This window comes from Ovis aries, chromosome X (genome assembly GCF_016772045.2).
Source record: "Ovis aries strain OAR_USU_Benz2616 breed Rambouillet chromosome X, ARS-UI_Ramb_v3.0, whole genome shotgun sequence".
NCBI lineage: Eukaryota > Metazoa > Chordata > Mammalia > Artiodactyla > Bovidae > Ovis > Ovis aries.
Window position 1 is genome coordinate 10,881,013 of NC_056080.1, and position 72,089 is coordinate 10,953,101.

The 72,089-nt window shown below is 42.6% G+C and overlaps 2 protein-coding genes across 3 annotated transcripts; both read left to right on the plus strand.

Moving 5' to 3' along the window:
• The first annotated feature begins 11,810 nt into the window (after nt 1–11,810).
• Nucleotides 11,811–42,019, plus strand: PRPS2 (phosphoribosyl pyrophosphate synthetase 2). 2 transcript variants are annotated; one of them, XM_027962974.3, is made up of 8 exons: nt 11,811–12,017; nt 17,195–17,378; nt 23,027–23,125; nt 24,139–24,263; nt 29,937–30,110; nt 31,019–31,178; nt 32,974–33,075; nt 39,097–42,019. In XM_027962974.3, exons 1-7 carry the CDS (start codon nt 11,896–11,898, stop codon nt 33,064–33,066), a joined length of 957 nt encoding a protein of 318 aa, XP_027818775.1. In that variant the 5' UTR covers nt 11,811–11,895; the 3' UTR covers nt 33,067–33,075; nt 39,097–42,019. The 2 variants fall into 2 exon arrangements, with proteins under 2 accessions (XP_027818775.1, XP_060263428.1); XM_060407445.1 differs by lacking the exon at nt 39,097–42,019 and having other exon boundaries at nt 32,974–35,522.
• Nucleotides 42,020–66,239: 24,220 nt separating this feature from the next.
• TLR7 (toll like receptor 7) lies at nt 66,240–69,418 on the plus strand (the record flags this gene model as incomplete). Its single annotated transcript, NM_001135059.1, is given in 1 exon segment — nt 66,240–69,418. A coding segment is annotated over 1 exon segment (3,141 nt). The 5' UTR covers nt 66,240–66,277.
• Between the last annotated feature and the right edge of the window lie 2,671 nt (nt 69,419–72,089).

Here is a 72,089-nt window from a genome sequence, read left to right on the forward strand (position 1 = left end):
AACAGAACCAACAACCTCAGCACATGAAAAGTGATGAGAAGATGAGAATCAAGGTCTGGGGAAGTAGGGGGTGGAGGAGAGAAGGAAATATTAGCCATAGGAACATACTTTCAGCTGTGAGATTAACCAGATCTGGACATCTCATGTGCAGCACAGTGATTATATCTAATATTGTGTTGCCAAAAAAGTTCATTCAGGTGTTTCTGTAAGATCATATGGAAAAACCCAGATGAACTTTTTGGCCAACCCAATACTACTGTATTACATATTTGAAATTTACTGGCAGAGTGGATTTTAGTTGTTCTCGCCACAAGAAGGAAATGGTAATTATGTGCTGAAGGTGTTAGCTGACACTATAGTGGTCATCATTTTGTAATATACAAGTGTAACAGACAACACATTGTATATGTCAAGCTTACACAAGGTATATACCAATTATACCTCAACAAAGCTGGGGGTGCAGGGGGTGGGAATAAGACTTCTTATCAAAGAGGCCCAGCTTTTTCTGTAAATATAGTGAATATTGAGGCCTTAAATTCACATGATTTCTGCCACAACTCTTCAAATCTCTTCTTGTGGCACAAAGCAGCCATAGACAACATGTCAATGACCATTTTCATCTGTATGTGAATGTGTAAAGCTTAATTAACAAAACAGACTATGAACAGCATTTGGCCTTGGTATGCCCACCCATTATAGAGTTGGATGTTCACACCTAGCCCTCAGGAGAGAAGTCTGAGCTGGAGATGTGAACATGTAAATCATCAGGATTTTCCAGGTCACCACGGGCTTGGATGATGGTAAAGAGAGCTTATAGAAAGATCAAAGGAGACAAGGCAGGCCAAGTCATTCCAACAACATCTCAAGAAATGTTGGGTGGGCAGGATCATCTTTATCAAAATTGTGTTACTGTGATTTCTTTAGAAGCAGGAAACAATATCATAAGGAAGAAGTACGTTTCTTGTACATCACGTTGATCTAAAATGGAAAACCTTCTTCAGTTTCTCCTACTGACATGATGCAGTGATGTAAGAGGCAGTGGGTACAGTAGTAAAAGCTTCCTGACTCCACTACATAACTGTGGGACCTTGGGCAAGTTACCTAACCTCTCTGTTTCCCAGTTTCGTTGCCCGTGAAATGGAGATGAGTTACAAGACCAACCTCATTAGGGTTGAGGTGAAGGCCTGCCATGTAGCAAGTGCTATGTCAGTTCAGTCGCTCAGTCGTGTCTGACTCTGCGATTGCATGGACTGCAGCACGCCAGGCCTCCCTGTCCATCACCAACTCCTGGAGCTTACTCAAACTCATGTCCATTGAGTCAGTGATGCCATCCAACCATCTCATCCTCTGTTGTCCCCTTCTCCTCCTGTCTTCAATCTTTCCTAGCATTAGGGTCTTTTCCAACGGGTCAGTTCTTTGCATCAGGTGGCCCAAGTACTGGCTGTATGTATGTGTGATATTATTCCTTATCTCAATGACTACCTTATTCTAGAAAGGGTTTTGCAACAACTTGCTTTTTTGGTCCTTACTTAGTTTAGACCTTTCCCTTCTCTATCTATTTGGCTCACAGTAAAATGAAACTCAAATTCAGTTTAATTGACTTTGTGTTGCTCCTCTCATCAGAAAGCTCCCCCACCTTCTCACCACCCTGAAAACCCTCTATCCGCCTGAAGAACCTCTGGCGCTGCCATTATTAAACTTCTTCACACTCCCACCTATGCCCTGGTTGGGAATTCCTGTGCTGCTTAACTTGCTGGACTCCACTACTTGAATTATGTATGCCATATCCAGCTCTCTTAGGATCAGTGAGGGCACTGAAGTCTTTATCTTTGATCTAATTTCCAGAAGTGACTGATCCAACCTACATGAAAAGGAGGTTCCCCTGGGCAGCATCAGATTATATGTAATTATCCAAGAAATCAGTTAATTCTACCTTCACCTCTCCGCTCAAGAATGCAAACTCTCTAATGACCAATTTTCATGGAAAGGAGTTAGTTTAACATTCTCCTTCCTTGGATCCTAGTGAGATTGACTTCTATTCCTGTTTTGTTCTGGTTTTCATTTTATTGCCTATTATTCTGGACTTGTTAATTTTTAGATACTTTGTGTATTTCAGCCCATTATCCTTCCATGACTTTTTGCTGTTCACACCGTTGCACCTTTGATGAGAGTAACCACTTTAATGGAGAAGACAATGGCAACCCACTCCAGTATTCTTGCCTGCAGAATCCCAGGGATAGAGGAGCTGTTGTCTATGGGGTCGCACAGAGTCAGACACAGCTGAAGTGACTTAGCAGCAGCAGCAGCAACCACTTTAAGCCAGCTCCCTGATCCTGCAGACATGGTCCTCTCTCCTTGCCTTGGAAAGAGCTGACACAGGGTTTCCTGGCTTGTGTTGTCCGTCCTTGCTTGGGACCTTAGACCTGCCAGATCTCCAAAGACCCTGGTTCCTTTCAGTGGCAGATGACATTCTTACTGAACTCCATATTCTTAAAACTGGTCATTAAAAGGAAGAAAATGAAACTCTAGTCTTGATTTTCTAGTACAAATTATATTTGAGGGTAACTATGTAGCTTCAGAAGATAAAGGATGCTCTATTTTACTGGAGAATTCCAGTGAATATTTGTAGACAGAAAGGGATGACAGAATTAGGAAATTAGCATTTGCAAGGGTAGAAAAGAGCCTTATAATGAAGGAATCGGACTATCACCGCCTTAAGCCAGGGTCATCCTCAATATCCCTCATAGAAGGGCAACCTGACATGTTAATATGTTAGATGATAGTTATATGTTAGATAATATGATAGTATTGGAGTCATAAAGAGATGGCCTTTTAAAAATATCTCTAGAGATATAATTCACACACTATTCATCATTGTAAAGTATAAAATTCAATGCCTCTTAGTATATTCATCAGAGAAGGCAATGGTACTCCACTCCAGTACTCTTGCCTGGAAAATCCCATGGGCAGAGGAGCCTGGTAGGCTGCAGTGCATGGGGTCACTAAGAGTCGGACACGACTGAGTGACTTCACTTTCACTTTTCACTTTCATGCATTGGAGAAGGAAATGGCAACCCACTCCAGTGTTCTTGCCTGGAGAATCTCAGGGACGGGGGAACCTGGTGGGCTGCCATCTATGGGATTACCCAGAGTCGGACATGACTGAAGTGACTTAGAAGTAGCAGTAGCAGTAGCAGCAGTATATTCATAGAATTATACATCCATCTCCGTAATCAATTTTAGAACATTTTCCTGACTCCCAAAGAAACCCCACAAGCCTTAGCCATCACCCTCTAGTCCCTCCATCCTCCCATCCCCCAGCCCTGTGTAACCTTTAATGTACTTGTCTATAGATTTGCCTGTTTTAGGCATGGAATCATGCAATATGTGGTACTTTGTGACTGGCTTCTTTCACTTAGCATACTATTTTCGAGGTTCATCCATGTCACCACATGGATCAGAACTTCACTCCTTTTTATGGCTGAATCAATATCCCATTGTATGGAAAGATCATGTTTTGTTTATCCCACTCATCAGTTGATGGACATCTGGATTGTTTTCACGTTTTAGCTCTTGTGAATAGTGCTTTTATAACATAAGAGTCCCTTGGACTGCAAGGAGATCCAACCAGTCCATTCTAAAGGAGATCAGTCCTGGATGTTCATTGGAGGACTGATGCTAAAGCTGAAACTCTAGTACTTTGGCCACCTCATGTGAAGAGTTGACTCATTGGAAAAGACTCTGATGCTGGGAGGGATTGGGGGCAGGAGGAGAAGGGGACAACAGAGGATGAGATGGCTGGATGGCATCACTGACTCGATGGACATGAGTTTAAGTGAACTCTGGGAGTTGGTGATGGACAGGGAGGCCTGGCGTGCTGTGATTCATGGGGTCGCAGAGTCAGACACGACTGAGCAACTGAACTGAACTGAAACATTCACGTAAATTGTTTCTCTGAGTACCTGTTTTCGATTCTTTAAGCTATATACTTAGGAGTGGAATTGTTGGGTCATGTGGCAATTTTGTGTTTAACTGAGGAACTGCCAAACTGTTTCCTAAAGCAGCTGTACCATTTTACCTGCCTTCAAGCAGTATACGAGGGTTCCAATTTCTCCACATTCTCACCAACATTTGTCACTGTCTTCTTGACTATAGCCAAACTAATGGGTATGAAGTGGTATCACTGTGGTTTTCCTTTGCCTTTCCCTGATGTCTAATGCTGTTGATCATCTTTTCATGTGTTTATTAGCCTTTTGTTCATTTTCTTTGGAAAAATATCTGTTCAAACCCTTGGCCTATTTTTCTCATTCTTTTAATGGACTTTTTTTTTAAGAGCAGTTTTGGGTTCACAGTAGAATGGAGTGGAAAGTACAGAGAGTTCTCAACATACCCCCTGCCTCTTCAACTATCAACATTCTGTACCCAAGTACTACATTTATTACAACTGATGAACCAAGGTTGACATGTCATCCTCAGCCTAAGTCAGTAGTTCACATAAGGGTGTACCAACACACTCTTGGTGTTGTGTAGTCTATAGGTTTGGACAAATCTATAGACATGTATCTACCATTATAGTCTCATACAGAATAGTTTGCCTAAAAATGTCCTAAAAATCATCTGTGCTCTACCTATTAATTCCTCCCTCCACCCAGCCTCTGGCAACCACGGCTCATTTTACTGTTTCTGTAGTTTTGCCTTTTCCAGAATATCACCCAGTTGTAATCATACACTATGTAGTCTTTTCTGTTTGTTTCTTTTACTTAGCCATAGGCCTTTGAGGTTCCTTTGTATCTTTCCATGACTCCATAGCTCATTTCTTTGTATCACTAGATACATACTGGTATATAGTTTGGACGAACCACAGTTTATGTATCTATTGACTTACTGAAGGACATCTTGGTTTCTTCCAAATTTTGGCACTTAGGAATAAAGTTGCAGGTTCCTTTGGCCATTTTTGAATTATTTGTCTTTTTATTGTGTTGTGGTCATATTTATATGTTCTAGATACAAGTCTTTCATCAGATACATGGATTGAAAACATTTTCTCCCATGCTTTGGATTGTCTTCTCAGTTTCTTGATGGTGTCTTTCAAAGCACAAAAATGTTTAATTTTGATGTCCAACTTCTCTGTTTTTGTTGTTGTTGTTGCTTGTGTTTTGGTGTCATAATAAAGAAATCATTGCCTAATCCAAGGGCCTGATGTTTCCTTCTGAGAATTTTATAGTTTTGGCTCTTATATTCAGGTCTTTGATCCATTTTGAGTTAATCTTTGTTTATTGTGTAATATCTATATCTTTTTATAGATGCAGACTAAATAATTTTGTGGTCAGTATGCAATGACTGTAATGTAGAACACTTCAAAAAAAAAAAAAGATGACGCAAATATAGCAAAAGTGTGCCAGCTGCTCAATCTAGGCGATCAGTTTGTGGGTTTTCAGTATTTAGAAAATATTCTTTAAGTAATAGAAAGTAAAAGGAAAATATATCAAAATAAAAATTGGAAAAAATACTTGATTATGAGTAAAAAATACCACTACTCAAAAAATAAACTTACATTCATTTAAACTTATACTTTGTTATTTCTAAACATTGGCATTTTATGATTAGCTGTAAATTATTTGTCAGACTCCTAATAAAGACACAATAGAATGGATGAATCAGTGTGTCTTGGCACTGCTCTTAGGAATCAGTGTTCTAGAGATTCTCTCTCTAATATGGCAACTACTAGTCATGTGTGGATATTGAGTACTTGAACTATAGTGAGTCTAAATTGAGATGTGCTATAGGTGAAGTGTATGATTATACAGTGGAAGTGAGAAATAGATTTAAGGGCCTAGATCTGATAGATAGAATGCCTGATGAACGATGGAATGAGGTACGTGACATTGTACAGGAGACAGGGATCAAGACCATCCCCATGGAAAAGAAATGCAAACAAGCAAAATGGCTTTCTAGGGAGGCCTTACAAATAGCTGTGAAAAGAAGAGAGGCGAAAAGCAAAGGAGAAAAGGAAAGATATAAGCATCTGAATGCAGAGTTCCAAAGAATAGCAAGAAGAGATAAGAAAGCCTTCTTCAGCTATCAATGCAAAGAAATAGAGGGAAAGAACAGAATGGGGAAGACTAGAGATCTCTTCAAGAAAATTAGAGATACCAAGGGAATATTTCATGCAAAGATGGGCTCGATAAAGGACAGAAATTGTATGGACCTAACAGAAGCAGAAGATATTAAGAAGAGGTGGCATGAATACACAGAAGAACTGTACAAAAAAGATCTTCATGACCAAGATAATCACAATGGTACGATCACTCACCTAGAGCCAGACATCCTGGTATGTGAAGTCAAGTGGGCCTTAGAAAGCATCACTATGAACAAAGCTAGTGGAGGTGATGGAATTCCAGTAGAGCTATTTCAAATGCTGAAAGATGATGCTGTCAAAGTGCTGCCCTCAATATGCCAGCAAATTTGGAAAACTCAGCAGTGGCCACAGGACTGGAAAAGGTCAGTTTTCATTCCAATCCCAAAGAAAGGCAATGCCAAAGAATGCTCAAACTACTGCACAATTGCAGTCATCTCACATGCTAGTAAAGTCATGCTCAAAATTCTCCAAGCCAGGCTTCAGCAATACGTGAACCATGAATTTCCATATGTTCAAGCTGGTTTTAGAAAAGGCAGATGAACCAGAGATCAAATTGCCAACATCTGCTGGACCATTGAAAAAGTAAGAGAGTTCCAGAAAAATATCTATTTCTGCTTTATTGACTATGCCAAAGCCTTTGACTGTGTGGATCACAATAAACTGTGGAAAATTCTAAAAGAGATGGGAATACCAGACCACCTGACTTGCCTCTTGAGAAACCTATATGCAGGTCAGGAAGCAACAGTTAGAACTGGACATGGAACAACAGACTGGTTCCAAATAGGAAAAGGAGTATGTCAAGGCTGTATATTGTCACCCTGCTTATTTCACTTATATGCAGAGAACATCATGAGAAATGCTGGACTGGAAGAAGCACAAGCTGGAATCAAGATTGCTGGGAGAAATATCAATAACCTCAGATATGCAGATGACACCACCGTTATGGCAGAAAGTGAAGAGGAACTAAAAAGCCTCTTGATGAAAGTGAAAGAGGAGAGTGAAAAGTTGGCTTAAAGCTCAACATTCAGAAAATGAAGATCATGGCATCTGGTCCCATCACTTCATGGGAAATAGATGGGGAAACAGTGGAAACAGTGTCAGACTTTATTTTTTTGGGCTCCAAGATCACTGCAGATGGTGACTGCAGCCATGAAATTAAAAGACGCTTACTCCTTGGAAGAAAAGTTATGACCAACCTAGATAGTATATTCAAAAGCAGAGACATTACTTTGTCAACAAAGGTCCATCTAGTCAAGGCTATGGTTTTTCCAGTAGTTATGTATGGATGTGAGAGTTGGACTGTGAAGAAAGCTGAGCACCCAAGAATTGATGCTTCTGAACTGTGGTGTTGGAGAAGACTCTTGAGAGTCCCTTGGACTGCAAGGAGATCCAACCAGTCCATTCTAAAGGAGATCAGCCCTGGGTGTTCATTGGAAGGACTGATGCTAAAGCTGAAACTCCAGTACTTTGGCCACCTCATGCGAAGAGTTGACTCATTGGAAAAGACTCTGATGCTGGGAGGGATTGGGGGCAGGAGGAGAAGGGGACAACAGAGGATGAGATGGCTGGATGCCATCACCAACTCAATGGACATGAGTCTGAGTGAGCTCCAGGAGTTGGTGATGGACAGGGAGGCCTGGCGTGCTGCCATTCATGGGGTCGCAAAGAGTCGGACACAACTGAGCAACTGAACTGAACTGATAGGTGAAGTGTACATCATGTTTCAAAGACTTGGTATAGATATGGAAAATATATCAATAATTTAAATATTGATTATAAGTAGTAGTAATAATACTTGGGGAATATATTTGATTAAATAGTGTATTAAGACAACTTCAGTCATTTCTTTTTACTTTTTTTACACATGGCTACTAAACATGTTAATTACATACATGGTTTGCATTACATTTCTTTTGGACAGCACTGTTCCAGAGCACAAAGGACTGAGCTAGAAGGCCTGCATTCTAATCCCCTTGCTGCCTTTTACTAGCCATGTGACTTGAGCCATTTCTTCCATTTCTCAGCCTTAAGATAGTTGAAAATAAATTCATTCAGCAAATACTTAGAACTCTCACTATATAGACAGAAAATGGCTAAAAGATTGGCAGGAAATATAAGGTAAGATACAGTTCACAAAGTCAAATCAGTGTTTTTCCATTTCAGCCCTATCCATGGGTCAGTGAAAATAGAAGTCAGCAATGGAAATACCTTATCATTTTAATTCCCTCCATTAATATTTTATCCTAAAATAATATTTTACAATATGTTTGTTGTCTGAGATCATATGTAAACAGAGTTGATGTTCTTTTCATCCTCTGAATCTTGAATCTTTGAACATGCATCCCATTTTCCTGGAGGCTTCCTCAACCCCACATTCTGTCCAAGAAGTCAGTGTACTGGAGTAGACATCTGGTGGACCTAGTATTCATGCCTTTATGTTGTCCCATACCACATGGATGCTGGTCTTGGCCATGTGACTTGCTTTGGCCAGTGGGACCTCAGCAAACAGGATAAAAGCAGAGGCTTGATAAGCTCTCACTCATTGAGAACTCTTTTGTGACCCATCTTGGAACCCTGCAGCCATGCTGTGAGGAAGCCCAAGCAGTTCCAAGGAGAGGTTCATGTGGAGGAAGAAAGGGACGGTGGTTCATTCAGACAAGTGGTTCTCAACCTGGGGTGATTTTACTCTTCCCAGGGACATTTAACAATGTCTGGAGACACTTTTGGTTGTCACAACTGGTGGGAAGTTGCTACTGGTAGAGGCCAGGGTTGCTGCTAAACATCCTACAAGGAACAGGAAAGAGCCCACAACAAAGAATTACCCAGTCTAGATGTCAGTAGTGGCAAGGCTGAGAGAGCTGCTCTAGACCAAGATTTCCGCACAACCTGGGTGTTATGCATCAAGGATGAAGTGGCTTGGGAGAGAAAGTATTCACATTTAAATAAAAATCAGCTTTCTGGACAGTCTGCTACTCCTAGTGATTTTAGGTGGCTCAGATCCATCCCAGTGGTACATTTCCCCTTGTTTACGCTCAGCATTTAAGCAGAGTAACTCATCCAAGTGTTGTGCCCACAACCATTTTTATCAGTTGCCCCAAGTCAGATATTGCTTCTCCCTGGTAGTATTGAAATTGTGGCTTGTGACACTTCAATCATAGCTTCCAAATGCCCAACCATGAACAGACTTTGAGGACTGGGGCTTTAATTTCTCCTGTTTTATAAAGTCCATATGTTTTGTTATCAAAGAACTGCAGCCCCACCACGCTAACAAGAGGCCACTCTCTGAGAAGAATGTGTATATATTTTTGTCTGTGAGAGAAATTTTAAGGACATAAAAATTATAGTAATACTGTTGGTAGTAAATTTTATTAGGAGAGCTTAAAATAATTACATTGGCAAAGTCATTCAATGAAAACTTTAAACACATGGTTGAGTATGAGTATGAATCTCATTGCTACGGTGATTATCCATAAAATAATAGATAAAAAGTCATTGCATTGTAGGGTTTTTCCTCCTAAAACAATAGAGCACATGCACATCTCCAGGCGGAATGAAAAAGGGGCAGAGGTGCTGCCAAAATTAGTGCTTTGGCCAATTTTTTGGTGAGCAGGCAGATGCAGGAGTTTAAAAGAAACACTTGATGCGCTAGGTAGTCTAATTTGCAGAGTATATGGACCCAGATGAAAATTTCTGATGGTATGAATAATCCCAACAATCACCCATAGCCCAAGAATATGAAGTTGAATTAGAGCAGGCTACCCCCTGCCTGCAAGTGGCCTTCTCTTACTGATGGAGAGTCAATTCTTGGCAACATAAGGTAAAACCTAGCCATTTATCCACCCTGTTTAATTTGTTTACATTGAGAACGTTAAACTGACTAGCATCATGAACACATAGGCCCTCTACCCCTCTGTAACACACTCCTTTCCCCTGCATTTGGTTTGTGCCCAGAGGTTGGCTTTAGGACTGTATTTGCTTCTTTGCTTGTTGTTGTTTTGTTTTTAGAAATTTTGCTTATCTTTTTAAAATTGCAGTGTAGTTGATTTACAATGTTGTAGTAGTCTCTGATGTATAGAAAAGTGATTCAGTTATATATATATATTCTTGTTCACATTCATTTCCATTATGGTTTATTACAGAATATTGAATATGGTTCCCACAAACATTCTTAAATAGTGAACTACTGCCATGTCCTTTAAAAAAAATCTTGTTATTTTTTAAAATTAATTTTTTGTTAGAGTATAGTTGCTTTACAATGTTGTGTTAGTTTTGTGTTTGCTTCTTGAGAAAACCTTTCTTCTCTGTCTGCAGGGAGGGAAGGGAAGGCAGGGCCTCCAGGAATGTGGAGGGCTGTGGCTGGGAGTCACCTGGGCCATCTTGCTCCTGGGGTCAGGCCCTTGAGAAAGCAACAGATAGGAGGCTGTGAAGCTGATACGAGGGGCACTGGGTCGACCTAAAGATGGGGAATCTGGCGGGGCCTTGGCTCCATCCAACATCGAAAGCAACTTTGCCCCTTAGCTGCTGTGAGGGCTCAGATGATCATTGATATTGTGGCTTTTTCAAGGACCCCGGGCAATTCTGCTCTTTAAAGAAGGACTGAATGGTAAATAATTTACTCTTTGTGGGCCAAGAGGCAAAATGAAAAGGCTATTATGGAGGTACTTAAATATCAAGTGAGGAAAAAACTTCACAATGTTTTTATTGATGAAATCCAAACTCTAATAATACAATTTTTTTTTTTTTTTTTGCAGCAGACACCCATTAATGAGAGAAAGGAAAATACTTCTCTTAATTGGGGTTCAATGGCATGGTAGCTGTTATCAGGTACATCCAGAAATGGTCAAGTGTAAAGCGATGCTTAGCTCTCTGGTACAAACAGGCAGGATGTGGATCTCGTCGGCAGGCCAGTGTGCAGACCCTAGTAAACTGCCCTAGCGATCTGCAACGGGTTTGGGGGTATTTCAGGTTGGGAGGCGCTCCTGCTGGGAGGCATCTCCCTCCCCCCTTCCCGCACCCTCCGTCTGTGCACAGTTCAGCAGGTTCACCGACTCTCCCCCGCGAAGCTGGACGGAAAGATCAAGATTAGAGCCTGGATCTCTCCCACGGAGCCAGGCCACCCAGGGTTTCTCATCCTACCGCCCTCGGTGTGCAGCAGCCTCCGCCTCGCAACACCCTCGGGGCTCTTCTTCCTGCTCTCCGCCCCCGCCCCGCCCTCCCTCGCTCCTCCAGCTACCCGTCCGGCTTCCATCCTCTCAGCGCCTCGCGCTCCTCCTTCCCCGCCCCTCTCCTCCAGTTCCTCCGCCTCCAGCTCCTCCTCCGGGTCCTGCCGCCGCACTTTCCCACTCCGCCTCCTCTTGCAGCTCCTCCTCCCTCAGGCCCGCCCCTCCAGCTCCGCCTCCGGAACTCACGGCGGCGCTTAACCCACGCTTCCCACCGCGCGACTCCTCCTCCTTCAGATCCGCCTGCGGGACCGCGGCTGCGCCTTGCCGCTCCTCCGCCCCCCCTCCTCCAGCTCCTCCCCCGAAGACAGCGGCTGCGCTTTCCCACTCCTCCCACCCCGCAGCTCCACCCCTTGAGCGCTACCGCCTCCAGCTCCTCCTCCCCCAGGCTCCGCCCCTCTGCCCCGCCCCCTCCAGCTCCTCTTTAACTCGGCTCCTGCCGGGTGTCCGCCAGTCGCGCTTTCCCGCTCTCGCCACTGGTTGCCGAGTGACCGCCGCCTCAGCCGCCCAGCGTCGCTCGGAACTCCGCGCCCGACCATGCCCAACATCGTGCTCTTCAGCGGCAGCTCGCACCAGGACCTGTCCCAGCGCGTGGCCGACCGGCTGGGCCTGGAGCTGGGCAAGGTGATCACCAAGAAGTTCAGCAACCAGGAGACCAGGTGGGGGCCGGGCCGGGGAGGGCGCTGGGCGCGCGGTTTGCGCGGCCGGGCCGGGGCCGGCGTCTGCCTGAGACCCCCTCTACAGCCGCCCGCTCCCCCTTCCGGGGCGGGCCGGCCACGACGCGGCGTCCGTGAGAAGCCAAGGAGAGCGGCCCCAGCCCGGAAGAGCGACCCCCCGGGCGGCCCGCGGGGCTAGGTGGGTGCAGCCGGCTGGAGCCGAATCGAGTGCGGGGCACGCGGGCAGGGACATGGCCCGGGGCGTGCTCGCCCCGGGGTCCGCGTTCCTGCCTGCAGCGCTGCTCGCAAACCCAGGGTGCGCTAGGGAACGTCCCGCCCACGTCCCCAGTCCCGGCGGCGCGCTGGGTTCGCCCGGGGCTGTGGAAAACGCAGCTTCGCTGCGCTCCCGGAGAATTCTTCCGAGGGCTGTGAAGGTCCGCATGTTGAAAGCTCCCCAGGTGACAGTCCTGAGTTGCTCGGGTGCCAGCTCTTGAGTTATCCAGCAGGTGTGGTCCTGCAAAGGGTTTAAAGAGCCTGAGAACTTCAGGGCTCACGTGCTGGGATCCCTTGTGCTAACTTTTCTGCCTCAGAGATGATGGACTTTTTTTTTTCCTTCTCCAGCTTCTTCATCGTCCTGGGACACTGCATTGTCCAGCAGCAAGGCCATGGCTTGAGTGTAACTGCTGCCCCCCATGTCTCAGGTCCGCAAGAAGCGGTGACCTCCATTCAGTGAGGTCAGGCTGGTGGCCCCCTCAGAAGCCGGGCCAGGGCCTCCTTTCTTTCCACTTGCCGGCTTTCACGCAGCTCTTAATTCATTTCAACTTGGTCCCATTCCTTCCCCCTCCCCCCTTAAAATATCTACCACTATACTCTGGTACTGATCTTTTTTTTTTTTTCTTTAATTTACTGATCATTTTGATATCTTTGGCAAAGACCCAGTTCAGCCAACATTTCCAACAAGCAGGGCTGGAACAAGTGTTGGTGAGCTGCAAAAAAAACAAACAAACAAACAAAAAAAAACCTCAAACAACTCCATCCATACTTCCTACCATTTCAGAAATGAACTTGAAATCCTAAACCTAAATGTAAAACCTAGAACTGGAAATTTCTAAGAGAAAACACGGGAGAAAAATCTTGATGACCTTGGCATAGGCAAAGATTGCTTAGCTACAGAGGAGTGGTTGTTATGACATAGAGAGAAGGTGGTGTTTGCTATTGAGTCAGCTTTTTAGGCTCTGTGCATTCCTTCTTCCATTACATGACCCTGGTGATAATATAAGAGAAGACACATTTGTGAATGAGTAGCAGGTAGTGTTAATGCAGGAGTCTTTCATCTAAAGAATTCCACTTTGCAGAGTTCCATACAGAAGTCTCCTAGGATTGTCAGGGCTCTAGCAAAGGATAGTATATTTAGGTTTGAATGCGACAATATTTAGCAGTCCTGTTCAAGTTTCAGTAGCTTTCAGAAGAAAGGGATAACAGTTTGTGTTCCAGAGGTGGTGTCATATAGGGCAAGAAGAAATTATTGTTTCTGAGTATTTTATAATTACCAGGTAATTAGAAATCATGAGGTATCAGAAACCACTCACCATGAAGTCTGGGAATTGCTGTATAGTTACATTTTATGTTTTTAATATCTAGACTATCAGAGGTTAACTTCCTGACTTCCCTCTTTCCCATGAACTGTCTAGGCCCAGAGGTTGAGTTTTTACAAACAGGCCTCCCTTTAATCTGGTGATCTGGTTTTTACTGTGTGGTCCTAAAGATGAAAAGCAGAAGGGTGAAAGGAAGAGAAAAATGCTTCAGTTCAGGTCTAGGGGCCCCTTCCTAAATCTCTCCCTGAGCCAGGACCATAAATCTGGTTTGGCGTCTGCTGGTCCTCAACTCCTCCTATTACCCATTTAAAAAGCACTGTCTAATTGGACACAGAGCCTCATGATTTTATCTTCTCATCTCTAAATCATTTAAGCTCCACAGGGAGACGTCAGTTCCAGCTTTCCAGTTGACCATTGAAAGGCTGTGGTGACGTCCTAGAACAGCACTGATGATGGCGTCTGTAACCCTTTCTGCTGGTCAGTTAACCTGCCCAGAGTGGCTACCTGGATTGTAAGACCCAAAGTCCTGGTTATTTATTGTGTACGATCGTTATTTCTTTGACTCTCACAGTGACTTGAGCAGGGCTCAGCACGGAAGGCTTCTTTCTGCCCCACGTGTTGGCAACTGGGGCTGGAGAATCCACTTCTGAGCTGGCTGGCTTGCATGGCTGGTAAGTTGGCAGTAGCTTTGGCCTGAGAGCTTGGCTGGGAACCTCTGTACCTCTCCCCACAGGGCTGCTGGAGCTTCCTTATTAAAGCGTGAAAACTAGCGTCCAAGCACAAGGACTTCAAAACACAGGAAGTCAGAGCTCCCAGTCTGTGAAGGCCTGGACCCCAACGTCAGGGCATCGTCACTTCTGTCACGTTGTGTTGTCAAGCACAGAGTCCTCCCAGGTCCAGGGGGAGGGGCCGTAGAGTGCCCTTCTTGGCGGAAAAAGTGTTAGTCTGTGGCTGTCTTTTTAACTACCACACCCATTCGTTGTTGGCTCAGATAAACTCAGCCTTATTTCAGGATCAGTGAAGAGCAGTGGATGCTGCCTTCTGCCCACAGTTTTTGAAAAACCTAGAATAAAGATCAGTCGTGACCATCTATACGAGTAGAATCAGGAATAGCTTTGGGAAAAAGTTGCCATGGTGATCGTACATAGTTTCTGTCTTCCCCATGGGGATTGAGGTTGTTCCTTAGGAAAAATAGGGCAAAGAAGTTTATCCCCCTGAAATTTGGGGCTAAACAATCATAACATCAGGAGTTGTTGGCAAACTTTTTTCTGTAAGGGGCCAGATAACACTTTAGGCTTCATGGGCCCATAGTAGCTCTGTTGCTGTTGCATCTTACAGTTCTGTGGGTTAGAAATCCATCATGGGTCAGTGTTCCTTCTGGAGGCTCTAGGGCAGGATCCATCCATTGCTTTCCCAGCTCTTAGAGGCTGCCTGCTTTCCTTGGCACTTGGCCCATTCTTCCATCTTCAGGGCCAGCCACATAGCACATCTCTGACCCTGCCTTGGCCCTCAGATCTCTTTCTCTGACCTCTCTCCCTCTGCCATCTTTAAGGGCCCTTGTGATCACATTGGGCCAACTAGAATAGTCTAGGATAATCTCTCTTGTTTTCAGGTGACCTGACTAGTAGGCTTAATTCCACCTGCCAGTTTGCTTCTCCTTTGCCCTGTAAATGAACATATTCAAAGGTTCTGGGGATTGGGACATTGATGTCTTTGGGAGGCCACCATTCTGCCCACCACACTATTCTCAGCTCACGGGCTGTAGATTGTCAACCTCTGAGCTATAATACCGGGATTTCCCAATCAACTTCACCTCACATTTGATGCAGTGTTCACAAAGGAATTACATTTAGCTCCTTAGTACTTGAGCTCGAGAGGAGTACACTGTACTCTGTCACATGCTCATCCTAAGGCTGGCATTGTACCTTTTCCATCCATGGCAGAGCACAGAGTATGTGGGAGGCTGACCCACTATGATCAAAACTGTTTCCAGATCACGTCAAACTGAAAAATGGCATTTTTATCTTCTAATTATTTTACTTGAAGTTGGATAGAAGCTTCGTTGGTTCAGATAGCTTACTATATGGTATTCCAAATACCATTTATATTTCCATTTTCTTTAGAAATAATCAGCTCTTCCAATGCTATTGGGTATAATTGGCTTCTGATCACAAGAGAAAGGGCACAGCTAATTGTATATGTTTGCCAGTGTTGTATTGACTCATTCTCTTGTTGAACCCCCAGAATCCTACACTTGGAACTTCCTGGCAGGCATTTTTCAAAGAGTTAAGCTCCTGTTTGCTTTTTTCAAGACACTACCAGAGGATGTCCATCAGCAAAACCAGCAAGTGCACCAAGAAAGGGTACAGAGAGCGGGAAATCAAGGGCAGGAGACAAGGGCAGGGAATCCCCAGGAGGCAGCTGTGCACAGGGAGGAAGAGAACCCTGGTCAGCCAGCTGGGGGGCGAGCCTTGAGCACACCGTGGAATAGAGGTCACGCTTGAGGCCTTGACCTTGACATTGTGGGGTTTCGTTTGTTAGCTCAGTGTCGAGGCTGCCATTTGAATTGGAAAACTTAGTAGATGAAGAGGTAGGATCACTTCCTCCAAGGTGAACAACCCACCCCCCAAAATTGTGTAGAGAAAGGCACCATGAACTTGGTTTTCAGTTTACTGTATGGCTTGGCTCTGAATGGCACCGACACAGTTAAAATGCAGCCCTCAGATTTGGTTGGCAGGTAACTGATCTGTGCTGGGAGGATGGCAACATGAGATGGGAGGGCTGCACTTGATGCAGGGGGTAGGATGGGGAGGGGACAAGTCAGTCCTCATGGTCTGGAGTGAGAAGTCAACCCGTGATGCCTAAAATGAAAAATCCAGATGAAGCAATCCAAGCATTAGTGAGGGTCTTTGAAGATAAATATGTCAAAACCACATCAAGAGATGAAATTGGCTGCCTCTGGGCTTATTTTATTTGCTATAAGCCTTACAGAATGATTGGAAGTTTTAAAGCAATGTATACATGTAACAGTAATGAAAGTAAAAAACTAGAATACAGCCAAAAAAGAGTTAACGTAACAGGCCAGAGACAGTTTCTAAAGAGCATATTAGAGTCCCTCGTATATGAAAAAGGCCCCTTTATAGGATGACCCTTGGCTGGCTTCTGGGAACTGAGTTTGTGCAAATTTTCCCCCATTGCCCATGGGAAAGGGTCCCTGCTGAACAGTGAACCACGTGGTTAACACTGAGTCCCTGGCCCCCAAGAAAACCCAAGGCAATGGAGTCTCCGATGAGCTTCCTGGGGCGACAGGGCTTCCCCTATGATTGTGTTGTCACAGCTGGTCGCTGGGGGAATTCACATGTCCTCTGCAACTCTACTCGGGTAAGAAGTGTTGGAAGCTTGTGCCTAATCTGCCCAGACCTTGCCTGTGTGCCTCTTCCCTTTCACTGATTTTGCTCTATCTCCTCTCAGTGGAAGATGCTCTACCTGCAAGGACCACCGCCTGCTGAGTACTCGCGAGTCGCAACCCTTAGGGGTGGTCCCAGGGAGGCTCAGCTATTAACAGTGGCACCTTCCTTTCCCTAGCGTGGAGATTGGCGAAAGTGTGAGAGGGGAAGATGTGTACATCATCCAGAGTGGCTGTGGCGAGATCAACGACAACCTGATGGAACTACTCATCATGATCAACGCCTGCAAGATTGCGTCGTCCTCCAGGGTGACCGCTGTGATCCCGTGCTTCCCCTATGCCCGGCAAGACAAGAAGGACAAGGTATGCATGCGGGACAGCTGCTGGAGGAACCGGCTCCGGCTTGATGGCTGCGTTTATTTTCCAACTTCATACCTCCGACTCCCTGGGAAATGTTGGCCTTCTACTGTCGTGATGGAGTAAACATGCTTTCTTGCCCTTATCCAAGGTTTATCTTTGAATCAGCTGTCATGTTTGTTGATATAGAAACAGGTTAAAAGTATTTTTGCAGGTCTGAAAATACTCTTACTATAGTCCTTGTGATGAAACTGGTGTGTGTCTTTGTGGTGGGGAGTAGAACTAAACACACACACACACACACACTCTCTGGTGAGTGTAAAACGCTGATGGAGTCCCAGGCAGACCCCTGGATTGTATCCATGTCAGCATCCCGGTTGTGATTTCCTCCCTTAGGGCTGCAAAATGTCACCATGAAAAGCTGGGGTAAGGACGCACCATCTCAGCACTGTTTCCTACAGCTGTGTGGGAATCCTCAGTTCTCTCAGGATACCAAGTTAAATTTACACCAGTATCCCTTTTTAACCCCCCCCCCCCCACAGGAATGAAGTTGGTATTGTTGAATTATCCTTTTTGCAACACTGGCATTGTAGGAGGCCCTGTGAGGTTGTAGAAGAAACTGAAGAAGATATGGTCTCTGCCCTCAAGAAAAATCAGGGAAGGTGGAGGGGAACTTGAGAAGGGATCGTATTACTCTGCTAGGGCTGCCGAAATAAACTGGAAGGCTTAGAATGACGGAAATGTGCACCCTCATCGTCCTAGAGGCCAGATGTCAGAGGTCAAGGTGCCAGCAGGCTGCACTCCCTCTGAAGACACCAGGGGGAGCCTTCTTTGCCTCTTCCGTTTCTGCGGGCTCCTGGCATTCCTTGGTGTCTGGTAGCATCATTGCCATCCCAACTCGTCTTCACATGGCTACCTTCCTGTGTCTGTGTGTCCTTTCCTCTTTTATCAAAGGATAGTCATTGGATTTAGGGAGCCCCCTAATCCAGAATGATCTCATCTTGATCACTGTCTTCCTTTGAAATCAAATTGCAAAGACTTGATTTCCAAATGGGGTCAGAGTCTGAGGTTCTGGGTGAATCTGAGTTTTGGGGTTACCGTTCAACCTTCTATGGGAACAACACTTAAGCTGTTGCCCTCCTTGTGTTTTATGAATAGATGGTCAGTTCCAAGTGAATCCTTTTAGTTCATCAGCCACACTGTTGTCCTGTGATGGGATAACTAGTTACGAGAGAAACTTTCTTCAGTGCACCTCCATTTGTTTCCAGAATTGATTTTCTGAAACAATGCAAATTTCTCAACAGTACATAAGATTCCCTTCATGTGAAAAAAGTCTGTTTATAAATATGGATTCCTGTAGCAAGGTCCCTGTAAATTTTAATGTCAACTCCTTCAGGTGTGGTTTCCAGACTGCTGAACACAGCTTAGTCAGTAAATTGCCCACTAAAAATTTGATCTCCAGAACTCCATTCTGCACTTGAAATGTGACTTAGCATATATGTTAGAAAGGGTCAGCAAGCTTTTCCTGTGAAGGTCTGCATGGTCTCTGTGGTAACTACCAAGCTCTAGTTTTATGCCAGAGACAGGATGTAAATGAATGGACCTGGCTGTGTGTCTATAAAACATTTATTTATGGACATTGAACAGCAGGTAATTGCCATTGCCATGAAATATTGGAGTGTGTGTAGTATGTGGGGAGGTGTGTATGTGTGTGTGTGTGTGTGTCTTTCACTTTGTGACTTGGCTTTAGCTTATGTGTAGGTCCCATCTGCTCCGGTGAGGCATATGACCTCCCACGCATCATTTGTCAAGCTGCTTTTATTCCAGACTTGATTTGCAAGTTTTATGTGCGTTTTTAGCTGCTAAATTTAAATTGATTTCTTTTGTTCCCTCAGTGTAATCTGTTATCCTAGCTCTTCCTCCCATTTGTGCGTTTCCATGGGATTATTCAGCATCTTCATTCTTGTGTGTGTCCTAGAGAAGCTAATATTCTGCTACCATCTCTCTTCTACATAACAGGAGGTTTAGTAAATTCTGCATTCTGCCATTTGTCATCAGATTTTCCTTTTATTTCTAGTAGCATTTGCACTTGACACTAAGATATTTGATACATTACTGCTTTTTCAGTAAATTACTCCTTTTATTATTACTTGGCCATCTCCCACTGTGTTAACAGTTTGGAACCCTAGCTGGTTTTTTGGGTTTTTGCTTTCTGTTTTTTACCCTAACTTTCTTTTTAACTGATACAAATACTGAGACACCTGCATTTTTTGTTTGCAAGTATCTGATTGGCAGTTACCTCTTGTTCCCAGATTGTATTTTCAAACTTTGTTTCTTCCATTTGATCATCATGATATAGAGACACCAGCAGGGTCTGTGTGGCTGATCGCCTGCTCCCACAGGGGGTGTGAGGTCACTCCTGGCCTCTGGCCTCCACTTGCCATCGTGCTGGCAAAGAGCCCTCCAGAGCCCCCAGTGGGCTTAACTATCCCCTGAATCTGCTTTGTCCAACTATCTTTTGATCCAGCTTCCATTGTTGGACATTTAGATGGGTTTTCTTGTGGAGGCCATTTTGAACACCAGTTTCTTTCCTTTCTTTCACTGTTACTTAGTCACTTTGCTGTCGGTACATTTCTTGGAAACAAAACGGTGGGCACTTTTCTTTTTTACCTCAATCAGACAATCCCACGACTTTCTGAACTTAACCACTGGTAGAAGAGACAAAGTGATTACTGTCAGCAACACAGAAGCAAGGCCACGATAGCAGTTGAGAGTTGATACCAGTAGTAGTAGAAGGAACCCAGAATTCAGAAATGGTACGCTGTATTGTTGGAGAAAAACTGATAGCAAAAAAGGAATCACAGAGGGCTGTTTTTCAAAATTTTCAAAGGTATGATCTATTTTCAATGATCACATTGTTTCTTTTGATTTCTTTACTGGAAAAATTGAGGACAGTTGTGCTGACACAAATTCTATAATCTTGTCCATTTTTAAAGCTTGTGAAGTTTACGCTTTTTATCAGGGCAGCAGCTAATATGCTGAATGAAATCTGGACTCTCTGGAGAATCTTTGTCCAGACTGGTCTGGCTCACAAAATATTTGATTTTTAACCATTTTTCATTAGAGGAGTCAACTGTTTTATTTGTAGTGGCTGTACCTTGACTACCTTTGTTGAAATGCCATACTAATGTTTTCTCTTTCTTGGCCATAAAGTCAGTTAAAACTTGTGAATCATTTTTCTTGCAGAATGCAGTTGGGTGTTAAGGCAAATTGTGAAAGATGGTATGAAAATTAACTTCTAAAACAGAGTTTGAAGGAGAGCAGAAAGTATGGATTTAGAAATTGCTCCTGTGCTCTAGCTTTCAGAAGTAAGAATGGCTTGATGCTGTGGAGAGACAGAGGAATCTTTTTGCAGGTTATCAACTTAGAGGAAGTTGATCAGCATAGTGAATCACGTTCCCAGCGATAGATTTGTTCTTTTACTTACCCTGGAATTTTGTTAGACTAAATAACTCTCTCAGTCAGTGAGGTGAAGGACTAAGCCTTGGAGACTCGGTGTTCTAGAGATCCTGTTATGAAATGTTTATTGAAGAACTGTCATATGCAAGGTACAGAGCTGGGGTTGCAGGTGATGCAGAGATCTCCAAAACCAATCCTTTGTGCTTGAGGAACACATAGTCTAGTTGTGAACTATGCATTCTACTTAAACTATCTTCTGATGTCCATCTTTAAGCAGGTGGCTTACGGTGGTCCCATGTGGTGGGGGCCAAATGCTGTGTCCCTTTATAACAGACAGATCATTCCTCTCTGGAATTCTCCAAGTGCCTTAAAGTTTGGAGACTGGAACCAGATCTGGAGGATCAGACATACAGGGTCTGCAGAGATGGGGGCAGATTAAGGGTAAGGTGGGAGTGTGGGTGTAGACAGCAAGGCTTACAGTGTTCTCCAGAAGAGGGAGAGAGAGGGCCCAGAGCCCATTCTGGGGAGGACCCCTTCTTGAGGCTGAGGGTGCAGGACAGACCGCTTCTAAGTAGCTAGAGCCACACTGGCGGGAGGGCTTTTTATCTCAAGGACAGTGTGGAACAGAGCAGGGGGGTTACATGAAGAAAAAACCTGAGTGAGTTGAGCAGGTTGAATGATTCACAAAAAATTAGAAAACTATTTCCCCATCATCTCACTTTCTGGAAACATTTACTGTTAACATTTGGGATGTTTCCTCTCATTCTTTGTGTGTGAAAAAAAAAAGTGTGTATGGGAGGGGTGTGAATTATCATAAAATATAATTTCTTTTTTTAGAAAAGAATGATACTAGAGAAAATAAAAATAATCGATTCACATTTTGATTTAATTCCTGTGTATGTTTTTACAGAAATATACTGTGTGCGTGTCTGTGTATTTAACAGAGATCATTTATTACTATTTTGAATGAAATCTTTGTTTTCAGCTTTGAGATATAATTGAAACTTACATAACATAACATTGTAAGTTTGAATAAAATCTTCTATTAAGCTTACATTTTCTTTTTTGTTGTATGTAGGAATGCTTGGTTTATAGCAAAGTACTGAACTCTTTCCGTAGGCCTAATCATGCCTATATAGTCCCTTGGATTGTTTTGATGTGCGCAGAGTTCATGTCCATCACTTATGGTGTGGCAGCTAAAGCTATGAAGAACTTAGCTACCTTGAAGAAGATACAGTGTCACACTGCAGTCTGTTTCTCTAAATATCAGCTGATCCATCACCTTAAGCTGTTCTTTCTTCCTTCTGGTTGTTGTTGAATTCGTAACAGCCTTTGCTCCTAGCTGTAGTGCAGAAACTCAGCTTTCAGGACTGGCCTTTGGGGCTCTGAAGGTGTAGCCCTGCCTCCCTTCAGGTATCCCCTTGCGCTGCATCCTGGCCCACAGGTAGCCACACTAGGCTCTGTCCGTCCCTGGATGTGAGTGACCTCTCAGCCTCCATGACGTCACATGGGTTCTTCCTGCACCACTAGTCTCCATCTCTACTGGCCTCGCCTTAAGAAGCACTTTCCTGTACAGCCGTGGTGGATTATGTTGATGTATGGCAAAACCAATACAATATTGTAAAGTAATTAGCCTCCAATTAAAATAAATAAATTTATATTAAAAATCTTTAAAAATTAAAGTTGCTCAGTTGTGAACTTAAAAAAAAAGCAGCACTTTCCTTAGAGGGGCCTCTGACAACTAATGTCTGTTGACTTCTTGTCTTCATGCTGTTGTGTGTCTGTGTCTCTCTGTCTCCCTCTCACTTTCTCTCTCAGTACCTTTTATTCTACCTAGTTATCACAATTGGAATTACATAAATTGTGATATTATGCGTATTTATCTTTAATTATTTGCTTCTTTGATATTTGTTTTCTGTATCCAGTGTCAGGCACACTGTCTCCCAATAGTAAATAGTTAGTATTTGGTGAACAAAACTGGGATGAGTCTCTTTTGCTGCTATAACCTATAACTTTCTTTATTAAATAATTTCAATTACTAAGTTCAAATTATTGAGGAATTAAATTATTAATGTTACTTCTCTTCACGTGTAATAACCCATCTGTGATTCATCTTTCTCCTGTAGATCTCGGTGGGAGAAATCTGGATGGCGCCATCTCTCCCTTATTATAAAAGTTGTGCCTTTGTATTTTAGAGTCGTGCTCCGATTTCAGCAAAGCTTGTGGCCAATATGCTCTCTGTTGCTGGAGCGGATCACATCATCACCATGGACCTGCATGCCTCTCAGATCCAGGTTCCAGCATTTTCTTTGTTCTTGGTTATAGTGAAGGCTTAATGCAAGTGGTTAAATCCTAACTCTCTGTTAGGTTAGTTTTCAGAGGAGGTAACACTACTTGTGTTTTTAAGTTTGTATATGGCGACTGTCTGTGATTTTCTTCTTTTTTACTGAACTTAGATAATTTAACATTGATATCGCCTGTCTCCACCACCACCTTGCCTCCACTCACTTTTGGAGGAGCGGGAATGGCTTCTTGGTAGTAAACTCTGTAATTCTACCTCAACTTCTGCCAATAATTCGAATGGGAGAGTTGTTAAGATTTTAAATACTCTTCATAACTTAGTTCCTTCATCTATAAAATAGGCCAAATTACAGTATGCCTGCCCTGCAGTACAGTGAACTGTGAATTATTTGGCTTACAATCAGATGCTTAAGATTTGCTTTAAGCAAATCTTTCCCCCACTGATCTACAAAGCCAGTCTCCTCTTCTTAGAATAGAGGTGATCATAAGGTAATAGACCGTGTCCCCAAAGATACCAGCTGAACTGAAATCTGCTTCTGGAACATATCTGTCTTTTGATTTAATTCCATTTGAATTAAGAAAAGGGAGTCTGTGCAGACATAAAAAAGAAACTTACAGTTACCAAAGGGAAGATGTGGAGGGAAGGATAAACTATAAAATAGATACACAACAAGAACCCACTGTATAGCACAGGGAACTATATTCAGCATCTTGCAGTAACATATAACAGAAGAGAATCTTAGAATATATAAAAATATGTCTGAATCACTTTGCTGTATACCTGAAACTAACACAGCATTGTCAATCAACTATACTTCAGTTACAAAAAATTTTTAAAAAAGAAATACAATGTATACTTCAGTTGAAAAAATATTTTTAAAAAGAAGTAAAAGGGGAATCTGTTGAAAAGGCTTCTTTTAAATAAAAAATTCTAATTTTATTTCATGGCAGAGAAGATCTTTTTAAAAAAACCCTGTTATAACATGACACCCACTTCTCCCCTTAGGGCTTCTTTGATATCCCCGTGGATAACTTGTACGCAGAGCCTGCGGTCCTGCAGTGGATTCGGGAGAACATCACCGACTGGAAAAATTGTATCATTGTTTCACCTGACGCCGGGGGCGCCAAAAGGTATTGCACAGGCTCAAGTGGTACGAGGCAGGTTTCTGGGTTTGCTAACTGCTTTTTCCTTGCTGTATGTGTTAGGTAAGAAGCATGTCTTAAATGACTTACCAGTTTATTTTGCAGATGACCAAGTAAGTAGCCAACAGGCTTCACCTCCAGAGCAGAGAGCTGTCATCTTTAACATTTCATCACTAACGAAAGAAAAAAAAAAAAAAAACATAAGCATTTATTTTCAGCAAAGAATGTTCTGAGTTTTTAAAAAAAAATTATTTCTGATGATAGAAGCCATGAGCCTAATTGGAAAATAAGGCTTTCACTTCACAACACAACTGACCAAGCTCGGCCTTCTTACTACAAACACTTAGCAATGGAAGCCAAAATAAAACAGTTTTAAAATCCCTGTCCGCAGAGCAGCCCGAGAGAAAGGGAGATGAGTGAGTGAATGAAAGTCGCTCAGTTGTGTCTGACTCTTTGCAACCCCATGGACTATAGAGTCCATGGAATTCTCCAGTCTAGAATACTGGAGTGGGTAGCTTTTCCCTTCTTAACCCAGGGATCGAACCCAGGTCTCCCACATGGCAGGCAGATTCTTTACCAGCTGAGCCCCAAGGGAAGCCCAAGAATACTGGTGTGGGTAGCCTATCCCTTCTCTAGCAGATCTTCCCGACCCAGGAATCAAACCGGGGTCTCCTGCATTGCAGGTGGATTCTTTACCAACTGAACTGCCAGGGAAAGGGAGATACCTGTGGCCAAGAAATAAAAAAGGCTGAGAGCTGCACTCAGGGTGACCTGGGTGATGGATCAGATCCAGGAAGAGATGGGTGGCTCGGCAGAGGCTAGTGCCCACAGGGGAGCCTCTGGAGAGAAGGGAGAGGGCAGGGAGAAAGGCGCCACCTGCGAGAGCTCCAGCCCAGGGTCTATGCCACGGCTGGATGTGTGGTGGGATTTTCACTTGCACCCTGGTGTGGGGGTCCCAGTGCTGGGAAAATGGACCCCAGGCTGCAGAACGGCAGAGGGAGAATTCCACAAGCCCAGCTGTTCAGGAAATACTTCCTGCCGAAGACCACCTCGTGCGATGAAGACCACCTGATGATCCAAGTTAGGAAAGCAAGAGGGTGCAGCCCCTGGAGAGCCTGTGCTTGCAGATGACTGGGCAGCAGGCAGCCCACCTCGTGGGGCACAGAACAGTGCTAGGCTGGAAAAGGAGGATGCTGGCCAGAAACTGGCTTGGCACTGAAAGCACCAGAGCACAGGCCCACTGAATGGCCTCAGGAAGGGTACTGAGCAGTCAGTAGAGATAGTTGAGGATCAGGGTGAAGGCGGTGGAACGCTGATTCGATAGAGTGCTGTAGTGCGCGCCGAGCCTCCAGACTCAGTCCCCGGATAGAAGTGCAGCTGCTTCTCTGGTGGGGAGAGGGCTCTCCGCCAGGAAGGGCGAGGTGAAGAGAGCTCCGTCCACAAACGTGTGGCCTTGTCTTTTCCCATCCCAGCCCCCTTCCGTTTGTTTTTTTATTTTTGGATGAGGTGAAGTCTTTCCAATAGCATTTGGAAATGCTATTGAAACATGTATCTCCCTTTTTATTTCACACAGATGATAATACGCTGCACATACTTCTTCTCTGTGTTTTTTAAAAACGTGTTCCACCTTAGCAAGCATTCCACAGCTGTGCAGGAGCTCGGCTTTCTTGGTTTTTGTGGCTGGGTAAAATCCCAGGGACGGGGGAGCCTGGTGGGCTGCCATCTGTGGGGTTGCACAGAGTCAGACACGACTGAAGCATCTTAGCAGCAGCAGCAATAGGCCCTTGTGTGTAGGCGTAGGGATTCCTTTGGCCAGTCTCTCATTCCTCTTGAGTTGGTGCTGTTGTTGGTGTTCTTAGGCACGTTCCTGCAGCACGACACTCACTTTCACATTTCCTATACATGTGCAAATAGTGGAAGTACAAGTGTCCCTAGAACTACTGTCACCAAGTCCAAGAGCATGAGCTATATTTCGATTTTGATGGACAGGGTCAAAATTGGGTCTTTCAAAGAAGATAAAACATTGGGATCAGCAGATAAAACTACTGTGTATAAAATAGACAAGCGAGAACCTACTGTATAGCACAGGGAAGTGTATGCAATATCTTATAATAAACCATAATAGAAAAGAATCTGAAAAAGTATATATATATATATATATATATATACACACACATATACATATATATATATACACACACACATATGTATTACTGAATCACTTTGCTGTATACCCGAAACTAACACACCATTGTAAATCAAGTATACTTCAGTTAAGGAGGAAGCGACCAGTTGACATTCCCGACTATGCATGCCAGTGACTTGGTACACAGGTTCATTCGCTCAGCACTTGATCAAACTTCTTTTACTTTACAGATCAGCTGAGTGGTACAGAGCATGTCTTCCTGTTAATTTCAGTTGCTGTGCATAAGGTTGAGTGCTCTTTCCAGCATGTTTATTTTTTGTTTGTACCTTTTGCTTGTTCTATCAGCTGGAGGCCTCTTCCTCTGGTTTGTTAGAAGTTCTATGCAGGCAGGAAGTGACATCTTTGCTTCTCTGTGTAGCAAATAATTCTCCAAGTTTTTCACTTGTTGTGTTTTTCTTCTCTGCAAGACTCTTAAAACATTCTTATGTAGTCATATTTATCTCTTTTTCAAATTATGGCTTCTGGGTTTATGAAAGATTCACCCTTAACATTTTTCCTCTCCTCTGATTTTACATATTTTAAGGGTTGCTTTTTTCCTTTTTAATATTTAATTTTTCTTCCATCTGAAACATGTTTTGGAATAAACAGTGAATGAAGAATCCAAGTTCCCCTGTCCCCAGCTATCTAGATTGTCCCCAAACTGTTAAGTAATCAATTCTTCTCCCTTTGACTTGAAGTACCATCTTTTATGATATGCCAAGTTCCCTCATGTACTTGCTAACCCCTGCTAAAAAAAAAGAATAATAACAGAATCAGCTAGCTAGGCCAGCAGCAAGGTGTTGTTTTTGTTCAGAGCCCCTTCAGATCAGTTCCACTCAGACTACCCTGCTGCTCCCTCTCTGCCGGGAAAGGCAAACTTTTTAAGGGCGTGCATTTCAGAGTTCTTGTCACCTCTGTCTTTTCCCTTAAATTTTTGCTACACATCTCACATATCCTGGAGTAAGCTGTTCCCCAACCAACAAAATAGCCTCGCAAGTAACACATGATACCTGCAGTTGACATTATCTGTGACTTCCTTGCTTGATGTGATTAGTTGTTTTTCACATACACAGATAAAAATAGGTGTCTGAGAAATTGGGACTTGTTGCTGTAGAAAAAACTTTGAAGCTTCATTTGTTCCAGGTAAAACTTAATATCACCACAAGAGGTCACTTGTGGGTAGTCTTTGAAGCTGAGAAAAAATACACCTTAGGAAGGAAGCACGCCACTGATGAGATGGTCAATATTCACATAAAACTGATTCGGGAAGATGGTGCAACTAATTCAGATTTGCCTTTTTTTTTTTTTCTTTTTCTTTGGTAAAGACTGTAATGGTGTATCCAGAAGAAATAGAAATCAAACTATGTATTTTTGTTGTTGTTGTTCTAGCTTTTTCCACCTGAGATTTCTGTATGATACCCTGTCTCAACAACCGTATGTTAGGAATAGGCAGTAAGTCACAGTTGTACACCTGGAAGAGAAGCGTTGGAACCTGTGGAGAAATAGGGATATTGTCGCAACCCTGGAGTTTTTTTGCAGGAATAGTTTCCCTGATTGTCTGCTTCTGACATTACCATTGGGTACCTGAAGTGGCTGGGGCTCCCCACTCATGTTCCATGCCTTCCTCTGTCCCCCTGACGCCCACCCTACCCACCAAACTGCATAGCTCAGCTTCCTTCCCATTCAGGCCGCTGCGCCCCCTGCTGGTGTGTTTATTCGCTGGCTCAGGAGAGCAGATCACCTGGCAGACATGTGAACACAGGTGATGCCACCTTCAGCCCACGTGGTGGCACGTCCTCGTGTGAGGCTGTGGACCTGGGCCCTGCCGTACCGAGGTCTTCCTGATCCTTACATAGAAACAAAATTTTAATATATATGCTCATACGTAAGGTGTTCAAGAGGCTTTTCTTGGCAAAATCTGTCTTATGTTCTGAGAAACTAGCTTTCCTTAATTGGAGTTTAAAGGGCATATCGTTTATGAAATTGGCATACAGAGAGTAGTATATGTTTTAAGGCGATTACGGGGCAAAATTTTTGTCAGCGTTCAAATTCTATTAGGTATACATACCTCTATGTATATAATATGTATAACTTTTTCTACCACAGTTAAAAATGATACCAGTTGTTGAATGTTCTCAGAAACAAGCAGGGGTAACCCGTGGTACACAGTCCCCTTGTTCTATCAGCTGCTGTCCTCTTGGCCCCAGAAAGTGGGTTCTTCTCAATGATTTGGTTAGGCTCTACTTGGTCACCATTTTGGTACCAGGACTTAAGCATCCAGAGGTTGTATCCTCTAGTCACTGCATACTAAATTGGGTTGTGTCTGAGTCTGTGTTTTGGTCCTTCAAAAAAATTTTTTTCAGCTGCATTGCATAATAAGAGACTGTCATTTTAAGAAGTGAAACAGGATATTTCATGTTCCCTTATGTCAGTGGGATTATTTTATGCTAAGTTTCATCATTGAAGTCTATTCTTCACAGGAAAAATGTAGAATGTCCCGGGCTCAGCAGCAAGCCTAGCCTGCCAACTTCTCCTTTAGCCAGTTCAGGCCTTTCAGGGCTGATGACTGAGCATTTGCTGTAGATGGGCAGAGGCCTGGACTGTGATTACAATCTCAGAGGCCTCAAGTGCAGCCAAGCCCTTTGTCATAAGCCTGCAGCTTACGTGGCTTTGCTAAACAGGACTTTGTCCCTCATGGCTGCTCCCCAAACTAAGCAGTTAGTAGTTTCTAAATAATTTACTTTCATTCGGGCCTCTGACTTTAAAAGATGCCCTTAAACACCAACCTGTTGAGTGTCAGGAGTTTTAGACCATGGTCAAGGCGCCCTGGCTTTCTTCCCCAGCTGCCCCCAGGCACAAGGCCATGTCCTGGCACATTCCTCCTTGTCGGTTGCTTAACACATACCCCACACCAGTCCCAGCTTTTCAGGCGAGGCCTGATTCCTGCCTTATCTTGAGTGGGGCTGGTTACAGTAGTCCTAAAAAAAAAGCTGTGAAGAGCACAGTCTTTTTTGTTTCTCGACAATATTTGACACACCTATGTTTGTTTTTTTCTTTCTTATTTTGTAAACTGAGAGTTTTCTAATGTAATTTTGGGAATGTGTTTTCAGACTTCAGGTGTAATTCTTTTCCTTCTTTTCCCTATGTATCTTTTTAACTTTTAATTTTATGTTGGAGTATAGTTGGCTAACAGTGTTGTGTTAGTTTCAGGCGTACAGGAAAGTGATTCAGTTATTTATTTACACGTTTCTATTCTTTCTCAAATTCTCTTCCCATTTAGTTTGTTGCATAATATTGAGCAGAGTTCCCTATGCTATACAGTAGATCCTTGTTGGTTGTCCATTTTACATACACCAGTGTATACGTGTCCACCCCAAACTTCCTAACTATCCCTTCTTCCCAGCCTCCCCCCAACCCCCCGCAATAACCAGAAGTCTGTGTTCACTAAGTCTGTGTTTGTATATGTCTTTGAGCAGGGTCACGTCAATTGCGGACAGGTTGAACGTGGAGTTTGCACTGATTCACAAGGAGAGGAAGAAGGCGAATGAAGTGGACCGGATGGTCCTGGTGGGCGATGTGAAGGACCGTGTGGCCATCCTTGTGGATGACATGGCCGACACCTGTGGCACCATCTGCCATGCTGCGGACAAGTATGGGGGTGCTTCCGGACCCTTCAGGAGAGTGCTAGGCCATCTCATGAAGAAAGGAGAAGCATCAGCTGCTAAAAACCAGGCTCCATCCTCCTAATTATTACTGATTGCTTAGTAGTGGATTTTCAGACCGAAGTCAATTTCTAGGCCCATTTCTTTTTGTCTTGGTAGGGAAAAAACCATGGTCCTTTATGGCCCAGTGTTCCTTTTCAAGGTTTTACTTGCAGTGTATTTTTTAAAAAGTTCAGAGAAGATGCTTCTGAAACTGAGCACAGAGGGGAAAAGATAGTCTTTCGGCCTCTTCAGGCCCTCCCTTCCTTGTGCTCGCTTTCACTCCAGCTTTCTCAGCTGTGGGCTTCCAGAGACTTAGAGCTGGGCTATCCTACCTAGGAGCCGCTGCCCACCTGTGCATGGCTGCAGAATGCACGGACTGTGATGTGCTGGGAGGGCACAGTGCACAGCAGGTTTCTAAGACAGAGCAAAACTAAGAGTGTAGAATAGCTCACCTTTTTGTATTGATTATATGTCAACATGTGACGTTTTGGCTTTGCTCTTTTAAACCTGGGCAGTTTTGTTTCCTGGGAGACATTTGACAATGTCGGGAGACATTTTTGGTTGTGACAACTGACGGGAGGGGTGTTGCTATTGGGTAGAGGCCAGGGATGTGTGCTTCACAACAAAGAATTGTCTGGGCCCAAAGCCAAGGGTGATAATCCCTGATGTAAGGAAATACAAAGTGTTTGGTCAGCACATAGCTTAAAAGATCATGTTTTCGACTAATAAATGTGAGTGAAATTGGTTTCATGTTTTCCTATATGGAACACACTGTTGCTTCTAAATTCACACAAAGGGGAGAATGTTTCAAGAATATTTGTGTGCACTTGACTTTTTTATCTTTTATTTTATAGACTACTCTCAGCTGGAGCCACCAAAGTGTATGCTATCCTTACCCATGGGATCTTCTCTGGGCCAGCTATTTCCAGAATAAATAATGCTGCCTTTGAGGCTGTTGTTGTGACAAACACTATTCCCCAAGAGGACAAGATGAAACACTGCTCCAAGATTCAGGTACTGGCTATACTGCTGGCAGAGCCATGCAATGAGACACTTAGCTCCCATCTCGAAAAATAGCATTGCATCTTGTATGTATGACCCCTTGCTAAGGCAGATGTTGGCAGAGGTTGTAGCTTCCTGTAATGGGAAGGTCTGATACATGTTAGATATCTGGGAAAAGCTGGGGTCAGCAGAGGTCAAAGTTATGAACAGTAAGTGAATAAAGCCACAGTAAAGGCCATTAAGAAACAGACTGTGCTAAAGCTAAACAGAATTACCATGTGATCCACCAGGTCTGCCTCTAAGGATTATTCCCCTGAATCTGAAAATGGGTGTTCAGCAAAACCTTGTACACAAACATTCATAGCAGGCCCTAGTTGCAGTAGTCAAAAGGTGGAAATGACCAAACTGACCACCGCCAGTTGAATGGGTAACCAAAGTGTGGTCTCTTCATACAGTCAAACATTCCTCGGTCTTAAAAAGGAAGGAAATTCTGACACATGCAGTAACATGGATGAACCTTGAAAATGGTATGCTAAATGAAAGAAGCCAGTCACAAAAGGGCAAACGCTGTGTGATATTTAAACTAGATTCCACTTAACCTGAGGGCCCTAGAGTAGTCAGATGCATAGAAAGGGGAAGTAGAGTGGTGGTTGCCAGGAGCGGCATTAGGGAGTTAGTGTTTGATGGGTGCAAGGTTTCTGTTTGAAATGATAAGGCTGTACCAAGGGTTTACTCCTATCCCTCCTGACTTGGCGGCCCCCAGAGAGGTGGCAATGATTGCTGTATACCAGTTGGCTTGAAATAAGTCAAAGGGTTTGAATTCTTGTTTGGCCTCTGTACCTTGGTGAACCTTGGCAAGTCCTTTCATTGCCGGAAGCCTCCATTCCCATCATTAGAGTATGAAGATGGATCAGAGTGATCTGCCTTGTGATTTTTCATCTATCAGAGAGCAATGCAGTTCATTTGGCCCCAGGAGATTTGTCTGAAAATGGTCAAAATAGCTTTGCCTTAGATTTTCATATCTGATTCTCAGTAATTGAGAGTCAGTAAATTAAGGCCCACAGGCCCAATCCAGCCCACCATCTGCTTTTGTAAATAAAGTTTTATTGTAACACAGCCAAGCCTATGCATTTATGCATTGTCTGCTGCTGCTGCTGCTAAGTCGCTTCAGTCGTGTCTGACTCTGTGTAACCCCATAGATGGCAGCCCACCAGGCTCTGTCATCCCTGGGATTCTCCAGGCAAGAACACTGGAGTGGGTTGCCATTTCCTTCTCCAATGCATGAAAGTGAAGTCGCTAGTCATGTCTGACTCTAGTGACTCCATGGACTTCAGCCCACCAGGCTCCTCCGTCCATGGGAGTTTCCAGGCAAGAGTACTGGAGTGGGGTGCCATCGCCTTCCCCATTGTCTATGGCTGTTCTAATGCTGACCTTGAAGTTAGGTGATTACAGCTGTATTGTTAGATGCTATAGTATCTGTGTTTTCAGAAACGGAGAGACAAAAATCTTCCATGTGATGATTGAGTAAAAATAATTTAAAAACAACAAACACCCGAAGAAAAGAATGTCTCTGGTTAACAGCAGCCCTGAACAGCCTTTGAAGTATCTACACTGAAAAATCGTACTCTGAAGACAGGCACAAACTGTCCTCTCAGAAGACGTGCATGTGGGGTGGGGGTTTACTAGTAGCACATCTTATGTGCTGGAGAAAGCTTTTCTAGGCTTTCTGGCTTCTACGTTTCTAATTAAACGTCACTGAGATGTCCCACTTTCCTCTCCCCTTGTCTGTCTTTTCATTGGTGTTTAGGTTATTGACATTTCGATGATCTTGGCTGAAGCGATCCGAAGGACCCACAACGGTGAATCTGTGTCTTACCTGTTCAGCCACGTCCCACTGTAAAGATGTGAGGTGTGGAGCAAGCCTGCTCTGGCTTCTAACTTGCGTGCATTTGTCTGATTTTTTTAGCTTTGGGACTGAGCAGTTATGTTAATGCAAAAACATCAGGTCTCTGTATACTCCAAGGCCACTGTTTTCCCCCTCTTAAAGATCTCGACCATTTATTTTCACTTTAGTGGGGAGAACAGTGGTTATTTGATCTTTTAAGTGAACAATCTTAAAGGAGAAATGTTTTTGTTACCTTGACTTGTTCTGATAAGTGACCTTTTTCTCCCCCCTTTGTTCTGTCAGTACTTTGAGGCCACAACTTTCAAGTTTATAATTTCATTGTGGAAGTTCATAGTTTAAGAATTTCGGGGCTACCAAAGGTCACTTCAGATTAAAGCCTTTTTGTAAATATAAAATGATAATGTCTATGGACATTTGGGTGAAACCTTGTAGAAAATTAGTCTTTCACTTTTGAGTGAACCTTAGAGAATTAATAATACCCTGAATTTTGAATATTTGTTTTTAGTGCTCAGGTTTCCAGGAAACCATTTTAGTCATTATGCTTAATTAGGACAAAATGCATCAATAGCTGAAGATGGCCACTGGCACGTTTATTTTTGGTAAACAATAGACACCTCAGAAGCAGTGTATTTTTTTATTGCCACTTCTGAAAAGCATGACTGTCACTTTCGTGAAATACACTGTTCTAAGATTCCAGAAGTTTGTTCAGCAGTAGATCTGACTGAGAAACTCTTGGGATAATCTCCAGGTTCACAGTCACGTTCAAGCTCTGTCCATCCGGATGCACCTCATGTTCTGCCATCTTGTGTTTTTTAACATCCTGTTTTTAGCTCTAGCTTTTACTCTGCCTTTTTCCCCAAGAGTTTCATGTTGTGGATCTCCACCGCAACAAAGACTTCTTCCCTAAGTCCTCTCAGCTTTACTAGTCCCATCTCTATTATTTTTTTTTTTGACATGATTAAAGGGTACATTTTTGGTGGGTGCCTCCAAATACACGTTTAAACGTTACTTCCTTAGTGGTGACCTCGCGGTCTTTGGTCTTTTGTAATCACAAGTAGCAGACCTTCTAGGCAATAGATTATTTTAGCTAGAGCTGTTACATAGGTGAGAAGGGCCTACCAAATAAAGCACAAATAAGTAAGCATTAGTTGCTCCATGAAGTGAATGTTCAGTGGTGGCCCAACGAGATGGTGGAGGGAAGAGAGCTTTATTCACAGGTGACCTTTGACGGCTCCTGAGTGAGGTGCCCCCTCCTCGGTGGCAGGCAGCAAGCAGCAACTCTGAATTGTACTAAGGGCACGTTGGTGGACAACCAGCTGAGTGCTTCCACCCACAAAAAAGAAAATGTGCCTACATAGACAAAGCCCAGGAGAAAGAAAGAAGTCTCCTCCTCCTGCTGGATCTCAAAACTCAGAGGAAAGTCTCGGATCTAAATTCAGTGGGTGGAAAAATGAGGTCTCTTTAAATGATTAACAAACCTGAATAGCAATCTTTAAGATTTCAAACTTCATCACAGCAGAGGTTAAATCAAAGTTTTAAAGGATTGTTTTGATCATTGCAGAAACTAGCATTTTGCTGTACCTTAAAATGGCTAAAGTCAGCTATGCGCTACGATGGACTCTATCTAGACAGAGTTGATTTGAGATATATAAAGAGTCTATTGAGATGTATGTAATTTTTCTTTTTGACGAATGATAATCTGTATTTCTTCAATTTCTGTGGAGTGAAAATGTAGTTATGAATGCACGCAACTAGACATCTTGGCATCCCATCATAGACACGTTAACAGTGACTAAAACCAGTTGATTTAAAGCAGTGATTTCATCGAAGATTTAGTCCAACACATAGATCTAAATGTGTTATAGAGCTGACATATAATTTTTAAATTCATTTTCAAAAATGATATTCAGATAAAGATATTAAAAAAGTGATATTGTCATTCTCTAAGAGCTGATGGTTTCCATGGTTATTTAGCTTCACTTTTGTATTTTAAAGTACTTCTGGTACATCTGTCAACTAAGTAGACTAGACTTAGCCCTACTCAGTGGCATTTGATGGTCCAGTTCAAAGAAAGAGGATGAAGACGACCTTGAGAGCTGCTTAATTTGAGCTCATGCAATCCCTTGCTGCTCGTGCAGAAACATTTCAATGAAACCACCAAACATACTGGTTCTGTCCAACTCTGCTGAATGGCAATTGACTTGGTGTACATCTAGCCAAAAAGGGGATCCAGAGAAATACGAATATACCAGAGTTGTTCCATTGTCAACTTAAATTACATCCATCAGCTTCAAGAGATTTGTATGATAACTTTCCTGTGGTAGAGATGTCAACTAGATTCAGGAACTACATCATTTGCAGTGCTTGTATTGCTTTAGAATATAGGATTCGAAGATCTTCCAACACTGTACTAAAAGATTTCAATAAAATCATGCTCCTTTTTTCTTTCATACCTTGTATAATCATTATGGAGTAATATGTTTTGATGGAGTGACCTTTTTTTTTTTATGGGGTACCTTGAAGTGTTTGTACAGCATGGCTAGAGCCCAGCATATAAAATTATAGAAAAAGCAGAAGTTCATTGAAGTCAGCTCTTCTCCATTTTGAAGGTGTTTCTGAAGAACTGGTGAGCAGTTTCCTTGCCCCAAAGCATAGTATCTGGGCCACTTAAGAATTCTAGATGTTTCCTATGAAATTGAAGACTGCACTGTGTGTTTTCACATCAGAGTAGTGGTGGTCATAGTTGGAACTGATCAAACCTAAATGTAGGCCCCTTAAAAGTTTTTCACATGCTTTGATTTCAGAAGCACCAGGAAGAGTTTTGTTCTCACATAAAACAACTACCTGTTCTGTGATGCTTTAAGTTACTCTTGTGGGGACAAAGTAAATTTCTAATTATGGTTCTCCCAGGAAAGCTCAGCTTTAATGTGTGGCTAATGCTGAGAGTGGCACCATTCTGTCTTAAATGGTGCCAGTGAAATACATTCCCAGTGAAATATAAAGAACTAAAACTAAGCCCACTGCAGAAGATCACAGTTTAAGACAGAACAGGGTAGAATGTACTAGAAGGGAGGAAGAAAATTGAGAGATGGAAATATCAAAATCACTTCACCAACTTGCCAGTTTCACTTCATTAATGCTGTCACACTTCTTCAGAAGTGTTTGATTTCATGTGGTAGGTCCTTATCCAACCCACTGGCTGAGCTCCTGGGTGAACGGGCTAAAAGTCAAAGGGAAAGATGCAATACTAAGAGGTTCAGAGGATCAAGTGAGGCTGGGGAGCTGAGAAGGAACTCTGTGAAGGGACTGTTACCGATGGTATGTCATGGTGGGATTTTCCAGTACCAGTGGCTGTACTCCAGCGTGGACTGATGCAGGACAGCATAAGGTGTTTGGTACTTACTATGGTTAAGTGAGGATAGCCGATGAAGATGGAGGTCGGGCCAGAACATACTACGTTATCCTTTGTGTGCACTGCACGCAGAAGTCAACAGAGTTGCTCCTTTTACTGCAGGTCGTCACCATATTGGTTTATCTCCTGCACCCCAGGAACACAGCCCTCTGCCTTTCCCCTTGCCTTCCAGAGTCCACGTTCTGGATTGGTTTGCTCTCCTGAGCTCTTGATTTCTCTTCTGAAAGAGCATGAGGCTCAGAACCCTCCACTACTTACTAGAGTTAAAACAACAACAACAGAACCTTTGGGGGCTGGCTAATTACCCTGCTATGCCTCAGTTCCCTTGTATGTGAAATGGGATGATAGTAACTCAGAGGAGGTGATGAGGATTAAATAAGATGATACCTGTAAAGTGCTTAGAACTGATTGTTTTCTACCTTAACCTCAACTTTGTAGAACAGGCATCTTATGTCTTCCCCTTGAAAGAATCTAAGGTATGAAGAAGCAAGATTTTCATGCACTTTGTAGATGCTAATCTGTGTGTCTGTGAGCTAGTCACAAACCAGCCGGTCACCCAGGGGTACATCATCCTGGCATGTGACCATCTCCACCAAGGGTGGCATCTCGTGATGACTAGTGGTTGTGTGTTGAAGATTTTTCACTGGGCTGTAAAATGACAGGAATGGATGCCATGTAGTAATGGGAATGGCCAGTTGAGGCCAGTTACAGCCTCCTGATGCCATTCACTATCCCGACATGAAAAAAAAAAAGTGTTGCCCAGTATAAACAGCAATTTTCACTGTTTTAAAAGCCAAGTCCTGTAAGAAAATTCAGATGAACTCATTCTACAAGAGCGATAAGAGCAAAGCAAAAAATGTGATGCAGTGGAAAGTGCCCTATATTGGGAGTGTCGCATTCCAGGATCTGGTTCCTGATATACCAGCAAGCTGTGTGACCCAGGGAAAAGGTTGACAACCACTCTGAGTCTGGTATCTTTGTGAAAATGAGGAGGTAGATGATTGGTCCAGTCCCAGCTATTTTAATAGGCTGTGACTTCCATGCTAGATTTAGCTGGACTGTTTCTACTAACTGAAGGCTGTGGTACTAATGTAGCAAAGATGGTTCCTTCCCCATCAGGTGAATAGCATGTTTGGGTTTGCAGGGGACTTGCTCAGAGTTAGCTCTGGAAGTCCTACATCCCAGGAAATCCTGCAGTCCTGGGCATGCCAGATTGGTCACTCAAATTCTCTTTCTTCTGACGTGGATGGTTCTGGATCCCCAGCATCACCTTGGCTAGAGGATACCATGCTCGTGGCTCTGAACTGGCTTTGTGCCAGTTGCAACAAAAAGGAGGCTATATGACAAGCCTAACAATGTGCCAGCGACCTGTGGCATCAGTTTTTTAAAAAACCCATTGTCAATTACCTGTAGAAGCTGAAGGCTTTAGTCAGAAGTAAAAGAGGGACAAAGGGGTACTCTTAGGAAAAATATTCAAGGTCTGACTTAACTGCCAGTCCTTTGGCAGAGCTGCCTTTAAAGCTGTAAGTGACCTTTAGAGACCCCAGGGAACAGTCCAGGTAGAAGGCAGAAAATCCCAAATGTTCACTGACGGACTTCACCCTCCCCTGCTTTGAAGGGAGTATTCAATGTAGTATCTTCCTGCCTGGACGCCAAGACTGACCATGAATTACATAAAAATAGTGAGGCCTTACACTGAATTTGTTTCAGATCATCAGAGTGATCCTTTGTGGGCACATTTTCACATACGTTTACTATAGAATGAACTCATGGAACTTCCCTGGTGATCCAGTGGTTGAGACTTCACCTTCCAATGCAGGGGGTTGCGGGTCTGATCCCTGCTTGGGGAGTTAAGATCCCACATGCCTTGTGGCAAAAACAAACAAACAAACAAAAACCAACCATCAACAACAGAAGCAATATTGTAACAAATTCAATAAACACAAGTAAGTAAGTAAGTAAAGTCACTCAGTCATGTCTGACTCTTTGTGACCCCGTGGACTGCAGCCCACCAGGCTCCTCAGTCCATGGGATTCTCCAGGCAAGAATACTGGAGTGGGTGGCCATTTCCTTCTCCAGGGGATCTTCCCGACCCAGGGATCAAACCTGGGTCTCCTGCATTGGAGGCAGATGCTTTAACCTCTGGGCCACCAGGGAAGCCCCACACTAAACAAAAAAGAACTCAGAAAGTGCCACTGAAACTCATCCAAGGAACCCAGGAAGGGTCCCAAATTTTTTGAAGTCTCAGAATATCCTGTTTTTAGGACCAGGTCTTTGGAGCAACCTCCTAAAGTACTGAAAAGGACAGACCCCACTCCCCGGTAACCATGCACTCATTTCCCCTGATGGTCCATGAAGACACAACTGTGTCTTTTATTCACAGACAATGTCCTGTGAATAAAAGAGCACATGGAGGACAACCAGTTAGCACAAGAAGGCTGGTGTTTGCAGTCAGTTAATTCCTTACTGATTTGCGTTGGTGCAGCCGTAAATGGAGTCTCAACCTTTGTCACTGGAGTTGTTATATTTGTGCAAGTTATAGGAACTATAATCCATCTGAGAAATACGTCTTACTTCTCTGTGTTTTGACTCTTACGAACATTTTGTTTCAGATGGATGTCAAATGGAAGATTTGTATCTGGAGTCCTGCGGCCTGCCTTGATGGTTTCTTCCACCGGCAAAGTGAAGAAGGGGTCTCACTCACTCACCCGTTCATTCTTAGTGGAGCAGTTGCTGGAAGATCACTGTGTTAGAATGGACTTCTGATGAAAGTACCAGATAAATGGAACGTGTCATGGATTGTTTCATACACAGGCGTGTGATGTGGGCAACACGGAAGGGTGATTGCCTCACCCTGGTAGACATGATCCTTCATTTGGAGCAAGGGCAGTGCTGTGGGGGTGTTTTTCTGTTTGTTTTTAATATTGTTGGTGTATTTTTCTTCTTTCAGTATTGTAAAAAAACAAATCTGTGATCAGAATTGTTTATGTTGAGCCTACCAAGATGCCCATACCCAGCATTACATGTAAACAGAACAAAGGCAAGCTTGTTTCAAAGGTGCATGACTACATCTCTACCAGGTTAAAAACCTGCTTTAAGATACTCTGTTGTTTTCATAGCCATTTCTGGTGTGCTGCTGCTGCTAATCATTTTTTTTCCTGTGTTTATTAGCTTCTTATGTTTAGTACGTATTTTCCTCAGAACCAATTTTAACTTCAATCAATGTCCCTGATGGAAGCATTTCAAGATGGGGTGGTGGAGGGAAGCCAGATGTACAAAGGAGCACAGCCTTTCTCTGGGGTCAGACACCTCCCCTCAGGGACAGAGTTTGTCTGCTTCTGCCCCTCTTCATCCCTCTGGCCATTTCCTTTTGCCTCCAGAAAATCTATTTCTTTTCTTTTTTGAGGGGGCGGGGGAATTGCACATATTTATTAATTTAAAATTATTTTTATTGGAGTATGGTTGATTTACAATGTGTTAGTTTCAGGTGTACAGCAGAGTGAATCCGCTGTACATATATACATATACATGTACCTACACACACACACACACACACACACACACACACACACACATGTGCTTCTCTGGTGGCTCAGTGGTGAAGAATCCGCCTGCCAATGTAGGAGAGATGAGTTCAATCCTTGGGTTGGGAAGATCCCCTGAAGCAGGAAATAGCAACCCACTCCAGTATTCTTGCCTGGGAAATCCCATGAGAGGAGCCTGGTGGGCTATAGTGCGCGGAATCACAGAGTTGGACACGACTGAGCAGTTGAGCATGCATATAGGTATACATATATATACCTACCTATATATATATATATATATATATATATATATATACACACACACATACATACATACACACACACACACACACACACACACACACACGCTCTTTCTCATATAGTCCATTACAGAGTATTGAGTAGAATTCCCTGTGCTGTACAATAGGTCCTTATTAGTTATGTATATCAGGATACATTTATTTCAGGGTTTCTCAACCTCAGTGCTGTTGGCATTTTGGACTAAATAATTCCTTGTTGCAGTGCTGTCCTTCCCATCATGGGGTGTTTAGCAGCATCCCTGGGCTTCTGCTGTCTGGAAGCCGGTGGTAGCCTGCCTGCTTCCTTTGGGGCCAAGATACACATTTTTGACAACCCAAAAAATGTCACCAGATATTGCCATGTATTCCCTGGGGGCAAAATTGCCGCTAACTGAGAACCATAGATCTATTTTAACCAGGACCTTCTTTGTTAATCCGCTGTCCTGATATTAAGGTCAGAATTCCAGAGGAGCTCCATCCCTTCCGCTGGATCAGTCTCAAGTAGAAAAGCATTTTAAAACAAAGTGGATAAGACAATGGTAGTCATAAGTCACACTTTTGAAATGTCTTTATGAATTTGCTATAATATTGCTTCGGTTTTGGTTTTTGGCTACAAGGCATATGGGTCCTAGCTCCCCAACTGGAGATTGAATCCACACTCCCTGCATAGGAAGGTTAAGTCTTCACCACTGGACCACCAGGGAAGTCCCCATAAGGCACTTTAAATATATTAACACCAGTACTTGCTACGACGTGAAATTTACATCAAAATAATTGCATTATCCTTTTGATGCAGGGCTTCAAACAGTGATCCCTACGTCGGCCATGAATTATGGTGATTTTAATAAATCACGAAGTGCTTTCTCGCTCCCTCCACTTCCTCTCAGAATGATTTCAGCTTTAGAATGGATCACAAGGTGTGTTTGTTGTTTTTGTTTTTTGAGTCAAGAAACTGGTTAAGGTAAACTTTAAAGAGGTGGCTGGATGTTAGTCTGACTTCAGTGACATCCAGAGAGCAGAGATCCCTCTTCACTGCCCAGGTGATGGGAGTCCTGGGCCTTCAGTGATTGAACTCTCATGTGACAGATGGCCAGAGTCTTCCATGGTCACATCCTAGAGCCCATCACCTCTCTTGTCAAATGTCATGGAATTGATAAGATTTCGGAGTTAGATGAAACATTCTAGACTCATTTTGCAGATAAGAAACTAAGGCCCAAGGATGAAGTGACTGGCTCAGTTAAGGCTATCCTGTTCCTTAGAAGAAATGCTGGAGTTGGTCAGTGGGCCTCGTGCTCTTCCACTGGAGGCCTTTCCTCTCACCCAGGTGTTCCCTCCAACATTCCCATCACAAAGTGACAGGTAAGAAGTACATTGATTTATTTGGAAAGAAACACACTCCACAGAGTGTGGGCCATCTCAGAAAGCAAGTGTGTGTCAGTTGCTGGAAATACGTGGGCTGAGTAATGAGTGGGAGGATTATTCCTGCTGTTTTGGGAAAGGGGTGGAGATTTCCAAGCATTGGGCCACCGCCTACTATTTGGTCTTTGATGGTCCTTGAAGGAGTTTATCATTAAGTCTCAGGGCAGTAAAAAAAAAAAAAAAAAAAAAAAGGCACAAAATAGGGTGTGGTAACTTCCATCAGCCTGGGATGCTTGCTTCTGCAGATTTGGTTGTTCACTTTCCTTCTTCCAAAATAAAAGGTCTTCATTGCACACATGGCATTTGCCTGGTCCTTTCTCAGAGTTATGCTAATGTGGGGAGATTTGAAATAACTGCCCTGGGGGCATGGATGTTTTTAACAAAACCATAATTCTGTAGGGAGTGGGTCTCAAAGTGTGGCCCTGGACTAGTGACATCTCTATTGCGAGGGAGCTTAGGAGAAATGCAGATTCTTGGGTCCCTCCCCAGACCTATTGGATCATAAACAGATGTGGCAGGTATGAAGTTCCATACAGTAAAGTTTGAGAGCTATACCGCAAGGCTAAGTCCTCTAGTTTAGTAGTTGGCAACTTGGTTGCATATGGGGCTCCCAAGGAGCTTTTAAAATATTGTTTAAAATGAAATTAAATTTAAAACTGTGTAGCTCTGTGTGGTGATGGATGTTGACTGCGCTTACAGTGGTGATCATTTGACAACATATACAAGTATTGAATCATCAGATTGTATAGCCGAAACTGATAATTCTGCATGTCAGTTACAAAAAAGAAAGAAATTGATGCCTGGGCCTTGCCCCTGGAGATTCTGACTTAATTGGCCCATGGAGCATCCAGATATTAGGATTATTAAAGATCTTCAGTGACTTGATTCCACTGTGCAGCCAAGCTTGAACCATCCCTGATGACTGAGTTCATGCATTGCGTAGAAGATCCTTTCCTTCTTAAAGAAGATGGTTCTGACTCTAGTAAGTTACAATCAATTTAATTATATTTAATCGTAATTCATATATTCAGCTGAAAAGTTATGCCTACTCTGGACATTTATGCCTACTTATGGACATTTGGAAAGAATAGCAGCTTTCAATTTATCTGAAGATTCACATGTACCTAGATTAGAAGTTTTTGATACTTGTTTTCACTTACCTCCAAACTATAATTGTCAGGCACTTAGTAGCTTGGAATATTTGAGTTGTTAATGCTTTAGTTTTATGGATGGAAAAAAGCAATGCTTATTTTCTAGAAACACAAAGTATAAGATTCCATTTGCAAAAATACAGTTATTACCAAAAAATTGTTAAAAATTACCAGTACTTAATCATTTGTAATAATGGGTTCAACACACACTTCTTAATGTCTAAGGAATTTCCAATGGTTTTATTAATATGGGAATCTCTTTTACAAGAGTGTTGCCTTTAGAAAGGAAGCTGGAACCAAGAGAAAAATAATAGAAGCAGTTTTACTGAATACTGTTTTTTTCAATACTGTTGGTCAGTTCAACAACAACAACCAAAAGTCAATTAAATCAAGGATTCTTTATTTTTTTATTGAAACATAGTTGTTTTGCAGTGTTGTGTTAGTTTCTGGTATAGGGCAAAGTGGTTCAGTTTTATAGATGTGTGTGCATATACATATATTTTCAGATGCTTTTCTATTATAGCTTATTATAATGATATTGAATATAGTCCCTGTGCTCTACAGTAGGACTTTGTTGTTTATCTATGTTATATAAAGTAGTGTGTATCTGTTAGCCCCAAACTCTTAATTTACCCCTCCCCCACCATTCCCCTTTGGTAACCATAAGTTTGTTTTCTATGTCTATGAGTCTCTTTCTGTTTTATAAGTTCGCTTGCATCATGTTTTTAGATTCCACCTAAAAGTGATGTCATGTGATACTTTTCTTCGTCTGGCTGACTTCACTTAGTATGATAATCTAGGTCCATCCATGTTGCTGCAAATAGCACTATTTCATTCTTTTTTATTGCCGAGTAGTTTTCCATTGTATATATGCACCACATCTTCTTTATCCATTCAGCTGTTGATGGACTTTTAGGTTGCTTCCATGTCTTTGTGACTGTAAATACTGCTGCAGTGAACACTGGGGTGCATACATCTTTTCAAATTATAGTTTTGTCTGGATATATGCCCAGGAGTGGGATTGCAGGATCATATGGCAACTCTTACTTTTAAAGGAACCTCCCTACTATTCTCCATAGTGGCTGCAATTTACATTCCCACCAACAGTGTAGGAGGTTCCCTTTTCTCCACACCCAAGGCAAGGACTCTTATTTAAAAAGGATTCATGTCAATGTATGGCAAAACCAATACAATATTATAAAGTAATTAGCCTCCAATTAAAATAAATACATTTATATTTTTTAAAAAGGATCTATATATGACTTAAATATTGTGTTTTAACTTGAATTATATAAATGGACTCATTTGGGGATACAATTCTCCAGAGGTCTCTTGCAGTTCTCTACATCTCCTTAGCAGAGGCATAGAGCATTGGTTCCGGATCATCTTGTCAAGGATGTTTGTATAGCAAGCAGAGGATAGTGGCTAGTTTTGGAAGACAGACACAGCATCCCTTTCTGAGGCAGATGGCAGGTTTGTTTGCTGTCCAGTCTAATAAGGACAGCATTTCCCTCTGGGCAAAGTTCAGCTAGGTTTGCTTGCAGCCCATCATGAACGTTAGGGTTCGCTAGACTCGGGGGCCCTCAGCTGTGTTGCAAACCCACTTCATGTATGGCATCCACCGGGGCCACTCTGGCATTGGTGGGATAAAGGGAATCAGTGCCTGCTGTGCTATGAGTGCTAAAGTCTTTGTCTCTGACCTCGAGTCTCATATTCCCTCAGCATCCAGGAACCTGTGGCAGATGAACTTGTTAGCTGGCAAGTACAGCACCACCCCCAAGCTTTCACAGTGCCTGGCGGTTATATTCATCACTTGTCTTCAGGTACAGCCAAGATCCCTTGAGTACAGGTCCGTGATTACCTGTCTTCCACAAACTGTGCCTGGAATACACTAGCTATTATTTACCTTTACTTTTTAAAATTTTAACTGGAGTGAGAACTTAAATACATGTGTACAACAGTCTGAGTACAGAATCTTTCCAGATACTTTCCCCTTTTCATTTATCTCACCCACATCTCATTTGACAGCTTTTAGTCAGGATTCTTTGGAGACTGAACCAGTAAGATAAATAGATACAGATATGAATTTGCTGTAAGGTGTTGGGTCAGATTATTGTGAGTGCTTGCGAATCTGAAATTTTCCAGGCAGGTGTCAGGCTGGAAACTCAGGCAGGATTTCTGTGTGACAGTCTTAATGCAAAATTCCTTCTCCTCTGGAAAAGCTCGATTTTTGCTCTGAAGCCCATTCGGATTATCTGGGGCAATCTCTTACTTCAAATCAACTGATTGTAAAGCTTAATCGCACCTACAAAGTACCTTCACAGTAAGATCTAGACTAATGTTTGACCAAACAATGGATCACTGAAGCCTGGCCAAGCTGACACAGAAAATGAACCATCATGAAAATAAGTTTTTAAGAAGAGAAGAAAAAATGAACCATTGTGGTTTTCTTTTCTAAGCAGCTTGCTTTGGCTGCCAGTCAAAAACATTTAACTCTGTCTCTGCTTATACTCATATTTATTTAAAAACATGTAACTGGCATAAAAAGATTTAGAAACCAGTACAACTGAATCTTGGAAATAACTCAACTGGTGGACACATAAGAGCATACATACTAGTAGCCGACTGACTTGAAATGTTAAATAGTTCCTGGAGATGAGTCAACATTTTTTTTAATAGAAAGGAGAATGCAAGTCAACCAATCATATTTTAAACATAGGTCAATTCAGAGAATTACTGTGCCTCTTGGTCTCAACCTTGTCTGTCAATTGGAAATGAATCGGGCAGCTTGGAAAACTCTGGGTAACCTAAGCCTCACCCAGGAGTAGTGAAATCCAAATCTTTGGGTGCCAGACATCAGTCACTTTGTACTGATCCCTTTCCAGTGTGTAGCTGAGATTAAGAACCTCTGGTTTAATGTCACGGCCACAAAGAAGCTCTCAAGTTTGGCTGGCTCTTCCTAACACGTGAGTGTATCAGCATTTATACATTTAGAAAATATAAAGAGCAGAGAAGAGTATATAAAAGAACAAAGCACCACCATTAATGCCACAAATCAGTACAAGCTAGCTCGTACATTTTGGAGAATTTTAAAATACTTTATCCTTGTTAGAATTCCTATGAATAGAATTGCTCCATCAAACCAATTCCTGTTTTAAATTATAATATATTTCATGCATTTGTAGTAATAAGTCAAATTTGTTCCTAAGTCCTACAAAGTTAGCTTAGATACCCAACTAACACGATCAGCTATATAGTACTGTACTGTTATAAGTTTATAATACTTTTCACACAAATAATACATAAAAAACAGAAACACAAAAAATAAAACGTTTTTAATCTTACAGTATAGTACCTTGAAAAGTACAGTACAACAGCTGGCATACAGGAGCTGACATCAAGTGAACAGGCAAGAAGAATTACTGACTGGGGGAGGGAGAGGAGGTGGGAGATGGTAGAGCTGCAATGTCACTTATGCCTGATGTTGATGGCACAGGTTCTGACTCTCTGCTGGATTCAATTCTATCTGCCCTCTTGAAAAAACCGATCCAGTGATTTCTGGATGGTGGTGGTGGTGTTTAATCATTAAGTCATGTCCGAGTCTTGAGACCCTATGGACTATAGACTGCCAAGCTCCTCTGTCTGTGGGATTTTCCAGGCAAGAAGACTGGAGTGGGTTGCCATCCTTCTCCAGGGGATCTTCCAGATCCAGGAATCGAACCAGAGTCTCCTACATTGCAGGCAGATTCTTTACCGACAGAGCTGTGTGGGAAGTAACTCCTTTTCTCTAGTCATAGGTGACATGGTAGAACTGGACTGCATTCTGAACGGCTGCTACAGCCTTTGTGTACTGTTCTACATTTGGGTTCTGTGCCTCAAAAACTAACATTGCCTCTTCAAGTAAAGAAAATCCCCTGGTTGTGAATCTCTTTGGTTCTTCAGTTGCTCCTTCCTCTAGCCCGTCTTCGTCCTTTCTCTGGGCATCCAATCCCATCAAGTCCTCATTAGTGAGCTCCATGTTTTGCATTTTTGAAAGTTCGAAACTTGAAGGTTTGTATCTAGGGGACTTACTGTAAATAAAATATTAGGAAGGATGATGCAGACAAGGCTTAGTAGTGCTTGCATCTTAGGGCTTATCTATACTGAAATGCTTATTCTTAGGACCTAATACTTTAGCCACCTGATAGGAAGAGCTGACTCATTGGAAAAGACCCTGATGCTAGGAAAGATTGAAGGCAAAAGGAGAAGAGGGTGGCAGAGGATGAGATGGTTAGATAGCATCACTGACTCAATGGACATGAACTTGAGCAAACTCTGGAAGATGGTTGAGGGAAGCCTGGTGTGCTGCAGTCCATGGGATCATAAAAAGTTGCATATGACTTAGCAATGGAACAACAGCAACAGGAGCCAATCACCATGAGAATAAGCCCAAGCTGGCCACATGGAAAGTAAAAGAGCAAAAGGTCACAGCCTCCCAACCGTCCCCACTGGGGCACCAAACTTGTGAACAAAGCCATCTGACTCCATCCACATGAGAGACCTCAATTGAGACAAACAGAAGAACAGCCCAGCAGAGCTCCAGCCAAGCGACAGAAGGGTAAACAAATATAATGGTCACTGTTTTTACGTTTTGGAGTGGTTACACAGCAATAGATCATCGAAAGATGACCACTTCTAATATGAATAGTTACATCACATATGGAAAATAAACTCAAAAATCATACTTTTTGTTCTTATCTGGTTAAATTGCTGAGGTCTTCACTGTTTAGATGACTTTCAGAAAGAACATGGGCAGTGGAGTCAAGAAAACATGAATTACAACTGGTTTTGCATATTAGATATATGATTTCTTGGAGTATCAGCTTCCTTGTGGGCAAACCAGGTTTTAACAATAGCTGTCTCTCAGGTGTTTTATTCTTAGACTTTTCGAGTGATGGTGCTTCTGACTCAAACATGAAGAAATGTATAGGTGTGAGGTCACATATTTACTACAAAGCTATGTCTCGAATCCCAAGCAAGTGTTCTTGCCACTATACCTCACTACTAATGAATCCACTTATGAATCTGTGCAAACCAGATGGTGAGAGGGATTATCTGTGATGCCCACCTGGCAAAACTGCTTCTGATTTTCCAAGGCAGCAGGCAGAACTGCTTAGCGACCACTACTTCCATAAATTGCCTTTCTCTTTCTAACTAAGCCATGCCCTCCAGTATTTGCATCAGGGCCTTCTTTCAAAGCAGTTGACCCTTTGGGCTCATCTGGTAAACTAATATTTACATGGGGCCAGTCCTCAACGTGAAAGAAGGTTTTTGTTGTATGAATTTGCATATCCTGTCAAGGACTTTTTCAGAACACTTTCATTTCAAGATAAAATGAAACTTACAGGACTAAGCAGAGAACTGCCTCACATTTCAGTTTAAAGGAGGAGGGGGGATGAAACAAAAGACAAGTTAAATTATGACACTGGGACTTTACAGTACTAAAAATATACTATATACGAAGGAACTATGGAGGCTGTGTTCTGTTTCCACGTGTCGTTTATAAAGAGCACATTCACGGTATCTGCAAATTCCTAATAAAGGTTTTTATTTGAAAGACATTCATGGCTATATCTAACTGAAAGGGTTAAAATTTCAGCCTTGTTATAAAAATACTATGACGCTTGTCGTTAAAAGTTCTTTTGCTCAAGCGAGCCCTGACTTTAAGTATGCAAGAGTGGAAACAGGCAACAGAAATTGGGGAAGCGCTGGGGTCTGTCACTCCCATCCTCGCCCAAATAAAGAAACGTTAAGACGTTCTACTTCTCCATGCTGGGACCACAACCTTAGGTGGACTAGAGCAATTGATTTAAGGATTTATTAGGTTCTCATCTGCTTTAGGAAAGTATGTATGTTGTTAAGTTTCCACCCAACCTCTTTGATGTTCTACGTCCATCAAATGGCAGCCTTGGGGCTCAAACCTTGGGTTTCTGTCACCAGCTGTATACCTGTTCACTGAGCACTCTGGATGCTGCAGAAGTCTGGCCTGCCTTTTCATTTCAGAAACTTAATCATCAGTGTTTAATTCTCTAGATGAAAGTATGACACAAAGCTTGGACTGCCAGGTAAGATACAGGATACCCAATTAAAATTGAACTTCAGACAAACAACAAATACTCTTTTAATACCACATGTTCCAGTTTGCTACATTTACCAACCTTTTGTGGCTCAGCTGGTAAAGAATCTGCCTGCAATGCAGGAGACCTAAGATCAATCCCTGGGTTGGGAAGCTCCCTTGGAGAAGGGATAGGCTACCTACTCCAGTATTCTTTGGCTTCCCTTGTGGCTCGGCTGGTAAAGAATCTGCCTGCAATGTGGGAGACCTGGGATTGATCCCTGGCTTGGGAAGATCCCCTGGAGAAGGGAAAGGCTACCCACTCCAGTATTCTGGCCTGGAGAATTCCATGGACTGTATAGTCCATGGGTCGCAAAGAGTCGGACACAACTGAACAACTTTCACTTTACCCTAAACCTTAACTACCCACCAAGGGCAGTTCCATCTTCTTTTATTTCCATCTGAAAGGAAAAAATAGATTTTTTCCTTTCAGATGTAAAAGGGGCTTCCCAGATGATGTAGTGGTAAAGAATCCACCTGCCAGTGTAGGAGACGCAAGAGAAGTGGGTTCAGTCCTTGGGTAGGAAAGATCCCTTGGAGGAGGAAATGGCAGCCCACTTCAGTATTCTTGCCTGGGAAATCCCATGGACAGAGGAGCCTGCAGAGGGCTATAGTCCATGGGGTCACAAAGAGTCAGACACGATTGAGCATCCAAAAGGAAAAAACAAGTGTGTTGAGACTTAGAAAACCAAGTAAGAGGTGTCCCAGCCAATGAGAGGCCTGTTCTTGCAAGATAAATAGAAGCGCTCTATCCCCTTCATCCACAAAGAATCAGACACAACTGGAGTGACTTAGCATGCACAGCACATCCTCATCATCTAGTTGTTTCTCTTGAGCTAACTAACCTGCGGGAGCCTGGGCCCACGATGTCACCCAGATGCGGGTAGCTCATGGGGGCCACCCTGACTCCTCTCAAAATTGACTTAAGAGATCGAATTATGTGGGTTTTCATGATCACTTTCATTTTATCATCATGAAAATGATTTGTAAGTACCAATTATGGATGAGATGCTGGGGACAATGCATTCTTGACTCAAGGGGTCTTCAGTATCACTGGGGACCTAGCAGATAGAATCAAAGATGAATAACAATACAAGAACACAGAATTGTATCATAATCTGTCAAGATCTTAGAGTATAAAACATGAACGTGTGCCCTTACTGATCACATGGCCTCATTCCTCACTTTTTAGATAAGTAAGCAGATATATTTTTTGTAGCTAAAGTTTTTGATGTTTTCTTTCAGACTCTGGTGTTGTTGCTATTGAGTTTTTGTTTGTTCTTGTTGTCATGCTTAGAATGGCTTTACTATATCAAGATTATATAAACATTTATCTGTGGTTTCTTCTAGTATTTTTAATATTCGGTGTCTTGTTCAGTCACTTAGTCATGTCCAACCTTTGCAACCCCATGGACCGCAGCACGCCGGGCTTCCCTGTTCATCACCAGCTCTCGGAGTTTGCTCAAACTTGTGTCCATTAGGTCAATGATGCCATCCAGCCGTCTCGTCCTCTGTCATCCCCTTCTCTTCCTGCCCTCAATCTTTCCTAGCATTAGGGTCTTAATATTTAAATTTTTGAGCTGTATGAAATTAATTTTGATGTAAGATACAAGGTAAGACTACAGCTTAATTTTTTCCCAAACTTCAAGCCAGTTGCCCAATGTTATCTTAATATTTCCTTTTACCATTGATGTCACTTTAATACCCCAGATGTGCTTTAAAATTTTTTTTTATTTATCTATTTGGCCACATGGGATCTTAGCTACACCATGCAGGATATTTTGTTTTGGTGCATGGGCTTAGATGTCCCGTGGCGTGTGGGATCTTAGTTCCCTGATCAGGGATTGAACCCACGTCCTTGGCATTGGAAGGTGGATTCTTTACCTCTGGACCACCAGGGCGGTTCCCCCGTATATGCTTTTACTAAAATTTGCTGTCTCATCCCTTTCACTGATGTGCCGGCACTATGCCATTGTAGGCAGTGCAGTATTATGAAGCATTTAGAGATCAAAAAAAATCCTCCCCTTGTTACTTTTCCATTCTGGCTGTTCTCACTGGAGATCTTACCCAGTCAGATCCAGTGGCTCATTTTTATAAGAGCTATCTGGTCGTGTACCCTTTACTATCCAGAGGAGAGAACATTTATGGATAGCATAACCCTAATCTTTGTGATGAACCAAAAATGCCTCGCTGTGACCTCTAGCCCTAATAATGATCTATTTCTCTTTATCTTTTTACATCTTCTCTGTGTCTTCCAGGGGCCTGACAAGAAAAACATGTGGCACACTCAGAATAAGAAACTGATGAATTGGAAAAAGTCACTATTCTTGATAGTGTGCACAGAATATAGGGAAATCAGAAACAAGGGTTCAGCATTTCAAGGATTGAGTCTTTACAACCCCAGGCCTAAAACGGCGAGGTGAGGAAACGGTAGAATTCACAAAGAGTGGCCCTGGAGCGTCACCTGATGAGAGCCTCATTGGAGGGTTGCAGCCAACCCACAGCCTCAGAGAGGAAGGGAGCCCAGGGCTACTCTGACCTCTCTCTGCATTGGCCAAACTCAACCAGAAGTGTGCCAGCTAGTAATGAAGTTCATGCAACTCAGCCTGCCCAGACACATAGCTGGGTAGGAAGGCATGGAGTGTGGATTCGGAGGGGCAAATAAATGGATAGGAAGCAGCCTGCGAGGTAAGGCGTCATTGACTCCTGCCCATCTACCACCTTCTTCATTCCCAAGCATTTCATGTCAGTTTTCTTCCCAAATATTTCATATTTTTTGTTGCTCTTTTACATGGAAGTTCTATTATGAATCTGGATTAGTTACTATTTATATGTGAGAAGGAAATGTTTATTTGGAGAGGGAAATGGCAACCCACTCCAGTATTCTTGCCTGGGAAATCCCATGGACAGAGGAGCCTGGCAGGCTACAGTCCATGGGGTCTCAAAAAGTCAGACTCATCTTAGCAACCAAACAACAAAATATGTGAGAAAGCTATTAATTTTTATGTATTATTTGCATGGCAAAGTGGTTTGATAAGAAGGCATTTAATTTTTGCTTATGTGAATATCATTTACATGGTATGTGACCTGAGAAGCATCCAGTATCTTTTCTGCATTAATTCCATTATTTGTAAAAAAAAAAAAAAAAAAATTTAAGGCTAAGAAGATATTTCTTCATTCTTTTTAGTAGTCAATGAAATAATACATATTAGTCAGTTAGAATAGTCCGGTTCAAAATAAACTCCCAGTAAAGATCACTTATTATTGTATCCAGTAGTTTTTCAGCTGATCTAGGGCACTGCTTGCTTTTCAATCCAGTAGATAACACTGATAGTTAGCAACTGGTTTTCTTGTGGCACACTTGGCAATTTTCAAATTCTCTCTGGATCAACTAGGTGGACTTTTAAACATAACCACTGATATTTTGACTCTACCCCCTAAAAGGCCCAGTAATCACTTCAGAAGGGAATGAGTCTCCCAGAAACCCCACTTTGAGAAACAGGTTTTACCTGACCCTGGACTGTGAGTGTAGCTGCCCTCATTGAACCAAGTCTGCCCCTGCTTAGAAACCAGAGTCCCTTTCAGCTGAGCCTAAGAGAGAACAAGGGAAATGTAGACATGTCTCAAAGATACCTGTAGAATGACGGTTCTCAGTCAGGGGCAGGGGATGTGTTACAATGTCTAGAGACATCTGTGATTGTTGAGGGGCAGTGTGGCTGGCATCTCATGGGCTCAGGTCAGGGTTGCTGCTCAGTGTCTTACAATGCCACAAAGATGTATCTCACCAGAAATGGCAGGAGTGCGCCAGTTGAGAAACTTCTAGAAAAAAACAGCCAGCCAAGTTGCTTGAATTTAGACATGAGGTTGCCCTGATTGTGGTGGTAGAAATAGAAGGAACCTGCTGCTTCTGCAAACCTCATGTCTGAGATGGCATAAATAGTCACACTCCTCCCCCCACCCCGTAACCAGTCTTTGCACTTGGAAAGTTCACGACTGGCAGCCTGCAGTCTCCATGACTTAAGTAGGTTTGCCACAGCTCATCTCTTCACCTCAGAAGACTCCAGACCTGGACTCACTCCATGCAGCAAAGAAAGGTATGTTAAACATTGGGAAAAACTCAGATCATTTAAGTACCTAGATCTGTGAGCCATTCTCAGAGAGAAGGGGAGAGAAGGGAAGGGACCCAAATCATATGCAAAACAATTTTTTTTTTTTTTTAGAATCTAAAGAAGAGTTTTGGTAGTCTCAAATGTCACTTATTTGAAGATAAAGTCAGACTTTTACAATAATGCTGGAAATGGTTTTCTGGAGTGTATCTCTCGTCTGTATAATTTTGAGGAAGTAGATACTATTAATAGGTGTTTTCAACAGCGTATATTAAAGCAGCCTTTCCAGCATGTTTTGAAGCGTCAATCCTTTGCTGTCTTTGCAAGGTAAAGTTTGGTGTTTTCTCTTTATCTTAGTTGATGCTACTGGGTCCATCTCAGGCTGATCTTGACACCTTCCATGTTCTGCTCTCTTCAACCAGACTTGTCTGTTTCATTTTGGAAGAAGACTAAAAATGGTAAGGACAGCTAAGAGATCCCTAAAAAGTGTTATTTGTCCTTTTTTGTGGGAAGAACTAAAACTGGCTAGCAAGAGAGATGTTTAAGTTATCTGTACTTCAGTTATTTACTGAAGAAAACTTTCATGATCTTTCATAAACAAGATTAATCATGGGGGTATTGTGTAATTTCAATTAATTAAGATTAATCAATACTTGCTGTGTTCTCCTTCCTATGGACTTCCCTAGTGGCTCAGGTAGTAGTAATTTCAATTAAGATTAATTAAGATTAATCAATACCTGCTGTGTTCTCCTTCCTATAAGAATTAATGCATCTTGCCCTGAGGAGGAGCAAATGTTTGAATTGGGGAAATAGCTTCTATGGGTCGAACTTTTTTCACCCCACGTTTTTGGCTTTGAAAGTTAGTCATATAGTCGTGTCCAACTTTTTGTGGTCCCATGGACTGTAGCCTGCCGGGCGCCTCCATCCGTGGAATTCTTCAGGCAAGAGTACTAGAGTGGGTTGCCATTTCCTTCTCCAGGGGATCTTCCTGACCCAGGGATTGAACCCAGGTCTCCTGCATTGCAGGCAGATTCTTTACCAACTGAGCTACTAGGGAAGCCCTCATTTTGGGCTTTATGACCATACAAATTACTGAGGTTCCTTTGTGTTTTTCTAGCATTTGGTGGTGTCTAAACGAGTATGCAGGGAAGGGGTGGGGCAGGATGCATAGGACTAGGAATACAGGGAGCCTGGGCTCCCATGCAGTCCAAGAAAACCAGAACTGGACAGTAGATAAAGCTGTAAAAACAGATTTTGTTCAGGAACTGTTGCAATCGGGGAAATGAGACTGCAGTATAGGACTGGGATCAGTTCCAAATAGTGCGGAGGCATGTGGGGATTTATAGTCCAGGAGCAGAGTGGAGGCCAGCGGGTGGAAAATTACTAAGAGGAAATATCAGGGGTGGCAGGGCATGGGGTGGTTCTGACTCGACCCACCTGACAGGGTTCTTGCTGAAAGCAGGCCAGGAAGATGGACTGTCCCCTGGGGGGTGGTAGAGATGGGGTATTTGATCAGATAGCAAGGATAATGAAGCTGTAGTGAGGGGCTCTTCCTAAACCAACCTAACAGGATCCTTGTGAAAACTGGCCACATGAACACAAAAGCCCAAATATCAAGGCCAAGTCAGAGGAGCTTGACTAAAGTTTAGTCAGGGAGAGACTCTGTCCGTGTTTGCTGTCCCAGTTACTAGTTGGGGATCCTTAGGTTTATCACTTAAGCCCCCTGAAACTCAGCTTTTTTTATACTATAATATGAACATTACTATGGCTCTCTAGTTGCCTTGCTGGGCCATTGTGGAGGCTCAAATAACAGAATGTATATTCAGGTCTTTTGCACGTGGTGTGAGTTATCAGGCATGCCGCAAAATTCATCAGAAAAAGACACCAGTGACTTCTTGCTGAAATTATTTTGTCACCCCAAGTAGACACAACAGAGTACTTGCCCCAGGAACCCACTCTGACTTCTAGATTGGAAGGTGGGCTCCTGGGCTCATTTCATGTCTAATGAAGACTTAACCACAGGACACTGTGCGAAGAGACAGAGAAGCAACAGCGTAGAGTTTCATTTCCTAGAAACTCAGATGTCTGTTTTTAGGCAAACCCAGGCCCACATCTGTCTGTGTCCCTTGAGGGATGGCGTGATAGGATTGATGGTAGTAAAGAGTGCTCACATTTATTGACTGCTTACTACAGTGAGCATCGTGCTTAGGGCTGGATGTCTCTGTTTCGATTTCACCCTCTAAGCAGCCTTGTAAGTCATAGATGAGGGAGCTGGAGTTTCAAGAGTCTAAGAGCTTCTGGTTTTGGCTGGGCAGCTCAACCCTGGAAACCGTGCTGGAGACCCCTCTGTTCTACCTAGACCGAGCCCAGCACACACTCCTACTCAGGACATGGTCAGTCAATGTGGGCTTCAAGTGTGATAATGTAGTCCTTAAGAAAAATATTGGGATATCTTTTATAAGAAAAAAAATATAACAGTTAAAAAAAACAGAAAAGGTCAAAAAGCATAGGGAAATTATTTGGTCTTATTAATAGTTATAGTTCAGACCCTTTGATATGGAAACTCCACTTCTAGAAACTCTTCTTAAAGAAATGATCAGGGACGTCACAAGCAATTTATGAAGGTAGTCTGTGCAGCATAGCAAAGAAAATACCTCATGTCCAGTGTTGGGAAAGGGTTCATTAATTGTGGTCCCCCAGAGACATTACTTTGCCATCAAAGGTCCGTCTAGTCAAGGCTATGATTTTTCCAGTAGTCATGTATGGATGTGAGAGTTGGACTGTGAAGAAAGCTGAGCACAGAAGAATTGATGCTTTTGAACTGTGGTGTTGGAGAAGACTCTTGAGAGTCCCTTAGACTGCAAGGAGATCCAAACAGTCCATTCTAAAGGAGATCTCCTGGGTGTTCTTTGGAAGGAATGATGCTAAAGCTGAAACTCCAGTACTTTGGCCACCTCATGCGAAGAGTTGACTCATTGGAAAAGACTCTGATGCTGGGAGGGATTGGGGGCAGGAGAAGGGGACGACAGAGGATGAGATGGCTGGATGGCATCACCGACTTGATGGACATGAGTCTGAGTGAACTCCGGGAGTTGGTGATGGACAGGGAGGCCTGGCGTGCTGTGATTCATGGGGTCGCAAAGAGTCGGACACAACTGAGTGACTGAACTGACTGACTGACTGACATTAAATAGCATGTTATGTAACCATCAGATCATCTGTTTATTTCTTTAATTTTGTTTTTTTGGCTGTGCTGGTTGACATACAGGATCTTAGTGCCCCAACCAGAAATTGAACCTGTGACCCTGCATTGAGAGCATGGAGTCTTAACCACTGGACTGCCAGGGAAGTCTCATAGTTTTTAAAAGAATACTGAATGACATAAGAAAGTACTCGGGATAAAATGGTAAATGGAAAAAGCAATCTAGTAGTGAAGTATTGTTTATTCCTGATGTTTTTAATGCACATACTAGATGCTTGCTAAATGTTGGTTCATCTGGAATGACAGTTTGCATAAATAGTTTTTCTCAATAGTTTTCTTAATAGTTTCACAAAAGAGCCCTGTATTCAAACCATTTTATACTTGAGAAATCAGAGGCTCATGAGGGAAAGTGATTCACTAATGTCAGAGAGAGCTTAGGTGACAGAATAAGAACTTAAAATCAAAACTTTACTAGATGAAGCACCTGTCAGTATTGAAGTGCTTCTCAAGTTTTGAAATAGATACAGAAAGGGGGAGATGAGTGTTAGAGGCAACATGCCAAGATGTAACAGTAGTTAAGCGATTTTACAAATAAAAACTTTATTCTGCTCTTAGTTATAGCACACTCCTTCATGGCCAAACAAAGCAGTCCATTAACTAAACTAATCCAAACTGATTATTTAAAAATAGGGAAAATCATACTAAAATTAAAAGCAATCATTACAGATCAACCAACCAACCAGTGTCTCTGCACCCCAAGAATAGATCATTTTTATGTCTCAGAAGTCCCTCAAAGCTTAGGTTGCAATGGCAAATAATGGGTGTGGGTCATAGCCAGTCTGCCACCTGTTTTTGTATAGCCCACAAGCTAAGAGGTTTTTTTTTAATCTCTTTAAATGATTGAAAAAGTCAAAGGAAGTATACTGCTTTGTGACCCTTAAGAGTTATATTAAATTCAAATTTTTGTGTCGACAATTAGCTTTAGTATTTGTATATTTGTGTATATATTGTCTATAACTGCTTTTGCACTGCAGTAGCAAATTTGAGTAGCTGTGATACAGACTGTATGGCCTGCAAAACAAAATATTTACTGACTGGCTCTCTATTGAAAAAGTGTGCCAAGTTGACAGTTTTCCTTTATGGAAAAAAGAGGGTAGGGTATGAAGTCAAGTAAGATGTAATTTCTTCTGGTCTTTGGTGCCTGTTATGATGCAAAGTAGCTGTTGAATTTCTAATTTATATAAGATTCCTTTATATCATTTGACTCTTTTATTTTGAAAACTAGGTCTGATAAAAAGTCTCTTTATTTTTTAAGTAAATGGGTTATGTCCTTGTACTTAATCTATTGGTTGTTATATAATGAAATTTTGATGTCCATGGTAATTACACTTTTCAGAGGTTAGCCTATAATTAGAAATATTTCAAAAATTTGCAAAACGGGGATATTTGGTCATTGTAAGTCTAGTGGGGAAATTCCCAGTGGAGTCTGGCCTATAAAACAATATCACATCTGTTAAGTTCCATTATTCGCAGACCTCGGCTAGACCCTAGGGTGATATATACAATGCTTATTTAGTTATCAAACAATTCAGTGTCACGGCAATGTGACAAAAGGTTACTGAATTCGAATTCAAGGATTTCCCACAATTGCGCCCCACTCCTTGTCTCTTCCTGGTCCCTGTCTCATGATTCTCCAGCCCGCCATCACTTCTGCTTCAGCCCAGCTCATCCACGTGGAGGAACCCCACTGCACCGTGGTCTGCTTTCTCAGTAGCTTGGCTTCAGTGACTCCCTCCACTGGAAATGCATATTCCAACACTTCCTTTTCAACTCAAGCAATGTGGCCTTTTTTTTTTTTTTTCCTGCTCTGTCATCTTGAAAATAAATGGGAGGAGCATCTGAGGGCACTGACCTGTGGTCCCCTGAAGGCTGGCATGTCACAGCCCACAGAGGATGCCTGGTATGCTGGCCTTTCAGTCTGTTGGGTAGATGAGCGAAGGAGGGAGCAGATCTTCTCTTAGTTGAGTGTAACCGTGAGTGTTCCCTGACCTCTCTCATTCTCACCTTGAGGTCAGTTTCCTTCTGTGAAGAATTTTTCTGTAGGCCTTTCACCCAACCAGATCAGGGGCTATGGAAAATTACATAATAAAGGCTGTGAGGGGAATGAAGATGAAATACCAAAAGGTGAAGGGTTTTTCCCTGCCACCAGGTAATCACACCTGACTTCCTCTGCCTAGAGGACTCTCTCCGCCTTCCCCTCTCCCTTCCCCGCCCCCCAGCCCCTCCTGCTGGCTGCTCACTGTTTCACTGATACCCTGGCTTCCTGTTTCCCGGAGAGCATCACAGCAATTGGAAGAGATTTCCCACCTGCTCCTCCCCCCTTGTGTGCCCACCTAGAGCTTCTGCACCTGACCATCCTGCTTGACTTCCAGATCACCCCCAAACCCACTGGCTCGAAACAACCACTGTCCTTGAGTGTTAGGAGTGGCGGGCCCACAGGTTGACTGGGCTCAGCAAGGCTGCTCTGGCGCTGGTGTGTGTTCCCCCTCGCCTTGAAGGCAATGTCAGGGGCTGGGCTTCGCCCGCACAGATCTGGTGCCCAGATGGGCAAGCTCCGCAGCTGGAGGCTGCCCCTGTTTCTGGGTGGTCTCCCCAACATGGCAGCTGTGCTGTCCCTGGGCTTCTTCCAAGGCTGCTGGCTCAGGACTCCAGTTCAGGTGGAGAGAGAGACAGGGAAAGATGGAGCACCGGGTGCCATGAAAGTCTCCCACCTTGTCTGTCCCTGCCTGGGAGGTTGTGCAGTCCTGCTTTGCTGCTGTCCTCCAGACAGTCCCCAAAGCCTGCCCAGCTTCTAAGGAGGTGGGAGATAGCTGAACAGTTTGCAGACTCTTATACTAAGGATGGAATATACTAGGCTCCTTGCTAAAGCCAAATCTCTCCACTAGTGCACTGGGGTCACCTCCCCGCTTCCCTCCCTGGGCTCCATGCACCAGCATTCTCCCATCTCTCCTGCATTGTCATTGGTACTATTATTAATGATGGGGTTTTTGTAAAAAAGTTTTTTTCCCTCTCACCATATGCCGTTATTCCTCCCATCCTCAAATAAATCCTCTTGACCCTCTTGGCCCTGGAAACTACCGCCAGCATCTTTGTTCCCCTTTGCAGGAAGCTTCTCAGAAATGCTGGCTGCCTCCAACCCCTCTTCTCATTTTCTTCCAAGAACTTGAAAGTCCTATTTGATTTGGCTTCACCTTCCAAATCTATCCAAGTATCTGGCTAGTTCTCACCACCTCCACCCCAGCCAGCTGGGGCTTTTGCTTGAATTACTGTCATAGCCTCTTGACTGGTCTCCATGCTTCCAACCTCACCCCTCGTTGTCTCTTTCAAGGCAGTAACCAAGATGATCTTTGTAACATGGAAGTCAGACCACAGCACTCTTTGGCTTAAAAATTTGCAATGCATCGACCTTCCATTCCTTGTTGGGATGGCTGACAAGGCCCTGTAGGAACCCTCAACATGGGACTACAGCTCCTCCCTCTTTGACTTCATCTCCTTTCACTCTCTGTTCCTCCTTTGTTGCCATTTTTGTGGTGATTCCAGCATGTTTGCACCTGGGGGCCTTGGCATATATTTCTTTATTAGGAAGCTAAAGCTCAGTCTGCCTTTAAATTTATAAATCCATGAACTATGCTAGCATAACATTACTGGATATGAATGCACACCTAAGAACTATATGATCTGAAAAATCTCTTTTTTTTCCCTCGAGTTGGTCCCACTCAAATCATAAATACCTTTTCATAATGTTTGGACATTTTTATTATGAAAACTCTAAATAGCACAATATCAAAACATTAGATGGCCAAAAATCCTTTAACTGAAAAGGAAATTAACCAAGATGCATGTATATAGCATACCAAGTGCATTTGTTGGAACAATATGAAATAACTGGAAGATGATTGGTCCAAATGGAGTTTGAATCTTGGTTTGAAACTGCCTTTCTGATCCCTGTTTTCTCATCAGTGAAATGGGAATATTTATGTCTTTTCAACTTCATTGTCAGGGCTCAGTGATGTAAAATAAACAAAGTATCTTCTTTGGCATCTAAGAACGTAATAAATACCTGGTAATTGACAATTATAAAAAAACACAAATGATTATCTGATGACTAGTCAATGTGAATTCTACATTTTCCATTTTAACAAAAAGGTGATTTACTGAAAGAACAGAACACCTGTGAGTACAAAATCAAACAGTCCCATTTTTACCATAATTAGCTTGCTAATTGAGCATCCAAATTTACCCAGTATATTTGCAAGTGTAATCAGCTATGATTCATGACTAAAGCCAGGCCTATTATGGTGAATTATGCTATTTTACAAATCAAATTCCTGAAAGATGTATGTCTTTGGCAATTATTGCAAAAAAAATAACGTGGGTTATTTGTATGAAATGAAGAAACAGACCTCATATCATGCTGAATGAACACTTAACTTTAAAAATAGCCATTAGTTGAAGCGAAGGTCCTAGCTTCGTTCTGAAGCCATGTAGTTCCCCATGGTTTAAAAGAGGAAGTTTCCATACTTTGGGAAATTTAAATGGGAATAAAGGACTATTTCACATTTTACAGTCATCTTCTCAAACATACCTTTTCTGTTTGGAAGCCTGAAGGTATTATTTCTCATTAACACATTTAAAAGGCATTGTTCATTGACTCAGTTTTCTTCCTCTCCTGCTTGATCAGAACCCATCTGTGAGTTCCAGGCAGCTGGCACAGAGAGCCAAGAGAAGGTGGCTTGTCTGGCATCCAGCTTGCCTGGGCTGGGACTCAACGATTGAATACAAGTCAGGGACAGTCCCATCCTGGCTGTGCTTGTTCCCAGGAGAGACAAATGAGTTCTGTGCTCCCACTCAGGTTTCAGGTTCCAGGGGGTAGAACTTCTGAGAAAACAGATTGCAGAGGAGTCCCTCTGTAGGTCTGCTCCCCAGGGCCTCCCTTGGATACCATCCCCTTTTCTTCTGTGGCTCTTTTCCAATTTCAGATTTCCCTGGTGGCTCAGATGGTAAAGTGTCTGCCTACAATGCGGGAGACCCAGGTTCAATCCCTGGGTCAGGAAGATCTCCTGGAGAAGGAAATGGCAACCCACTCCAGTATTCTTGCCTGGAGAATCCCATGGACAGAGGATCCTGGTAGACTACAGTCCATGGGGTCACAAAGAGTCGGACACAACTGAGTGACTTCACCTTCCTTCCTTCCCTGAGAAGCCCCCAGCCCTCCTGGTCCCTCCTTGCTGCTTTATCAAAAATCTGATCTTTGGAAAGACTTTACTGTTTGTGATCATTGAATGTGAGCCTTCCACAGGATTTTAAGAACGTTCAAGCCTTGGTTTACTTGCCCGATATTTGTCTTGTGCTCACTAGGTGGCAGGCATCATCAAAAATGGCCAAGACAGATAAAGCCACGGCCCCTAGAGTGTTTCACCTCCTAGAGGGAGAGATGGGTGAATTGATGCCTAGACTTCTGGGAAGGTAAGCCAGGAGAATTGCTGAGGGCCAGCACTGCATCTGAGTTACCTGGATCTCCCGGCAGGCAAGTTCTATAGTCTCTGCATCTCAGTGTCCTCATTGTCAGTGAACCTATTTCTTGGGGTAAGGATAAAATAATTGGCTAAATGCTATTGGTTGAAATTAGTGGCCCATGAGGCAACTTAGAGGTTTGCAGGTGATATGATTTCTTCTCATATTTGGCAGACTTGAACTGAATTTGCTTTGAGGTAGTTCTATGTGCAAGTGGAAGGTTTTGCCCAGACCAGGGCCCTGAAAACTATGACCCATGGACAAAATCTGTCCTGTTACCTGTTTTTGTGAGCTGAGAATTATTTTTTTACCACCTGATTCATTGTGTTCTAAGTGGTTATTTAAGTACCCACATTAATAGCCTCAGTTATGCTGGGAAAGATTGAGGGCAGGAGGAGAAGGGGACGACAGAGGGTGAGATGGTTGGATGGCATCACCAACTCAATCAACATGAGTTTCGGTAGGCTCTGGGAATTGGTGATGGACTGGGAGGCCTGGTGTGCTGCAGTTCATGGGATCGCAAAGAGTCAGACATGACTGAGCAACTGAACTGAACTGAGTCTAAAATATTAACTGTCTGGCCCTATAGAGAAGAAGTTTGCCAAGCCCTAGTCAAGACCATCTCTGTCTACTAGAACTTTGCACAGTGATGGGAAATGTTCCATATCTGTGTGCTTGAATATGGTAACCACGAACCTGATGTGACTTTGAGCGCTTGAAATATGGTATGACTGATAGACTGATTTTGAAAGTTGCACTTCATTTTAATTCATTTAAATTGAAACAGCTACACGTGACCAGTGGCTATCACATTGGACAGAGCAGCTTTAGACCACTTAAGTCTGAAGATTCTGTATTCTCTGTGTGCTTGTCTCTCAGTTTAATCAACTTCCCAGAGGCTGCCTGAGTCAAGAGGAAGGCAGCACTCCTAATCAGATTTCAGGGGCCCTGGACTGGCTTTCACTGTCTGCTAGAAAATGCTTAATGGAAAGTGCTAGAAAAATGCGTGTGAACATACACTTACTTCCTCTTAAAGCTGTATCCATGACATCTGCTGTTGTTTGGGGTAAGGCAGTTGGCTTTTTCAAACCCAGAAGGCCCCAAATTAAGGAAGTCTTAATCATCTTTAGAATTCAGGCTGCAGGCAGTGAAAACCTCACTTAGCGAAGCTATATTTCCTTCCATCCCTGCTCACAGAACTAAAACTAAGGTTAGCTTTCCAGGGCACCCAAAACTGGTGCTCTGGGACAACCCAGAGGGATAGGATGGGGAGGAAGGTGGGAGGGGGTTTCAAGTTGAAGGGGGACACATGTATACCTGTGGCAGATTCATGTTGATGTATGGTAAAAACCATCACAATATTGTAAAGTAATTATCCTCCAACTAAAATAAACAAATTAAAAAAATAATAATAAAGTTAGCTTCCCATCCCCCCTAGGCTAACTTCAGCCCTAGGGCATTTCTTTCGTAAGATTGCCTAGAACAGTTAGGAGTCATCACCACATGTCATCATTAGGAATATTGTCAAGCAGTTTCCCCTTAGAGTAAAACTGCAGTTGGCATTCTGGGAATGTCATGTAAGTATGGTGTATTGTGTATTTGAAAGTTGCTAAGACAGTAGATCTTAAAAGTTCTCATCAGAAGAAAAAAAACTTGGAACTATGTGTGGTAACTAAACTTACTGTGGTGATCATTTTGCAATATATTAAATCATTGTATTGTACACCTAGCCTACTCCAAGGAGAATTTCTTTTAACTATTTTGCTGTATTTCACTGTTCATTCATTTATGCATTTATTCTTTCATTCATGTATTTTACAAACATAATCAGCATTAAGTGCGAGGCATTGTTTTACATGAGGGCACACAAAACCCTGCTCTCTCAAAGCTAACATTTTCATGCAAAATAGATATAAAACAAGCACATAAACCAGAAGTGCATAAATGATCCACAGGATTATTCTGATTCTTCTAAAGACTATGAAAGAAATAAAGCACAGTAGTCTAATACAGAGTACCTATACCTCTCTCTGCCACAGCTAACTTATCGGTAAAATGGGGATAATAATAGAGGTCTACAATTCCAGAATCCCTAAACTGAAAGCTTTGTCGTAATTCAGCTGATGGTAAGCACAACTTAATCTGAACTCATTTGGAGGTGAATCTTAAACCAGAACCAAATGATCTAGTGTTTGTTGTTTTTGTTCTTTTTTAAATCCCACTTAGAGTGGACAGTCCTGTGCTTTACTGCACACATTTTTATGTGTTTGATTATGAGATACTGCCCCAGATTCCAGTTGGAGTGTTACATAATATGAGGTACATGCATTACATTGCCTTCTAAAATCTGAAAAATTCTGAGTTCCAAAACACATCTAGTTGCAAAGGTTGTGGATAAGGGATCAAAGACTTGTAATGCTGCCCTCATGCGGTTAATATGAAGATGAAATCAGTGAGTTAATATATGTAAAGTACGGCAAACTTTGCCCAGCATATGCTAAATGCTATCTAAGTTAATTACTGCTCCTGTCTTTATCACCGTTATTACATGGGAGGGTGTTTAGAAAAGTTGCTCAGAGACGGCCTCTCTGGGGATATGTCATTTAAGCAGACACCCAGGGGATGAGAATGACCCTCCTCTGGCTGTGGGAAGAGGAGGAGAAAGATCATTTCAGGAAGCGGGAACAGCAAGTGCCAAGACTGGCTCAAATGAAGAACAGAAAACAGGCCGGATATCTGCCCTGTGGTCAAAGAAGGGGAAAAGTGGTTCAAGGTCAGTGTGGTAGGCTAGAGTCAGAACATGCATGATATAAACAATGGCAAAGACTCTGGACTTCATTCAAAACGTAATGAGTGATCATTGTAGTTGATCTGATTCATGTTTATAAAGACTGCTCTGATGCTCTTGATGGATGAATTGTAGAGGAAGATGGGAGTCAAGGAGACCAGGTTTGAGTCCAGTGTGATGATAGTCCAGGTGAAACCTCATGGCGAAGTGGAGTAGGGGGTGGGAATAGACAAGGAGAAAAATGGACAGGTGCAAGAAAACATATAGAAATGGGAGGAAAAGACTTAATAAAATGATAATAAATTAACAAGCTTTAGGTGTGCAAAGATGTGTGAAGAAGCTCTTTGAACTCCTTCTTTAACCATCTTGCAGTAGAGAAAATGCTGAGGGAAAATTTTGCTTATTTATCCCCTATTAAAGGAAGTAAGGGAAGTAGGCAGTGGATTTATTAGATATGAGCATGACTGGTTGATTCAGTCAGTTGAGGGGATGAAAGCATTAGTTGAGCTGGAAAACTGTTGTAGAGACTCAGGCTAGATCATCCCATGGATGAACATAGGCGAAATGAAAACCAGTGTTCTGGAGGAAAATATTGATAGAAATTCCAAAACTTGAGAATGAGTCTATGGTTAAACCACCCCCTATGCAAGGCAAGCTCGCGTTAATAGGGTGGTTAGTAAAACTCTTCATTATGTCCCATATTCCCCCTTCAGGTCTTTTTTGCCCAGGGTCCAGGTGTTTCTCATACTAAACATAGATGCCCAACAATTACCCGTAAGAGTAGGTTCCCACATGTCCCAGTTGCTCTGAGAGAGTCTTTGTGTCTGTAGTCTTGGCATAAATTATTAAAGCTCCTCCCCTTTCATTCCCATGAGTATCCTGTTTGATCAATTGGGGATCACCCAGGCGGTACTCTACTATATTATCCCCTTTCCAAATCTGTGTAATGTAAACCCGATGTGTAGGGAAAATTCTCATCCCCAAGTCATCTTGGAGATGATTTCCAAAAATAGTCCGAGAGAAAAGTGGGCTTATAGGTAGCAGTGCCAAAATATCAGGAGTTGGGTGACCATAAACAGATCAGTTAATATCGCTGAGCTGTGTCTCAGTCTGTAAAATGTTTCCCTACTTAGCATATTAAGAGGCTCAGATGTGGTAAAGGACTCTTGTAACGTGTACCAGAGTGGGCTTAACAAGCAAACATTAATTGCACTAAAGGTTTTCTCATCAGATATAGTTGCATTTCAGACTTTGGCAGCATATTGATGGCTCTTCCATTGTAACATTCTAAGTAACAGGGAACAGGAAAATGCTGCTTCCCCCATCTGAAAAGCGATATAACAAAAGCTAAGATGCTGAAAGAGAAATATGTACGTTTTTATGAACCTCAGTAATTGGCAACTACAGTCATGGGGTGGGGGTGGGGATGCTATTTAGACAGTTGGGAACAGTAAACCTGAGCTGTTGATTTTTCAAACGGAGCAAAAGAGAGGCAGCAAATGGGAGTTTTAAATTCTGGATCTTGGTGTATTTTAAACGGGTGATTTATTCTTTCTTATACTTTCAGGTGTTTCCAATGTGGACATTGAAGAGACAGTTTCCTATCCTTTTTAACATGATCCTAATTTCTGAACTCCTTGGGGCTAGATGGTTTCCTAAAACTCTGCCCTGTGATGTCACTCTGGATGCTCCAAATGCCCATGTGATTGTGGACTGCACAGACAAACATTTGACAGAAATTCCTGGAGGTATTCCTGCCAATGCCACCAACCTCACCCTCACCATTAACCACATAGCAGGCATCTCTCCAGCCTCCTTCCACCGGCTGGACCATCTGGTGGAGATTGATTTCAGGTGCAACTGCATACCTGTTCGACTGGGGCCAAAAGACAACGTGTGCACCAAAAGGCTACAGATTAAACCCAACAGCTTTAGCAAACTCACATATTTAAAATCTCTTTACCTGGATGGAAACCAGCTTCTAGAAATACCTCAGGATCTTCCTCCCAGCTTACAGCTGCTGAGCCTGGAGGCCAACAACATCTTCTTGATCATGAAGGAGAATCTAACAGAACTGGCCAACCTAGAAATACTCTACCTGGGCCAAAACTGTTACTATCGTAACCCTTGTAATGTTTCATTTACTATCGAAAAAGATGCTTTCCTAAATATGAGAAATTTAAAATTGCTCTCCCTAAAAGATAACAATATCTCAGCTGTCCCCACTGTTTTGCCATCTAGTTTGACAGAACTCTATCTTTACAATAATATCATTACAAAAATCCAAGAAGATGATTTTAATAACCTCAGTCAACTACAAGTTCTTGATCTGAGTGGAAATTGCCCTCGTTGTTATAATGTTCCATTTCCTTGCACACCGTGTGAAAATAATTCTCCCCTACAGATTGATCTAAATGCTTTTGATGCATTGACAGAATTACAAGTCTTACGTCTACACAGTAACTCTCTTCAGCATGTGCCCCAAAGATGGTTTAAAAACATTAACAAACTTAAAGAACTAGATCTTTCCCAAAACTTCTTGGCCAAAGAAATTGGGGATGCCAAATTTTTACATCTTCTTCATAACCTTGTCAACTTGGATCTGTCTTTCAATTATGATCTTCAGGTCTACCATGCAGTTATAAATCTATCAGATGCATTTTCTTCACTGAAAAAATTGAAAGTTTTGCGAATCAAAGGCTATGTCTTTAAAGAGCTGAATAGTTTAAACCTCTTCCCATTACGTAATCTTCCCAGTCTTGAAGTTCTTGATCTTGGCACTAACTTTATTAAAATTGCTGACCTCAGCATATTTAAACAATTTAAAACATTGAAATTCATTGATCTTTCAGTGAATAAAATATCACCTTCGGGAGATTCAACTGAAGGTGGTTTCTGCTCTAACATGAGAACTTCTGTAGAAGGCCATGGGCCCCAGGTCCTTGAAGCATTGCATTATTTCAGATATGATGAGTATGCAAGGAGTTGCCGGTCCAAGAGCAAAGAGCCTCCTTCTTTCTTACCTCTTAATGAAGATTGTTATATGTATGGGCAGACCTTGGACCTTAGTAGAAATAATATATTTTTTATCAAGTCTTCTGATTTCCAGCATCTTTCTTTCCTCAAATGCCTAAACTTATCAGGAAATAGCATTAGCCAGACGCTTAATGGAAGTGAATTTCAGCCTTTAGTGGAGTTGAAATATTTGGACTTCTCTAACAATCGGCTTGATTTACTCTACTCAACGGCATTTGAGGAGCTGCACAACCTGGAAGTCCTAGATATAAGTAGTAACAGCCATTATTTTCAATCAGAAGGAATTACTCACATGCTAAATTTTACCAAGAACCTCAAGGTTCTGAAGAAACTGATGATGAACTATAATGACATCGCTACCTCCACCAGCAGGACCATGGAGAGTGAATCTCTTCAAATCCTGGAGTTCAGAGGCAACCATTTGGATATTTTATGGAGAGATGGTGATAACAGATACTTAAAATTCTTTAAGAATCTGCTAAACTTAGAAGAGCTAGACATCTCTGAAAATTCTCTGAGTTTCTTACCTTTGGGAGTTTTTGATAGTATGCCTCCAAATCTAAAGACTCTCTCCTTGGCCAAAAATGGGCTCAAGTCTTTCAGTTGGAAAGGACTACAGAGTCTGAAGAATCTAGAAACTTTGGACCTCAGCTTCAACCAGCTGAAGACTGTCCCTGAGAGATTATCCAACTGTTCCCGCAGCCTCAAGAAACTCATACTTAAGAATAATCAAATCAGGTGCCTGACAAAGTATTTTCTCCAAGGTGCTTTCCAGTTGCGACATCTGGACCTCAGCTCAAATAAAATTCAGGTTATCCAAAAGACGAGTTTTCCAGAAAATGTCCTCAACAATCTGAACATTTTGTTTTTGCATCACAATCGATTTCTGTGCAACTGTGATGCTGTGTGGTTTGTCTGGTGGGTTAACCATACCGAGGTGACTATTCCTTACTTGGCCACAGATGTGACTTGCATGGGACCAGGAGCACACAAGGGCCAGAGTGTGGTCTCTCTGGATCTATATACCTGTGAGTTAGATTTGACTAACTTCATCCTGTTCTCACTTTCCATATCAGCAGTTCTCTCTCTGATGATGATCACAACAGCAAACCATCTCTATTTCTGGGATGTGTGGTATAGTTATCATTTCTGTAAAGCCAAAATAAAAGGGTATCGACGTCTGATATCACCCAATTCTTGCTATGATGCTTTCATTGTATATGACACTAAAGACCCAGCAGTGACAGAGTGGGTTTTGGATGAGCTGGTGGCCAAATTGGAAGACCCAAGAGAGAAGTGTTTTAATTTATGTCTTGAGGAAAGAGACTGGTTACCAGGGCAGCCTGTTCTGGAAAATCTTTCCCAGAGCATACAGCTTAGCAAAAAGACAGTGTTTGTGATGACAGACAAGTACGCAAAGACTGAGAATTTTAAGATAGCATTTTACTTATCCCATCAGAGGCTCATGGATGAAAAAGTGGATGTAATCATCTTGATATTCCTTGAGAAGCCCCTTCAGAAGTCCAAGTTTCTCCAACTCCGGAAGAGGCTCTGTGGCAGTTCTGTCCTTGAGTGGCCAACAAACCCACAGGCTCACCCGTACTTCTGGCAGTGTCTGAAAAATGCCCTGGCCACAGACAATCACGTGACCTACAGTCAGGTGTTCAAAGAGACAGCCTAGCCCTTCTTTGCCGAATGTGACTGCTACCAAGGAGAAGCTCAGCTGCCTTGATCGGCTCACCCATGTCTTGCCAGAAGAGTGTTCTAAGATTCTCCAAGCCCTGGGATTGCCCATATTGGAGAGGAGTCACCAATACATGACAAAGGAAGCGGAAAAATGGGATTTATATAAGCATCAAGTCATCTTTCTCAGCTCTCTCTGTCTCCATTTGCACTTGAGTCTTTGTCTTCTGCCCTTGCATAAAATACTGTTGGGAGAAGGGTGGCAAGTAGAGGATGTGGGACTTTGATTCTCCTGTAATTGTGATTATTACATATACACACAGTCACCAAGAACTGCACTTCTACCCTTAAGAGGCACTGGTATGTATAGAAATAGGGTTTTAAAAAAGGCTCAGAGTCTGCTTATATGGCATTAAAATGTACCAGTTAATTAGTGGTAAAAAAAAAAGACACAGTTAACTCCTCAGCCAATTGACTCTACCACCTAGTGCCCTGTTCTGTGCAGACCAAGTGCTGGCCCCCAGCAGGTGGTACAACTCAAGCGCTCCTTGCTCTTTCTCTCCTGGGCCTGTTACTGGGTTTTTTTTGGGAAATAGAAACATCTTTGTCATTGATGGACATAGTCTGCTTACAAGTGGGAGAAGAATAAAGTCATGCTCTTTACTTTTGATGATAATTTACCTGCTTAAATATGGCTCTGGACTAAATGTTGAAATCCTAATCCCCCAGTGTGATGGTGTTGGGAGGTGGGGTTTTTAAGAAGTGGTTAGGTCATGAGACTGGAGCCCTCGTGATGGGATTACTGCCTTAGAAGAAGCAGTCAGGGGACTAACTTGCTGTGTTCCCATCGTGTGAGGGTATGGAGAGAGGCTGGCAGTCTATAACACACAGGAGGACCCTCAGCAGAACCAGATCATATTGACACTCTGATCTCCTTCAGACTGGCTTCCATGCTTCAGACTTGTGAGAAATAAATGTTTGTTCTTTAAGTCATGCAGTTTGTGATGTTTTGTTACAGCAGCTGAGCTAAGACAGATTTTTTTTATCTGCATGGCAAAGTACTGTTTCCAAAGAAAAGTTGCCTCATCCAATGATCTTTCAAACTGCTTTATTAACTAATACTGTATACTTGTAATTATCTGAAAACTTGATCCATCAATGTCAGACAGCTTTGATGATAAACTCTAAAGGAGAACCCAAGAGCATATATTTATTTAGAGTTAGCAAGCAGGGATGACAGTCACATGGATTCCTTTAAATTTGGAGGCTGGGGGAGGAACAGAGGTTTACCACCATTAACACTGAGAAAGCTTCAGTCTTGAGCTTTGGCTTCAGTACTCAAAAACAAACAAACAAACAAAACAAAACAAAAACAAAAACAAACAAACAAAAAAACACCAGAAAGGACCAAGATGTTCTGAAGACACACATACTTTCTAAGTGTCTATAAATTTGCATGAGTCCAAAGTCTGAAATGTGACCTGTTTGTTTTTATTTCATGAAAGAAGTTATCTACAGAGGTGTCTGCACCCTTTGAAAGATAGCTTCAAATCCCAGACTTCAAATTATCTGGGAGATAACTGTGTTTTCTTCATCTATGGAAAAGCCAAAGGTTTTACTCTGAGGATGGCTATATGTATTATTTCCAAAGGACATGTAATCAATAAGGGTCACAAACTCCCAAATTAATCTCTGGAATTAACAGAGCCAGCAGTCTGAGAGCCTCGGTAAGCTCGATTGTACTTCATAGGCGCCTATGTGAAAACACAGATAACGCCATAAAAACTGGCTGTTGGCATCATCAATTTCTTCTATTAAAACACATAACTATACAAGGTTTAAGTTATTTTGGTGATTTATAAACCATGAAGCACTTGAAGACAAACATCTTCTGAAATGAACCAAGAGGAAGGGAAACTGACAACACAACTCAGAAACCGCAGTGTATTTCAACATGAGGCTGTGCACAGTGGTTTGTTGTAGGAAATGACCCAAAGCACAGTAACAGGTGGTTTTCATTTTAATTCCTTTGTATCTTGACAAGTCACTCTGTTAATCTCCTGAGGGTCCTCTGTGGAGTCCTGTACCATTAGAGCCATTCATAGATGGCTCGGCTCAAAAGCCACCAACTCAGGCCACCAGGAGAACATGACTGCTAGGTCCCCTGCCAAGCTCTGAGTATGGAAGAGACTCCAGATTGTCCATGGATCCCATACTACCATGAAGGGGTTCCCAACCACTTCCAGCCCTGAACCTGTCCTTCCTCCTCGGATAGAGACTGTACCTTAGCACGACTTGGGCATTTGTAGGATCCAAGCCAAGAGAGGCATTGGGCAGGTAAGTGTTATGGCTGAGAAAAAGGCGAAACACACAGCTGCAGTCCATAGAGCAGAGAAAGGCTGAGTATGACTGCAACCCCATGGCTGAGTCAGGGTCTCTTAAGGTCTCTTGGCCCATCCTCACGTCTGCTCCCAGCTCTGCCCAGTCTTAGGTCCAGCTGATCTCTTACATGTAGTCAGGGAGTACAGAGTACATGAGAGGGGCTGCAGTGATGTAACAGTCTGGGTGTCATCTTGTCTTGTTCCTGCGGAAGCTGACGGGGACAGCAAGGATGCACACACTTTTTCAGGAGGCTGTCCCTGCCCCCTCCCCTCGCCCCCGCATAAAAC

Coding starts and splice junctions, on each gene's coding strand:
- PRPS2 (XM_027962974.3), top strand. CDS start 11,896: ATGCCCAACATCGTGCTCTTCAGCGGCAGCTCGCACCAGGACCTGTCC. Junction 24,264..29,936: donor GACGCCGGGGGCGCCAAAAG/GTATTGCACAGG, acceptor GTCTTTGAGCAG/GGTCACGTCAATTGCGGACA. Junction 30,111..31,018: donor ATCTGCCATGCTGCGGACAA/GTATGGGGGTGC, acceptor TTTATTTTATAG/ACTACTCTCAGCTGGAGCCA.